The sequence below is a fragment of the Dermacentor andersoni genome, chromosome 1 (genome assembly GCF_023375885.2).
Source record: "Dermacentor andersoni chromosome 1, qqDerAnde1_hic_scaffold, whole genome shotgun sequence".
Taxonomy (NCBI): domain Eukaryota; kingdom Metazoa; phylum Arthropoda; class Arachnida; order Ixodida; family Ixodidae; genus Dermacentor; species Dermacentor andersoni.
Genome location: NC_092814.1, coordinates 287,715,075 through 287,787,163, shown reverse-complemented (window position 1 = coordinate 287,787,163; position 72,089 = coordinate 287,715,075).

Here is a 72,089-nt window from a genome sequence, read left to right as displayed (position 1 = left end):
ATCGTCTTGGCTGGCTGCAGTGTTCATACGGGCGCGACGATGACATTGGGCAAGACGAGACACAAACTGGTCGCAAATGAATGCTGAAACGTTGATGGGGCCAGAGAAGAAAGAAACGTCGAGTGATGAGGTTGGGTGGCGGCCGTATACTAAAAAAAACTGAGAGTACCCGGTGGTCCGTTGAACAGACGTGTTGTACGCAAATGTTACAAATGGGAGAATCGCATCCCAGTTACGATGATCAGGTTGAATATACATGGATAGCATATCACACAGCGTGCGATGAAATCGCTCCATTAGGCCGTTGGTTTGAGGGTGGTAGCTAGACGTTGTCTTGTGCACGGTGTTGGACGCTTGCAGAACTTGATTAAGAGTGCTTGAAAGAAATGCCTTGCCTTGGTCGCTCAAAAGAACGTGAGGCGCCCCGTGACGTAAGTAGACAGCCTGCAAGAAGAAGGCCGCTACTTCTGAGGCAGCTCCTGAGCATATTGAGGCTGTTTCAGCGTACCGGCTCAAATGGTCAACAGCAGTGACGATCCATCTGTTGCCGTCTACAGTAGGTGGCAGTGGCCCGAAAAGGTCCATGCCGACGACAGAGAAGGATTCTGCTGGACAAGGAAGTGGTTGTAGCGCCCCGACCGGAGCAGTAGTAGGTCGCTTACGGTGTTGGCAAAGCGTGCACGAGGCAACATATCTAGCTATGCTCGTGGAAAGGCCTGGCCCATAGAATCGGCTGCGTATGCGCTCGTGCATTTTGTGGTAACCCAAGTGGCCTGATGTAGGGTCATCGTGTGAGGCCTGCAGAACTGCAGCGCGAAGAGAGCGCGGTAGAACGGGAACCCATCGATGGCCTTCCGGGTGAAAAATGTACCGGTAGAGCACGCCGTCTTCAAACTTGAGCAGTTTGAGCTGTTTCCGTAGCCTGGCATTGGGTGGAGATGAAACACCGCTAAGGCGATTGATAATACCATGGCAATAGGAATCGGCGAGCTGGTGAGTGGAAAGCACTGTAGGGCGGTTTGATGGAGTCAAGGAAGAAATCGGTGTAATAGACGAAGCATCCTCCGTGCGGCCAATTTGACAAGGTGATGTGATGTGATCCGATGATGGTGGTAATGGGCATCGTGAAAGAGCATCGGCATCTTGGTGCTTCCTTCCGGACTTGTATATGACATCGAAATCATATGCTTGTAATCGGAGTATCCAGCGGCCAAGACGCCCAGACAAGTTTTTGATCGTCGACAACCAACATAGAGCATTGTGGTCGGTCACAACCGTGAAATGTCGACCGTGGAGATATGGACGAAATTTCTTAATGGACCAGACAACAGCTAAAAACTCGTGTTCGGTTATCGAGTACTCCTTTTCCGCGGAAGTGAGAGTGCGGCTTGCATATGCAACAACCTTTTCGCAATATTGGTGGTCGCGCTGCAGCAGTACGGCACCAATTCCTTGACCGCTGGCGTCAGTATGCAGTAATGTGGGCGCTGTTAAGAATGGCCGTACGGGGTGGCAACGTGCCAGCTTTCAGCCCCCTGCACGTGTTCCAAGCCCACCAGACGGGGCGCCCTTCGGAGAACTGCGAAGGGCCGGCAGCCACGTGGCGCGCGATCAACTCAGGAAATTGGTACTTGGCCGAGCCACCCGGGACAAAGCAGTTCTACGAAGCCCTCTGACGTCGGCACTGAAAGCTGGGCGGTACCGAGAACTGTCCGGCCTTTTCACCTGTGTGTATGTGCGGCACGTGTATGTGAGCCCTCATCCTCCAAGTCGACACACCTCATCCTCCAAAAAGGCGGGTCATCTTGAATGACGTCGAACTATGACGTCGAGCAAGGGCTTATAAGCAGCGTTTGCCGGCTGCTAGTGTGTGCTCGTGTCGTGCTCTTCGTTCGGAGCTGAGTGCTCCTTGTCATGCTAGAAATGAACTAGTGAGCTGTGTGCTCGTAAGCTGTTTGCTGTATGTTAGTCTTGCGGGCTCTATATGGGAGTCGCGCTAGGCAGCCAATGTATGTCCTGTTTTAAATGTAAATCCTGCAATTAAAGCCTGCTCGCCTTGCCCTGTCGTCCCAAGTCCATCCCTGCGACTACGACCGCTCCAAATCCTACAACTGAATGGCAGCGGTAAGATCGGCCTGCGGCTCGTAGATCGGCCTTTCGACTCGGAGACAGCAACGGCAGCTGACGGACGTTGGCACATGGTGACCGACCGGCATCCTGATCAATTTGGAGGCGACTTGAGATTGACCACCTCTTGCAACTGACTGGATACGGCGGGGAAGGACTGGTGATTGTGACGGACCCAATTATGGGGCCAAAGGTTCGTGTTCTCAATGTTTTAACGGTTCTCTTAGGCGGAGCCTCCGAGAACCCAATTGAGGACAAAGCCGTTGGTTTGAACACACACAGAAAGACTTTTAATCAAACTAAAAAGGCATAAAGCAATTAGAAAGAAATAGAAGGCATGCATAAAATAAACATTCAAGAAGACATTGCGGTAAGGAACACACTTAGGGCTTTAACGAGGGCGCGAGTCCGGGCTTGCTGCGAGGGCGGGGACGCGTCGCAGTCTCGACGCGGCAACGCGGTGAGAAGCTGGCAGAAGGAGTGGCGCCGGTCTCACCAAAGGTCGCGGCGTAAGCTGACCGACCGGGCGCCGGGAGCGCGCCAGCTCTGGTGAGGGGAGGTAACGCTGGCGGCTGGGTGGCAGGAGTGGATGGCGGCGGCGTTCTGGCCCGGCAGAGAGCTCGGGCCCGTAGCCCGACTGCTCCCCTCTCACCCACGGCGCGGAAGCTCGAACGCCGGCCTCGGGCAGCAGGCGACACGGCAGACGGGGGTGGCGTTCTGGCCGGGCAGCTGGCGTAGAACTCGGGCCCGAAGCCCGACTGTTCTCGTCCTGCCCACTGGCGCAAAAGCTCACCGGCCTTGAGGAGCCGACGGCACGCTCGGGTAGACGGGCGACGCACAGGAACAGGTTGGCAGGAGGCCCCGGGCGGGTGAAGTCCTGGTGGGCTCGGGTCCGGAACCCGACGGCCCGTCTTCAACGCCCGTTCCGGTGGTTGACCTCCTCCTGCCGTCGTTTCCTGGGACTCTCCTGGCGTCTCCCCGGCGTCTCCCTGCGTGTCCTCTTGCGACGCGTCCCCGGCCTCGTGGCAAGTCCAGACTCGCGCCCTCGTTAACCACATGTGTGTTCCTTACCGCAATGTCCGCTTGAGTGTTTATTTTATGCATGCCTTCTGTTTCTTCCTATTTGCTTTATGCCTTTTTAGTTTGATTAAAAGTCTTTGTGTGTGTGTTCAAACCAACGGCTTTGTCCTCAATTGGGTTCTCGGAGGCTCCGCCTAAGCGAACCGTTAAAACATTGAGTACACGAACCTTTGGCCCCATGATTGGGCCGTCACAAATTGGCGTCCGTGCGACAGGACAAAGCCGTTCGTTTGGATCTTTTTTTCTAGCGGCTAGGAACTATGGCTGCTAGCACACGATATCTGTTAGCGCTAGCTGAACGCATGGGCCTAGAAGGTGCGGAGTTGAGGGCATGGTTGAACGAGCAGGAAGCGCGGGCGCGAGAAGAGCGGGCAGCGGAGCGAGAAGAGCAGGCAGCGGAGCGCGAGGCTAAAAGGCAGGAACTTGTATTAGAGGAGAAAAATTTACAGTTACGACTTAAAGTCGCGGAAGCTGAGGGCAATCGTGGCCAGGCGAGCCAACGGCAGCTAGAATTGGAGGAGCGAACGCTTCAGTTGCGCCTCCAAATGGCGGCAACGGACGCTGCAAGGACAGCTGACCGAGGACCAGGAGGAGGTCAACCACCGGAACGGGCCACCAAGACGGGCCGTCGGGTTCCGGACCCGAGCCCACCAGGACTTCACCCGCCCGGGGCCTCCTGCCAACCTGTTCCTGTGCGTCGCCCGTCTACCCGAGCGTGCCGTCGGCTCCTCAAGGCCGGTGAGCTTTTGCGCCAGTGGGCAGGACGAGAACAGTCGGGCTTCGGGCCCGAGTTCTACGCCAGCTGCCCGGCCAGAACGCCACCCCCGTCTGCCGTGCCGCCTGCTGCCCGAGGCCGGCGTTCGAGCTTCCGCGCCGTGGGCGAGAGGGGAGCAGTCGGGCTACGGGCCCGAGCTCTCTGCCCGGCCAGAACGCCGCCGCCGTCCACTCCTGCCACCCAGCCGCCAGCGTTACCTCGCCTCGCCAGAGCTGGCGCGCTCCCGGCGCCCGGTCGGTCAGCTTACGCCGCGACCTTTGGTGAGACCGGCGCCACTCCTTCTGCCAGCTTCTCACCGCGTTGCCGCGTCGAGACTGCGACGCGTCCCCGCCCTCGCAGCAAGCCCGGACTCGCGCCCTCGTTAAAGCCCTAAGTGTGTTCCTTACCCCAATGTCTTCTTGAATGTTTATTTTATGCATGCCTTCTATTTCTTTCTAATTGCTTTATAGTTTGATTAAAAGTCTTTGAGTGTGTGTTCAAACCAACGGCTTTGTCCTCAATTGGGTTCTCGGAGGCTCCGCCTAAGAGAACCGTTAAAACATTCAGAACACGAACCTTTGCCCCATATTAGGGTCATCACAGTGATATGGTGCTGCTTCAGTGGGTAAGCGTTTGGTTTTGGCTGTAAGATTTACCAGGCTTCAATTTCACTGTGTTTTTGGATTTGATTCGCTGGGATCTTTTACTTGTATTTTGATTTGCGTGGGTATCGCAACAAGTATTGTGTGACAGCAGAGCCAAAGCTTAAAGTAGCGACCATGGTCCTAATGTGTTTGACGAGAGCTGACCTGTTGTGGTTGTGTGAGGAGATCGAGGTAAACGTAGATGAGGACTTGAGGGAGTCAGAGATTCGTAAAACCATTCTAGAAAGTAACAATGATTTGAAATTCATAGAACAAATGGGCAAACGAATTCTAAGCAAAAAGCGGGAACAGGAATCAATTAAGCAAGAATGCCAAGAGCGCGAGCGAAAACGCCAAGAGCGTGAGCAAAAACGGCAGGAGGTTGAAAAAGGAATTGCAGCAGTAAAGAAACAGATAGAGGATTTGCAGCAGTTAAGCGCACGAAGTCAACAGCGGCTGGAGAAATCTGTAGGCTGGACGCAGCGAAAGTGGCAGGAAATAGACAGCAGATTTCAGTCGAAAGCCGAGAGAAGTAGTAGTACCCGTGAGAGTAGCAGCACGTTCACAAGTGAACTCGAAGTGCTAGCAGCTAACGAAGCCTTAGTGGCAACAGAGGACGTTAAAGGCCAGAGTGAGAGCGACGAGGTGCTGTGCCAACAGAGGACTGTAGAGACAGCTAGGCCAGCTGCGAACAAATTGGCACGGTTACCGCGCGTGTGCGTCGCATCTCATGGTAGCGAGGTCGTTAGCGAGGTACAGAATACTACGGACTTGACAGACGCGAGTACCCATGTCGAGTCAGATCTGCGTGCAGAAGTGAAGTGCGAACTGGACGATGCAGTTGAGAATAGTTCTCGGGGTGGCGAGCTCCGTAGCTCACGAGAGAACAACTGCATTGTTCAGGGATCGGTGCGGCTCTCCGCCAGTATAGGTAGCCTAGAGATGGATGATTTAATTAGGAATCATTCGGACTGTGCGCGTGAGACAGCGCTCGAGACCGACGGGCTGTGTGTCGATGCACAGCGTGAGTTGGGCAATGCAGTAGAGGGCAGTACGCAAGAGTGCGAGTTGCATAACTCGAGGAAAGCCTGCTGCATTGTGCCGGAGTCGGTTGAGCTGTCCGCCAGTCGAGGCAAAGATAGAGTCGATTTAAATGATAATCACTCAGACTGTGCGGGTAAGAGACCGATCCGGGCCGACGAGATGTGTAACGGCCAGCACGAGGCGCGAGATGAAAGAGAGTTGAAAGAGAGGCATGAAAGAGAGTTCGAGGAGAAAGCGCCGCAGAAAGAAGCGCCGAAAGGATCGGAATGCGGTGGCTAATGTAGCGAAGCCAAAGACGGCGACAGGCGCAAAAAGGCAGGGCGCGAAGAAAAGACAGGTGCGGTCGTCACGGACGATGTTGACGCATCAAACACGTTCGAGCCACCGGTCAAAGGGGGACCGAGAAGCATGTTCTGCACGGACGCGGACAAAGGGCACGGGGCAGTTAAATTCCTCGTCGTTCCGTCGTTCTCTTCAAAGCTCAGCGTGCAGTACAAAGAAGCGCAAGGTGGCAAGACGAGACCAGGTGGGGAGTAGCGACGCGGTCAGTCGAGGTCATGTTGAAAGCGGGGCGCCAGGACGCAAATTGGCACGGGACTGTAACGTCTTGGGGGAGCTGTTAGTGAGTCAGCCCTTTTGTTGTTCCTCGGCAGCCAGAATAGCTTTCAAACCGCGGCCACCTCGGGTACGGCTGAAAGTATGAGTCAGTCGGAAGTAATCGGGAACGGGAGGCCAAGAGCTTCCGTAGCAGTGTTGTTTTGTTTTATTTTTGAACATTTGCAGATTTTCGCGATTTGAGACTAGGATTTCTTTCAATATGTAAGGTATGAGCTCTGTTTATGTTTTGTTTGAGAAGCTCGAGATTTGAAAGACGCGTTTTAAGTAAACATGTATTTTCGCGAAGTGTTCATTAATAAGTATATAGGCTTGCTTTTTGTGTGTGTGAGTAACCTGAAGGTCAAGGTTATCGTTGAGAGGCCTATCGTAACGCGCGTGTGTGTTATTTAACCTTCCTTTTTTTAAATGTTTTTTGAATTTTCTAAGGTTAAGCGCGTAGATTTTCAGTAAGTGCGTGATTTGCACTGAGAAGAGCTCTTAGGTCCATTAGCGCGTGTCCTGTGCGGACGGAAGGAAGCAGAACGTTTATGTCTGGGTTGCTCGTGTGTGTTGAGGGCAGCCGTATTCTGACTTCTCTAGTACGCGTGCGTAGAGCTAGTTATTAGAAGACACATTTGTTCGAAGGTTCCTCTGTGATGCGTAAGTTACGCAAATTTGGTTGTTTGTTTAAGGAACGTGTCCTGTGTGGACTAAAGGAACAAATGTGAGTCAGCGTGATGAAAACTTTGTTGGATGCAAGCACGTGTTCGGAATAGGGACCACAAAGCTAGCGCGATTGTGATTGCGTACCTGTGGAGTTGGCCAGACTGTTCAGTGGCAACAGTACGTGAGATAAGTACGTCACTACGAGAGGGTAAGAACAGGCTGTTCGTGAAGTTAGGCTGCTTATGTTATGTTTGGGTATTGGTGTTTGAAAGCCTTCGGTTTAATTCTGCGTAAACCTTTACTCTTGTGCAGCGCGACGGTCGGGTTTGGTCGAACTCAGGAGGAACGTGAACGCTCGCTTTGGCGGCACGAAATTTCGGGGCAAAATTTGGGATTCCCAGTTGAGTGACTTGCATTGGAATTGTGATAGGAGGCCTGGTGGGTTAGCAGCTGATTCCGGGCGTTTGAACGCTGAGCGGTATTGTGTTGCCGGGTCGGCTCTTCTGTGCCAGTTGTTGTAAGATGGTTGAAGGCATTCCAAGTACGCAGGGGTTGCAGAGAGCAAAGCCATCGTCTTGCTCGCCAGCCATTCTCTTCCTGCCCAGCGGTTGCCAGCACTGGCCAGGCGAGATTTTCCTGTACATGGAGGAGCTGTTAAGAATGGCCGTACGGGGTGGCAACGTGCCAGCTTTCAGCCCCCTGCACGTGTTCCAAGCCCACCAGACGGGGCGCCCTTCGGAGAACTGCGAAGGGCCGGCAGCCACGTTAGGGTGGCTAGAAGGGGAGGTGTGAATACCGGCGGCGCTTTCCTTCGGGAGCGCGTGACCCCCTTGCGCACCGATGCCACCAGGGGGAACGAGGCGCTGCTGCTCGCGGCGTGGTATTACGGCGTGGTACTCCCGCGCTGGCCTGCGCCCTCCGCTGCCAGTTGGTCTCGTCGCCTGTTTTGGAGTGTTCCTCCCGACATTCCGTCATTCGAGGGCGAGATGCTGTGGACTACCAAAGTTATGTTGAGCACCGCAGCGACGCACGGCTAGTTTATTACATTGCAGGTTATGTGGCGAGAAGGCGTGTTTTGCCCACACATTGTGAAGACTGCATAAAGGCAATATCCCCAGAGAGCTTCCACCAGAGGCATCCAAAGAGTGGGACCTTGAGGGCCTTTTATATCCCTCAGAATCGTTCTATAAGCTGGACAATGCCCTTGAAAACAAGCTCACTCGTTTATTCAGTGTAACACCCGCCGTGGTTGGTCAGTGGCTATGGTGTTGGGCTGCTGAGCACGAGGTCGTGGGATCGAATCCCGGCCACGGCGGCCGCATTTCGATGGGGGCGAAATGTGAAAACACCCGTGTACTTAGATCTAGGTGCACGTTAAAGAACCCCAGGTGGTCAAAATTTCCGGAGCCCTCCACTACGGCGTGCCTCATAATCAGAAAGTGGTTTTGGCACGTAGAACCCTATAATTTTTAATTCAGTGTAACACGCTAGCATGCCAAAGCTGCGGCCGAGATTTTGCAGTCAATTGGTTAAATGTCAAAGATTGGTTGCCTAGACCATTCTGCTACCCTGAAAGCCTCAGTTATACGTTTTTATTGCCTCACAAGGATTCACTTTTTGCTTTAAGGTGTCAATCAGCAGAGCAGTGGGAAGAAACGGAAAACACTGAAACCTTGTGTGTTGTAAATTTTTTTGCTCACTTGTAAATAAACGATTTCATGACCAGATCTGTTGCTTCACTGTCTGCAATCATAGTAAATTCCTTATATGAGCATCAAAATGACATGCTACAGGTCTGCAAGCGCAGACAAAAAGTGGTTTGTAAATACGTCCAGACTTTATCAGGTAATGTCTGCAGTTTACAGGTCTTACGGCACGCATAGGGTGATTGACTGCTGATCTCGAGGACGACGGTCGCATTTTCAGGGAGCCGATATGCAAGGCGCCCGTGTGCCGTATGATGTCAGTGCGCGTTAAAGAACCCGAAGTGGTCGAAATTATTTCGAAGCCCCCCACTAGCCCCTAACACCCGAAGCCAGCTCACGAAATGCGCACAGACGAAACGCGTTTTAATATCGATACAGTGCGAACTGGGCCCGTAAAATTTCACAGGAGTAACGATGTGGGCTGACATAACATTGTTGTCATGATAAAGATTCATTCTTTGACGCTCGCAGAAAGCGCGCGATACCCGAAACGGGCTCACTTTCACTTCGGTGGTAGAGATGCAGCTGACGTGAGGCTGGCGAGGCGCTCATTTCGGCTGCGTGCTTACCCCGCCTTGGTCAACAGCGCCGCCCCGCGGCATCGGTGCGCTGTGGGGTCACGTTCGCGCCGCCGGTATTCACACCTCCCCTTCTAGCCACCCTAGCCACGTGGCGCGCGATCAACTCAGGAAATTGGTACTTGGCTGAGCCACCCGGGACAAAGCAGTTCTACGAAGCCCTCTGACGTCGGCACTGAAAGCTGGGCGGTACCGAGAACTGTCCGGCCTTTTCACCTGTGTGTATGTGCGGCACGTGTATGTGAGCCCTCATCCTCCAAGTCGACACACCTCATCCTCCAAAAAGGCGGGTCATCTTGAATGACGGCGAACTATGACGTCGAGCAAGGGCTTATAAGCAGCGTTTGCCGGCTGCTAGTGTGTGCTCGTGTCGTGCTCTTCGTTCGGAGCTGAGTGCTCCTTGTCATGCTAGAAATGAACTAGTGAGCTGTGTGTTCGTAAGCTGTTTGCTGTATGTTAGTCTTGCGGGCTCTATATGGGAGTCGCGCTAGACAGCCAATGTATGTCCTGTTTTAAATGTAAATCCTGCAATTAAAGCCTGCTCGCCTTGCCCTGTCGTCCCAAGTCCATCCCTACGACTACGACCGCTCCAAATCCTATAGCGCCTTGTCATCAAAATGACAAAGAACAGGTGGGGATGTTAGTGCGCGCTTGAGTTCTTGGAACGCGGCTTCACACTGATCGTTCCAATCGAAGGAACTGGAACTAGCAAGGAGCTTGGGGAGGGGCGAGGCAATGCTGGCAAAGTTCCGGATAAAACGTCGAAAGTATGAGGCGAGTCCAATGAAGCTGCGCAGTTCTTTTGCACGAAGTGGGCGAGGAAAGTTGAGCACCGCGGAAATTTTATCCGGATCGGGCTGGATGCCGTCTTTGCTAACGAGATGACCCAGGACTTTAATCGTTGTGCTAGCGAGACGGCACTTCCTCGTGTTTAGTTGAAGTCCGGCATTAGAAAGGCATGTGAGCACTTCATTTGAGCGTTGCAGATGGTCAGTGAAAGTCGAGGAAAACACGACGATGTCGTCGAGGTAACATAGACAAGTTTTCCACTTGAGGCCGCGAAGAACAGTGTCAATCATTCTTTCAAATGCGGCGGGAGCATTGCATAGACCGAAAGGCATTACATTAAACTCCCACGGGCAAGACAGCGACCGTAAGGAGTGATGAACACGTCGCCATTGGTGATGTCCGTAGAAGAGACTTATGACTTGCTCGTGGCCGGGAGGCAGTACAGAATCGGCAGCAGTGAGAAAACGCAGTCGTGGCTCATCGGCACTCCCGCTGCAATGAACTGTCTCGGTCATATGGACTACACGTTGACGGCAAGAGATTAAAGCGGACGCTGACGAGACAAAGTCCCAACCTAAAATTAGTTCATGAGCGCACGGGAATAAAATCGCGAACTTAATGTGATGACGGATACCATCCATGAAGACGCGTGCTGTACATTGGGCTGATGGTCGAATGATTGCTCCATTAGCCCCAATCAGGGATGATCCAATATAAGGCGTGTTCACTTTCCGCAGACGAGAGCACAGGTCCGCACGCATAACAGATATAGTAGCTCCCATGTCAATCAGAGCTAACAAAGGCACACCCTCCACAGACACCAATAACATGTTCGAAGGACGTTCAGGAGGACTTGGAGCACTTCGCGGCGATGCAGTTTTCCCTCCAAAAACTGCACTGGTTAGTTTTCCGGTCGCTGGACATGGAGTTGGGAGACAGGTCGAAGTGGCGAAACAACGTCGGAGCGGCGATGGGGAGCGGCGTCTCGAGGCACGTGTGTTGTGTGCGGTGTTGGAGAAGTCGGCCGGAGATGGAGATCGGCGAACGGGAGGATTATCGTCATAAGTGCGGTAAACGCGAGGAGGTGGCTCATCGCGTTCAAAGGCTGCGTAACCATGACGTTCGTCTTGCTGGCGGCGTCGGCAAAAGCGGGAGATATGTCCTCGAAAGCCGCAGTAGTCGCAGATAGGCCTCGACGAACGCCAGGCAGAGTAGTAAGGCGGGTTCGGAGCTCGGGTGACTAAAGGTCCCAGGTGATCGTGAACAGGCGCAGGTGGCGTGATTAGAGACGGCGCGGCTGGCATCGCAGCAACCTGGGCGTAAGAAGCCGGTTGGGGGCAAGGAGACGCGTTGGTATGCTGGGCGTTCTGCAGGGAGGCCAATTCCTCCTTAATAATACCGCGCAGGTCAGTAGAAGCAGGTTGGACGTGAGCCCTACTGCAAGGGGGTGAGCAATGCGCTTGCAATTCCTCACGAATTATGGCTCGAATGATAGACCGGAGCTCAATACTGTTTGCCAGGGGGTTGTCGGAAAAGTCCGGTTGCAAGCGGATTGATTGCAGGGCGTCGAGGCGCTGACACACGAAGACGACGTCCAACACGGTCGAAGGGTTTTGAGCGGCGAGTGCGTTGAAGGCAGTAGATCCGATACCCTTAAGAAGGTGTCGCACGCGATCAGGTTCTGGCATGGCACTGTCGACACGGCGGCAAAGCGCGAGGATGTTCTCAATGTACGAGTTATACGACTCGCCATAATGCTGGACGCGCTCAGACAGCCTCTTTTTGGCAACTTCCAAACGAACCGTGGGTGTGCCGAAAATCCGCCGTAGCTGCTCCCTGAAAGACGACCAATCACGGAAGTCTCTCTCATGATTCAGGAACCATGTCTTGGCTACTTGAGAGACGTAAAATGGCACGTTGTTTAACCTCGATGTCTCGTTCCAGTTGTTGTATTTGCTGACACGATCGTAGTTGTCGAGCCAGTCTTCAACGTCCTCACCAGGCAAGCCAGAGAAGATTTCAGGATCGCGATACCGGTTGTTGGCAGGGCTGGGAGTGGGGGTGGCTGGCACTTGAACCGAGATGGTAGATGCTGCGGTCTGGTCTTGCGATATGGCGGCCTCTTGGCGTAAGCGGCGTCCCGAACGTAGCTCCAGGAGAGATGTTGAAGTGGATTGAGGTCGAAGGGATCTTAAAGCGCCTCCACCACTTGAAATACCACGGTCGAGACGACGCTTTATTCCAAGAAGGAAAAATGGCGCCGATGCAAAACGAACACGAGCCGATGACTGGTGATGACTTTGTACAAATGAAGATGAAGTCCGCATAAATGCTTACAATATATATATTGCAAAGGAGTATATTAGTCACCGGAGTTTGGGACCGACCATTAGCGCAGGACACGGGCTGTCACTAGGACGACCCACGAGAAGGCGCTTGGAGAGGACGAGCCACTATATCGTTCCAATCCTTCTCTACAATTGCCCCCGGTCACGAAAAGGAAGGCACCCGGTGACCTAACAGCTTGTCACCATGAATGGGTCATAGTAGGTCGTGAGGTGGTCGACGTTGACAATGTCTCGCCCACGACGGCGCATATCCTAAGATGGTTCAGGGGGTTCGATCACGTATTTGACCGTAGATGTGCGTTCGACGACGCGATAGGGGCCTTCATACTTGGCGAGTAGTTTCGACGAGAACCAAGGTGCAGCGAAAGGCACCGAGAGCCACACAAGCGCTCCAGGGAGAAACGTGGGCGTAGAAGTGGTGACACCACGAGTGCTCTTGTGGCGCTTTTGGTCATTTGAAGTAAAGGCCCGCGCGAGATCACGGCGCTCTTCGGCATGTCTGGCTGTGGCAGAAATAGGCACGCACTCAGATGCATCCGGCTTCTATGGAGGGATTGTGTCGATTGTGTTCGACGGGTGCCGGCCGTACAATAACAAAAAGGGTGAAACGCCAGTGCTACTCTGAATGGTGGTATTGTATGCGTAGGTTGCGAATGGCAGAATAGGATCCCAATTTGTGCCGCCGGAAGCTACGTACATTGCGAGCATGTCGCCAAGCGTACGGTTAACGCGTTCTTAGGGGCCATTGGTCTGCGGATGATAAGCAGTATAGTTGTGTGGCGCGCAACGTGGTACTCTTTGAGGATGCCTTCGAAGACTTCCGACGATAACACACATCCGCGATCGCTGAGCAACTCCAGTGGTGGACCATGACGCATTATGAACTGGCGAAGCAGGAAGGAGGCAACATCGCACGCGGTAGCCGCTGGGAGAGCAGCAGTTTCGGCGTATCGCGTGAGGGGGTCAACAGCCAGGATGGACCAGCGGTTGCCAGCGGATGTCAGGGAATGTAGCCCACACAAATCGATGCCGACGCGACCGAACGGCCGGGTAGGACAAGCTAACGCGCGGTGAAGATTTCCGGTGCTGACAATCGGGGCACGAGCGAACGAACTTCTGAACGCAGCTGTAGATCCCGTGCCACTGGTAGCGCTGTCGAATGCGCTGGTAAGTTTTGAATGCTCCCGAGTGTGCACACTGTGGGTCAGAGTGGAATGACGTGCATATTTCAGAACGCAGACTGCGGGGTACTACTAATAACCACTGGCAGCCATCGGCGGTTTAATTGAGTCGGTGGAGTAGGTCGTCGCGAATGGCGAAATGGTGGGTTTGACGACGTAACGCGCGAGTGGTTGGTTGTGCCGATGGATAAGAGAGCAAGTCTATTATTGAGACGATCCAGTGGTCCCTGCGCTCTTCGGAAGTGATGGTGCGAAGGTCGATTAATGAAACACAAGCTGGAATAAGTAGCAGCGGGCATTGTCATCGGACAAAGGAGAGTGCGCGAGGACATCGGCGTCAGAGTGAGGAGTTTCGTCAGGGGCGATATGATGGTGGCGAAGTTTCGGATGAAGCGTCTAAAGTAGGAACACAGACCTGCAAAACTGCGCAGGTCTTTGACGGATGTAGGTTTAGGGAATTCAGCAACGGTCTGAAGTTTGGCTGAATCGAGGAGAATTCCATCCTTGGAGATCTGCTGCCGAGCAGCAAATCGGCAGTTCTTGAGGTTTAGTTGTAGCCCTCCATTTGAACAAGTTAAAAGAGTCCGGAGCTGTCGAAGGTGCATGGGGAAGTCAGGAGCAAAAACAACAACGTTGTAAAGATAGCACAAACACGTGTGTAACTTCAAACCACGCAGAACTGTGTCCATCATGTGATCAAACGTTGCGGGCGCATTACAAAGTCCAAAGGCCATTACGGTAAATTCCTATAAGCCGTCGGGTGTGACCAAAGCTGTCTTCGGCTGATTGGCGTCTGCCATGGGTACTTGCCGAGACCCTGAGTGCAAATCCCGAGATGAAAAGAATTCTGCGCCTTGTAGACTGTCAATCGCGTCGTCTATGTGGGAGAGAAGGTAGACGTCCTTGCGAATGATCTTGTTCAGGCGGCGGTAGTGTATACAAAACCGCACAGAACCATCTTTCTTCGTAACTAGGATAACAGGGATGAGAACGTGCGGTACTGGGTCTTGGATAGGCCAGACGTTAGTACGGTAGCTAAAGCCGCCGAGCTAGTCGAGGAGTTAGTGACGCGTCGGGCTCGCGGAGCTAAGGACGGTCAAAAGCGTGAATTTGGCTCCAAGTTTGAGAGGCCGAAGATCACGCCCATGAGAGCAAGGGGGGGACACACGTAGTGCGGATGCGAGCGAAAGCAGTCCGAGCGAACGCAAGGAGACGGCGGCAGCCGAAGCCGAACGCAGAAAGCGGTTCGAGACGAGGCAAGCGCGCGTGTGTTATACGTGCCAGAAGCCGGGTCACTTTTCGGCGCAGTTTCCAGAAACAAAAACAAAAGTCGTGTTTTTGTCATTATGCAGCACTGACGAGAACATGAAGCTTCTCGAGCCTTACATGCGAGACCTCCTCGTGAACGGGAAAGAGTGCCGAGTGCTTCGTGATTCCGCAGCTACAATGGATGTAGTTCACCCCTCTTACGTAGAACCCGATATGTTCACGGGCGAGTGCGCATGGATCAAGCAAGCCGTGGAAGCTCATAGCGTGTGTCTGCCCGTAGCAAAAGTGCTTATTGAAGGACCTTTCGGAGCACTTAAGACGGAGGCCGCAGTGTCATCTATGCTGCCCCCCCCCCCCCCCCCCCCCAGTACCCGTACCTATTTTCGAACAAGTCCGATCACCTCCTGCGCGAGAAGGGGCTTTTGTTTGGTGAGGCTAGCGTTAAGGCCTTAACCAGATCGAGAGTTCGGGAGCTCGCTGCAAAGGCGGTAGTTGCGCGGCCGACGTTGTCGAACAATGAGAAAGGGTCGGAGGCGCAGCAAGCTGATATTCAGAGCACGTCCGAACTGAATAAAATTGAGCCTGTAGCGTTGAAGGCACCACATAATGGAGAGGAAATGCCCGACACGGGAAAGTTAGAAGAGCTATCTGCAGATTTGCTCATCGCGCCTACGTCAGATGGACTTAATAGGTTGCTAAAAGTCAGCCGGTCGGCTTTGATAACCGAGCAAAAAAAGGATGGCAGCCTAGAAAACATGCGCTGCAATGTCAAGGAAGGTATCGCCAAGAAAAATGCTCGTTTTTTGGAAAGAGGTGGGGTCCTGTACCGGAAGTATCTAGACCGCAGGGGAGTGGAGTTCGATCAGCTGATCGTGCCTCAGTGCTACCGCCAGGATCTGTTGCGCTTGTCGCATGGGGGTTCGTGGTCCGGACACCTAGGAGTTAAGAAGACTAAGGACCGTGTCTTGCAAAAGTACTGTTGGCCAGGGTGTTTTCGTGACGCAGAACACTTTGTGAGGACATGTGACACCTGTCAGCGGGTGGGCAAACCAAGGGACAAATCGAGGGCGCCGTTGAAGTTGGTACCTATCATTACGGAGCCTTTTATACGGCTCGTTATTGATACAGTGGGACCTCTGCCGGTAACAACCACGGGGTACAGACACATTTTGACTGTGATCTGCCCAGCGACAAAGTTCCCTGAAGCAGTGCCGCTTAAATAACTCAGCTCAGTTGAGATAGTCAATGCACTACTGTCCATATTTCGCGAGTTGGGTTTCCTGCGGAAATCCAGTCAGATCAGGGCACAGTGTTTACTGGCGCTTTGACGACAGCCTTTCTCGAAAGGTGCGGGGTAAAGCTGTTACACAGCTCAGTGTACCACCCACAGTCGAATTCCGTTGAGAAGCTCTACTCCGTCATGAAGCGCGTGTTGAGAGCATTGTGTTTTGAACAACAAACTGACTGGGAGCTATGTGTGCCTGGGTTGATGTTTGCATTAAGGACCGCGCCGCATGCGGCTACGGGGTTTTCGCCAGCTGAGCTGGTGTACGGTCGCTCGCTGCGGTCTCCGCTTCGCATGTTTCGAGACTCGTGGGAAGGCAGGGGCGACGACCCAGTCGTGGTGGAGTACGTGCTTAGGCTCCTCGAACGCTTAAGAAGGGCACAGGAGTTGTCAGGTGAAGCAATGGCAAAGGCCCAGCAGAGGGCCAAGGTTTATTATGATCGGACAGCCAGGGCCCGTCATTTTCAGGTGGGCGGTGACGTAATGATATTGCGCACATCGCTAAAAAACAAACTCGACGTGCAGTGGGAGGGCCCAGCACGGTTGTTCAAAAACTGTCTGGCGTTAACTACGTGGTGAGTCTGCCAGGAAAACGGAAAGCACAGCAAGTTTACCACTGTAATCTGCTGAAACCCTATAGACAACGGGAAGCAGTGGTGTGTATGATGGTAAACGTTCCCGAAGAGCTTCCGGTCGAGCTTCCGGGACTAGGCTCAGTGACGAACAGGGAAGACACCGATCAAGTCATTAGTGACTTAATCAGTAAAGCACCGCTGTCGCCTGAGCAGAAAACCGAACTACACCGGCTCTTACAAGAGTTTCAAGGTCAGTTCTCTGAGAGGCCTGGTAGGACTTCTGTCCTTACTCATGAAATATAACTTACCTCCCCAGAGCCAGTACGATCCAAGGCGTACCGGGTGTCGCCCCGCCAGCGCGATATTATGGAGGCTGAGGTAAAGAAAATGCTACAGCTCGGTGTTATTGAGGCGGGTGAGAGTGATTATACCTCCCCTTTGATTTTAGTTGAGGTACCGGGCAAGGAACCTCGTCCTTGCGTCGACTACCGCAGGCTTAATTCCATCACTAAGGATAAAATTTATCCGATCCCTAACATCGAGGAGCGCCTTGAGAAAGTTAGTAGCGCTCAGTTTATTTCCACCCTAGATCTTGTCAGGCGTTATTGGCAGGTTCCACTTACAGAACAGGCTAGTAGGTATGCGGCGTTCATTTCACCAATGGGAACATTCCGTCCTAAAGTTTTGAGTTTTGGTTTGAAGAACGCGCCATACTGCTTTTCAAGCCTCATGGACAAAGTGTTGCGGGAACAGGAAGAATTCGCTTTACCGTATTTAGACGACGTAGCGATATTCTCCGCATCCTGGTCTGAGCATATGGCACACTTGCGGGCAGTGCTAACCCGCCTGCGCGAAGCGGGCTTGACAGTCAAGGCTCCCAAGTGCCAGTTAGCACAGGCCGAGGTTGTCTACCTCGGTCACGTGATTGGACAGGGTCGTCGCCGCCCCTCTGAAATAAAGGAGGCCGCTGTGCGAGACTTCCCGCAACCGCCCACGAAGACCGATATTCGGTCGTTCTTAGGTGTCGCCGGCTACTATCAGAGGTACATCCCCAGGTACTCTGATATCGCGGCTCCACTGACTGATGCTCTAAGGAAAACAGAGCCCCAAACAGTCGTCTGGGACAAGACAAGGGAAAGAGCTTTTAGCGCCCTAAAGAGCGCCCTAACAAGCGAGCCTGTGCTACGAACGCCAGACTACACAAAAGGGTTCGTTGTTCAGTGCGATGCTAGTGAGCGAGGCCTGGGCGTTGTACTGTGCCAACGGGAAAATGGAGAAGTGGAACACCCCGTACTGTATCCTAGTCGTAAGCTGACCAGTCGTGAGCAGGCGTACAGCGCCACCGAGAAAGAGTGCGCGCGTCTCGTGTGGGCCGTTCAGAAATTGTCATGCTACCTAGCCGGCTCGAGGTTTATCATTGAGACGGATCACTGCCCTCTCCAATGGCTGCAGACCATCTCTCCCAAAAATGGCCGCCTCCTGCGCTGGAGCCTCGCTTTGCAACAATATTCCTTTGAGGTGCGTTACAAAAAGGGGAGTCTCAACGGTAACGCCGATGGCTTAAGTCGAGGCCCCTAACGTAGGAATCAGCCTCAAAGTTGTTTGTTACTGATGTTTTCTTCCTGAGGCAGAATTTTTAACATATTGCTTTTGTTTAGTGTTTCAAAGTGATGACGTGCTTTCTAGTGCAATTTTCCAATTTGTGGAAGCGTTCTGAGTGCTGCTAGACTACTGTAAGGAACTAGGCAGTAGTATAAAAGGGGAAAGAGCCTGGCATGGCTTAGTGAGGGTTGTGTCGTGCTTGCTGACTGAGCGGTTGAGTTTCGGCGTAGTTCTAACGCTTGCTGGGAACGAGAGAAAAAAATGGCAACTCTCCCGAAGCCACTTTGCAGTGTCCTGTGTGAACCTGAACGAGAGAACGAGGCCTTCTCTGTGCGCTGCGCTCAAGAAACGCCGAAGGACGCCCGACTTCGGTTATGAGCATCATCGAGCGACATCCCTCCGGACAGCGGATGCAGTCCCCTGACCATCGGGATCTCCTTCTCCCGGCGGGGCGGTCTGTTACGTTTCACCTCCGACGCGCGGCGCGGATGCAACGGACGCCGGGGCTTTGTTCAAAGCGGCGGACATTTTGGCCCGTTCAGCGCTGCCGCAACGCTTCCTCCCAAGCGCGTCCAGGCATGTTTCAATGCCACGTGTCTTCGTGTGTGTGTGTGTGTGTGTGTGTGCGTGTGTGTGTGTGTGCATGCATGTTGGTGCCCACGCTTGTCAAAGCGCGGCAGCCGGGGAGAGGAGCTCCCCAACTGTGAAGCGAGGAGGTTTGACCGGCGCCGGCCCGGCGGATGCGTCACTTCTCGTCTCAACGTGTCCGTGCGCCGCCCTCACGTGGGTCTCATCCCGAGCCGTTCCTTCTTGCTCTCGACTCCGAGAGTATAAAAGCAGCAGCCCACGGACGCCGAGAGAGGCTCCGATTTCTTCCGTCGAGTAACGTGGTCTCCCGTATCTCCACTTCGGTTGACCTGACCGGCCGCTCTTTTGCGATGCTATAATAAACAAGTTCTTCTGATAGCAATCGACTCATCCTTTGCCACGACCTTCGGACGCTTCCAGCTGTGACCCAGGCCGCCAGGCCAACGCTACCCTTGGGGCTTGCGACCCAGATGCAACATCGTGCACAGACGAATAACGCGATCAGAACTGATGTGAAGTGTTAAAGGGGTTGGGACACCAAATTTTGAGGCTATAAAAAGCATGTTGTAGGCTGCTTCCGTATGCAAGGACACCCAGAACGAGGTATTGGACGCTGCAAACATTTTAAAATAATTTTATTTCTGCTACAAAAAGTCAATAAAAACTCCTTCTCGTAGTCGAGACCCATCGCTAGCGCGGCAGTTACTACGTCACAGAGAAGGAACGAAAATATTGACGTCATAGCACACTAGCACAAAAACGTGACGTATGATGAGTAGCGATGAAATGCCGATTACGGAGCCTGCTGAGCCGAGCGACCGAGCATAGCCTCCACTATGACCGAGCTACAGGCATATAAAAATCCTTTCTTAATGCAAAGAAGGGGTAAGGCGTGCAGGCACGGACACAAGAGGAGAGAAGTGGACAACACGAACGCCGCACGGCGGCCCGCAAACGGCAAACTGCGTGCGGCGAGTTGCCGTGCGGACGGGCCTACGTTTGAGTGTACACTAGCCGGCCGACTCCGAATGGGACCAGGATATGCGGCGCTCGTGTTGTCCGCTTCTCTCTTCACATAGTCGCATAGTTCGGCAGCTCGGAGCGGTCTCTCGTTCGCTTGGCCTTTCTCAATGTGAGGGCCCGTCCACATTACCGGCACGGAAACTCGCCGCACGCCGTTTGCCGTTCGCGGGCCCCCGTGCGACGGCGGTCTTGCTCGCGAACGGCGAGATTTCCTTGCCGTAGAGAGGACGGGCCCGGGACCCATTTGTGCGGCAGCCGTACGGCGAAGCGGCCAATCAGCGACTGAGGAGTGGTCACTCTGGCACCGACGGCAGCTTCACCGCCTCTGATCGTTCGGCGCCGCCGATATCGTCTCTAGGCCTTTTCCAGTTCACTTCAAAGCTAAAGCTTACGGCGCTTCGGAATGAATCACCGACTCTCACAAGCCGCAATATTTTCTTACCGTTGTTGTCGCTCTTCGCAATAATTATAATAATCGCGACATGCACTTCGGATCGCCAGTTGTTGACAACTGCTGGCAGAGCACGCGTATGCGCGAGCAGACGACGCAGCATAATTTTACGTCACTATTTTTTGTGGCCCACGTGACCAAGCCATGTTGCGTTTCCTCCTCTGTGACGTCATAGCATCCCCCGGAGCCCAGAAACCAAAACCGAGATCGCTCGGTATAATAATGCTATTATTTATCGGATATATATGAATCCCGCTGTGTGTATCGTGCTCCCTGAAGCATGACGCAACGTTTGAATCAACAAACGCATGAACGAAAATTTTGATGTCTCCACCCCTTTAAGAGTACCGCGCCAGGCTTTTCGTGCCTGCAGAGTAGCATCAAGCAATCAGCCGAAATATTTGTGAAGAACCCCTGGAATCTCTCGAATGTAGGTCTACGCAATGTGGGGGTTCCACTCTGCGTGCGGCTAGGGCTGAAGGCGAGCTCCGGATCTAGCCCCACACAGTTGCTTCGTGGTACTCCCAACCCGTAGCGCGGGAATCGCGGCTACGCCGGGTCCGAACTAATAAGGCAACCAGCGGCGTCAACGGTAATAACGTTTATTGCTATTAGCAATAACGAACACTCGCAGAGGGACGTCCTCTCAGTAATAGTAGTAAATAGGCTTGCCTCGTTGCCTGGGTGGGTCAGACAAACGAGATTACTCACGGGTTGCGGCAGGTGCTTTCGTCCAGGCGGCAGGTGTCCGGCGTCCCAATAGAAAGAATCTCTCCCGATGGCGCGCTTTTACGCCTTTTTACCTTTTTGCGAGGGGAAGTCCCCCTCGCCCGCCGGATACGTTTCCCTTCCCCGTGAGCCGCGTGGGGGGAGAGGGGTACGCGCGTCACAATAATAATAATAATATTTGGGGTTTTACGTGCCAAAACCACTTTCTGATTTGAGGCACGCCGTAGTGGAGGACTCCGGAAATTTTGACCACCTGGGGTTCTTTAACGTGCACCTAAATCTAAGCACACGGGTGTTTTCGCATTTCGCCCCGCATTTCGCGTCACAAGAGCGACGGAGAAAGGGAGGGCGCGTAGTGCCTCTCTCCCATGTCTACGCCGGCCCAACCCGTCCGCCACGTGCGAACGGGACGACGCGAGTACGCGGGAGGAAATGGGGGCGGGTGCTCCCCACAACGCATGACATTCCCCTCGGTGCAGCAGGGTTGGTTGCGCCACTTCAGCTCGAGCTTGCGTCTCACACGTGCGCTAGCAGCCCTGCTCTGCGGCGTGCGCTTTTCTTAAAGCGCACTCGTGTTACCCGGCCGCAACCGAGACCTATCGAATGCTTCTTCACTTTGATGAAACCAGGTGCTGTACGCACATCGAACAGCTCTCATTTCTACAATCTGTAGCCTTTGAATCAATTGGCGACATGAGGTATTGCCACCGTCGAAACGAGTTATGTACGTGGCGTGTACTCCATCAGGATTCCACTTCCCGCTTCCGCGAAGCCTGCGCGCGCGAACGCTGAGGAACACGTCATGCGGCGACCGGGCTCCTGTTTCACGCTTTTTTTCTCGACGCGCTGCGCCATCTAATGGGACTTCCGAGAAGTGCATGCGTGGCCTCCGACACGAGAAGCGTGGCGTCCCGGTGCCTGCGGCCGCTGAGAATTGTTACCTCGCTTGCCGCACACTCAGTGCCACATACTCAGTGACCAAAGTGGGCGAGAGGTTCATTTAAGAGCTGCACATACCCGGGACTTACATGACGCAGCCCACTTAAGCGCTGGCGTGAAAGGCGTTCTTTAAAAAGGGGCACATAGCCAGTGCATTTCTGGCGCAGCCTGCTAATGCGTCGGGTAGCCGCCCTTGTGGAACGCTTATGACGTAGATTCGGTTCCGCTCATAACCGGATAAATTTAGGCGACCTTTTACGTCATTTTAGAGCTGCACAAATCCAGTGGCGCTTACTTAGTTACAAAAGTTCGCGTCAAAAGCCTTCATTGAAGAACAGCGCCGACCGAGTACCACATACCTGGCGCTCCAAGTCTGCGTCAAAAAATTTGGGGGGAACAGCAGTACCTACCCAGTCCCGCATCTTAAAGTGACCCATGTCGGCGTGAAAGAGATTCCTTGAAGAGCAGCAGGTACGGACACAATGACACATGCTTGGTGGCCCTAGTTGGCCTGATGGTTGGTTTCGAACCCTCTTCCGTTAGCACAGCAGCACCATATGCTGCCCGTTTGACCACGGGCTGCCCGGTGACCCAGGTATAGGGGGGGAAACGGTTAGATAGAAACATATAGACATGCACAGCCCCCGGGAAGTGCGCGAAGCACCCAAAGAATGCGAACACAATAAAATTGCCTAATATTAGCTACCACTCCTGGCCGGCAACCGCTCTTATGAACCCGCCCAGAGCACGAGCTCTACTTTGTGCACGCATGGGCTGTTTAAAACACAGGTAAGTTTCAAATCCCATTGTATAGGCAATAGATGCGTCAAAATTCATATCGGCATTTCTCAACTCGCAGAAAGCGGTAGCTGCGTGCACATTCCTTATTTTATAAAAACGGCTACATGTGCTGGTTGTCTATATGCGCATACAAAATTTGTTCACAGTCAGTTAAACTGCGATAACCATGTTCAGCATTCACGCGCCCATTGGAGAGAAAGTTCAATGATCACTGGAGAAGTCAGCCTAGTGACAGGCTTGGCAAAGATGGCGCCGCATGAAACTTCATCATCAGTTGAGAGATAACAGTTCGCTAATACTGCTTTTCTTATTTTTATACGCATCACGTTGCTCCTACTGTAAGTAGTTTCCAAGAGCGCGTTTGAAATAAAAACAGAAGAAAGAACCAATGTGCGTAATTACACTGAAAGTTATGCTAGATAAACTACGTTCCAGTACCAAGCTTACACTTGAAAAGCCTACCGTGCGGCACATGTGATACCATCAGGAAGAGCGAGCCACAAGCATAGACCTCAACGCAAGGAAGACAGCACAACGGGATGTCGCGCCCTTCGCTCTCGGGGCTGTTTACATATACAGAGCTTAGGGCAGTCCGTTCAGGTGCCTTTCCTCACACAACAAACGGTTTCCGCCACGTTGTGTCACCACGCGTCACCGCAAGAGTGGCAGTGACAGTGGCAAGAGTGGAGTGACACTTCGCTCAGAGGTCCCCTCTGTCACGCTGCTGCCATTCACGGCCCGCCCATTCGCAAATCTTCTACTACGCTAAAGCGTCTCCTCAATGGCCAACGAGCACGCGCAAGCGATTCATAGAAGCTGTAGGCGTGATCACGACACGAACGCCGCGGTGCTGGCCATGTCGCTGGAACGCACTTACATAGCAGGGCTCGTATTCACAGAAAAAGAGGTTGTTGCTCCAGAACTGTGCCTATAGATGCCAGCCAATCGCGATGTCGCACACATCATTAGCGAAATCAGCCTGACAATAGCAAAACAGTACTTACGAATGAAAAGATTTGGGAATAGGGCCCATGAAGTTTCTCGAACAGCGGGCCAAGTTCTCCGCCTTGTTATTTGTTGCTTTCCTCTACCTCACTGCCGGACAAGGTCGCAACGTAATTGGAGGCAAAGCAAACACTCGCGCATATTTATCTTCACGTCCTGGTCTCCTTGTCTCTATCCTCCTTTCTCTCTTTCTCTCCATTGTTTTTGACTCCCTGCCAATCTCACAGCGTTTCCTTGGCTTGCTTGCGGCGCTGCAGGTTCTGCCTCCACCACTTCTTTGTTTCCCCATCTATCCCTAAATAGCAATTCAGCCTGATGAGTGGAGCGAGACGTCCAGCCTTTGCAAGTAAACCTTACGGTCTGTGTCTCGAGTCACACCTAGGTGTGCAAACAACCGCCTATATTGTCGCTTTGTTTTTGTTTTTGTTTTGGTTGTTTTTTGGTTTTTGTTTGTTCTCTTTGCTTCGGTTGCGATAACACCCGTCCGAATATGCGTTGCATGTGTGGACCTCGAGCATTTCCTTTTCTTGGTCCTTTAAGCGGCGCGCAATAAAAGCGGTGTTTATCACACGTGCCGGTGAGATCCGTTCACATTCTGTGTTTGCTGCTTTGAGTGTCAAACAATGAATTTTTTCTTCACGCTGCGCATATGTTTGCCAGCAGGAAATCAGCAAAAAAATCTCGCGCAGCATTCATAAAAATAACTCCATTTAGTTATTTTCACATGCAGCGACATTATTATCTCGTGTAAGTCGTCAGAAAATTTAACATGTCGCTGGCTTAATTTTCTGCTCTGCTTTACATGGTTCATTGTGGAGAGTACCTCGGCTACCTTATTTTTCTGTGTTATGCAGAAAATTCTATGATAATTCGACAAAGCTGTTGCAATGTCGATAGTGCCTCTCCAAGAGACAGAGAAAGAGAGAGAGAAAAACTTTACTGAAATTTGAGAGATTAACTTTGGCATATGCCTGACATGCCACTCCGAGTGGCGTAAAGGTTTCTGAGAATATGAAATTTGCTCGTGTAAGAGCCATCGTATGTCCCCTACTGCCTTTTTCAAACACGACGTTTCCGCCTTTTTATTGGTTGTTCTTAGCGAGGTGCACAGAGCAGGCTGCAAGAAACCCTTAACCCAAGATTCCCCTTTCTTCTTATCTTCCTGTTTGCTTTTCCCCAAGTGTGGGGCTGTTAACCAATCGAGCTCCCCCTGTACGTGTCTCTCTTTCTTTCATTCTCTCTCTCTCTCTCTGAAATAATTTGTATTGCTGGAAAGCGCAAAACATTCTCCAACTCTTCCAGCGTGTCTCAGTTCAGTGCTCCTAGCAAGCTTCAATGCAGCTTCGTGAACGTAATTATTAGCAGCATTTCGATGAAGAAAGAGCAGTTTAGGAGCCGTTTTGTCTCCGCAAATAGATTTTTTTTGCATCAGTAAGAAATTAATATTGTAGGTAATGTGAAACTTGAATCTGTAATGATGTACTTGGCGAGAGAACGCTCGAAAGGAAAGAACAAGCACTTGTGATGAATACCCTCACCCGAGTGCATTCCGCTGCGCATCGCTCCAGCAGAGTCTCTTGCAGTCGCTCTGCTCATCGTGAAAATAAATTGTTTTGACTTAAAGGGGGCCCTGAAACATTTTTCTCCCTAATCATAGAATGGCCCCACTAATGAAGGACGTCGTCTCACGAATCTCAAACCGAAAAAGGGTTTCGAATCCTTCAATATTAAGTAGAGTAATCGCACCGATGCCCATCTGCCTTTTTCCCTCTCCGCTAGCGCGCTGGAAGCTACACAGCGGAGAAACCAAGAGAGCAAAGCACCGGCCAAAAGTTGACTGTAGCGGAGACTAAATAGATGCAGAGGGCCTACACGGCGGAAGGGCTCGCCGCTGCACTGCCTGGCGTCCGCCGTATAGCCTGCGCAGCACGGCGCTGCCATATCGGAGGCCAAGCGCAGCTGAGGGAGCTCGTGCAAAGATTAAATAATTTTTCTGTGGTTCTTTTCTTTTTGAGATCGCAGCGACACATTTTTCATTTAACGTAAGATTAGCAATTATGTATTACTGAAGATGATCTAACGATCACGAAATCAGCCTGCATCGTGGGTCGGCCAGCTCCTTCCGATCTGACAGCATTGCGGAAGTGAGGGCAAGCGATATAGCGCTGTGTTTGACGTGAGATGGCAAATTCCCTGCTTCGTGCAGTGCAGTAATATTTGGCTCACACGTTCACAGCAGCCTCTACGAAAGGTTGGCAGCGTTTTTTTTTTACCATGTTAAAGAAGTGTTTCAGGGCCTCTTTAACGTGCTAATGGACCGGCTTTCTTTTTCGTGGGTGTCTCAGTGAACAGGCGGGCATTTCCCGTATGCCATTGCCATAAAGAAATTGCACAACTCCTGCCAGCCAGGCTTCCTCAGGTCGGCACTCCACCAAGCATTACATATACATCGCCTCGATATTAACGCTCTGTTAGCGTTGCAAGTTCTGTATGGTCATCGTTTTCTTCTATGCGTCTTTATTTTATGTTTCAAGCGTTAGTTTCTCCCCACCCTCACTTTCCGTAATTTCACGCTTTCGCGTTTACGATAGGTTTATTTGATTTGTACTACATATTCTTTTTTCAGACATCGGACAGCTTATTTTGCCCGCAATAGGTAATCTGCAAATGGTTCCAATTTTTCCGGTTTTACCGACTTATAATAACGCAGGAAGTTCTCTTCGCCGAGCGAGATATTCAGCAACGATGCTTTATTGCATGCCCGCTGTTGTAATGCTCTGCATTTTAGTACATTTTTGATTAGACTCAGTGTGATATTTGCTTATATATTACTCCGAGCAGCACGCCTAAGCATTGCGCCAGCATTGCGAGATGAAGCGCTTAAGGATTTCCTCCTACGCAGTTCCACAATTAAGAAAAAAAGGCAATAAAATTACAATTTACTTTGCACTACAGCAGTGCAAAACAGCTACGAACGTTGCTGCGTAAGTCATTTGCGCCACGCCCTTGACCAATACATAAACGGCCGGGTACTGCCATAGTAACCGTTGTTGACGAGGAGAGGTTTATGGCTGTCGCCGTTCACCCAAGTGCCATCAGCGCCTGTCTGCAAACGCAAAACGTACACATAGCATAGGTTTCGCCATTACGCGACGAGAGCTCGTCTCTGCATTAATATATGCCAGTTAGGAACCCTCTATTCCCGTTCCTCTTCATGACCAGGAATCAGGCGATGATGATGGTGATTTATTGGCATCCCCTTTGAAACGGGGGGCTCACAATTATTCAGCTAACCTGCTTGACCTAATCAGATATACTCTACATGTTTTTCATTGTAGCCTTTTTGTAAACCACTCCATAACCTTTTTATTTTCCTCAAAACTTCTCTATCTACCTTGTATCGCTACCTATGCCGGTAACGGATCCGGTCGCATCAATTCCTTCCGGGCTTTCTTTTTTTTTTCCACCAATACTCTAAACGTTTCTTGCTTATCTTGAGCACTGACCGGTTGATGCTTCCGTCCACTTTAAATCTAAGCGCTTCTAGAAGGCTTACCTTACCTCCGGCTCTGGCTGGGTCAATATTCCATTAGGATGTGCTTTATGGTCTCCGGATTTCTGCTGCAGCATACAAATGTCTCATCTTGCTGCGAATATTTGCTCCAATATGTTTTTATCCTCAGGTAACCAGGCCGGGCCTCAAATAGCGACGCACTGCCCTTTGTGTTATCGTACAGCCCTATCCCTTCAAATTTCCTCCTTCCCATTTTTGTAAATCTCCATAGTCCTTTTTGTTTCCATTATTTGCACCCAATTCACTGTTCCTCTCACTTTCCTTCTGATGGCTCCTGGTCGTCTATTTACACTTTCAGTTACCCTTTACATGGCTGTCAACTTTCTTGACCTCTTCCTACATTCTGTGCCCACGCTTTTCAGGTACATATACTTGTGCACCTTAATCGCCCATTTATTTTGATCCATGCTCCTGAGTCTTCCATCAAAACTTATTTTGCTCTGCACTTCTCTGATTCTGAAGAGGCCCAACCCATATCACCCTGCACTGCCTCATTTGTGGCTTTGCCGTGGGTTTCCAAAGCCAACCGGCCTACCGATCTGTGGTTAACGTCCATCCCCGACACAATATCAGATTTGAGGCACAGAATGGCATTTGCGAACATCAGCGCTGGGACCATTACTGCTTTCCAGATTTCACGCACCATCTCATATTTATTGTAGCCCCAAAGTGCTCTATGGTTCGTTATTGCTGCCTTCCGCTCCACCTTTATTTTCATATTATCTAGGTGGGTGCTTGAGTAAGTCTTCGTTTATGTATACGCCTAGGTAGTTATATTGCTTGACTACACGTATGACTTGCTGTTGAATTGACGCCACGTAATTACTCGTCTCTTCAATAAAGATAACAATTTCCGATTTCTCTCTGCTGAGCATAAGGCCCAGTTTGTCGCTGCGTTGCCACAGAAACTCGCAAAAGTCTGTAAATCCCTTGTATTGTGAGCTATATTAGGACTATGTCGTCCGCATACATCAGTCCGAGGACATTCTATTGCACCCTTTGTCCATTACGCATGTAGGATAAATCAAACCCTAATTCCCTGTCTTCCAGTCGTGTTTCTAAGCCCTTCGCATAAGGGTTACACAACAATGGGAACATAGAACATCCTTGCTTCAGTCCTTGGTGAATTTCTAGCACTTCATTACTTTATCGGCCTTCCCACACAATTTGTACCCGGTTGTCTATAATATTTCCCTCAGGAGCTCCACGAAATTGTCATTTATGCCTTCGTGCTTGACAATATCCAATAACAATTGCCTGTCTACGTTGTCGTAGACTCCTTTAATATCTATAAATGCTATCCATAAAGGTATATTCTGAGCTACTGAAATTTCTATGCACTGAGTTAGTACAAACATGTTTTCCTCTAAGCGTCTGCCTGGTCTGAACCTATTGTGCAGTTGCCCTAGTACACCGTTTTTTTTCCACCCACTTCGACAGTTCTAATTTTATGGCTTGCATTGCCATTCTGTATATCACCGACGTTGCCTAACTGGTCTGTACGAGCTTGTCTTATCTTTATTACCTTTGCCATTGTAGATGGGGTTCATCTTGCTTTCACGCCATCCAACCGGAATTTTATTGGTTCTAACTAATTGCTGTATGGCATTAACTTGCAGTGCCTTGCTCTCTGGACCAAGCTTTTTTTATTAACTGTATTGGGATTTCATAAGTTCCTGCGGCCGTGCTATTAGGGATATTTTCATCTTTTTTTTTTCAGCCAAAGTTTTTCGATGCATGTGATTCAGTTTAATTTCTTATCTGTTCGAGGGTACAAATATGCTAGTCAGACGATAACACACAGTTTAATTTTGCAAACATTGCCAATAATATTTTTTCTCCTGATATATATGGTCGAAAGGTAACTAAGTCGAATTGTGGATTATCTCAAAGTTAAACTTGCTTCTCCCCATGCAGGGGAAATACCGTAGGCGCTGAAAATGTAACAATACGCAATCGTTTGTTTGGATAAATTTCCTGTACCTAAGTATGGAATGAAAATCTTAGATATATTACCCGGCTTCGTCTTTCGCAGCACATTTCATGCACTGCGTTTATAAAACAATGCACTTTTTTTAACGCCTCAGTCAAAAAATACATACGCAAATCATTTTCAGATATAATCCCCAATTGCGATATAAGTTTCAAGATCTCGTTGATTAGTTTGTCATTTTAGTAAGGAAGCCGTGTTACTGTCATTGACAGACAACATAAGCGGCTTAGAGAGAGAACTGATTAGTTATTTCGAAAGGAGAGACTGAGTTTAGCTATGCAGTGTTCGCAGGACCCCTGAAACGGTTCGACAAATTTTGTAGACGCGTAGGGCATAGTTACAGTAACTGATTGACACCACAATTTCTGTGAAGTGTCATATTAAGAGAGCTACGGAACGACGATTCAAAGTTGCTCTCCTCCATAGCCATGCCTCTTCTCCTCAACTGACTCGCCGAGCGATCGGGGCAAAGCTCCGCCTTCACTGGTTCTGCGTCACGATGGCACGTCGTGTCGTCTACTTCCGGTTGTTAGGAGCAAGCGCGCGAAGCCTCTCCAACCTCTTCGCCAGCCGCCTGGCAGTCCACCACAAGCGAGATCTATGGAAGCAACGTGGAGCATTTTGTCGCAGCGCCGAACGTGTCTAGTATGCCGGTAACCATAGGCGATCTGGGCGTTTTGACGGATGAGTGGAGGCGTAAGCTAAAGCCCCTCCATACTACTATTGCTGAGATGAAGGAGACGTACCTGAGTGGCCTGGTCGTTCCTAATGGTCCAGCCACCTGGTAGCGCAGATCTTAACCAGTCAAACATAGCGCTAATATTGCTGCAACCAAGTGTAAAACATTTTAAACATTTAGAAAAATATCGTGTTCCCGATTACACTCCTGCGAAAAATTTACGCCAGCAGCAAAGTACAATACACTTCGTTAGTGCTATATTAGTTCTGTGTTAATTTGGTTGAGCTCTGTGCCACGAGGTGGCTGCACCGTGCAGACCATTTACTTTTGCGCCTCCGCTCATCCCGTGGAACAGCCAGGCCCAGTAAACGAAAGCTAGGCCCGGCTTGCTTTTACCTGAATACCGGACACGGGAAACACTATTTTGGTAGTAATCCTCCGGCGTAAAGTGACGGCCCCAGACGCGCAAATCCTGGCGCCAATCGGATACCGACCGTCCGTTGCGCTGCAGCCGCTCCGCTCGTCTGCTGCCTTGCAGAGAGACGCGATGTCACGGCTTGACACGTAGCCAATCGCTAGATTTATAGCCCACAAATTAACAAGAGCGAGCGATGGTTCTCGCGAAAAGAGCGATCGAGACCAACACTGACCGCGGAGCTCTGCTCAACACGGAGCACGTTGTAACGCAAGCAGACAACACTTGCTGTGTGCCGGAAGCCTTGACTGTAGTGGTAAATTGTGACTGGGCATTCACGTTCTGTTACTTTCTTTTTTTATAGATACAAATTAACTGACATTCAACTTAAAATACTTAACTGACATTCAACATTCAACATTCAACAGCTTAAGGAATGTCATCTGACATTCCATAAGCTGTTTTACTCAATCTTCCATATACATATGGGAATATGCTCATCAGACTATTCCAAGCGCTGCATTTGTTTCCTCGCGTAAAGAATATCAACTTAAACATAGGACGTACCTTTGCAGTACTGCTCTTTTAGTGCCATTAGCATTCTTTGCCTACTTCAGGTGTTTTTCAGCCTATCTGTTTGCTCTACCTATCGGTCTAGACACTTTCGCCGGCACAATGGCCAAAGTTGCCTACCAACTTGGGCCACTACGTGTGTGTCTATGGCCGTGGTGCCGTCATGGTCGATCAATCGTCGTCATTCTAGCTTTGTCATCTTACTCGTCCCGCCATCGCTTTACCATTGTCGTCCAGCCGTCGTCATCACACTGCCTTCATCGTTCCATCGACGTCAATTCGTGTTCGTGATTCTGTCATAATTACGCTGTCGTCATTCAATCGTGATTATGCCACCGCTGACATGCCATCATTGTCGTGACGTCGTCTACAGGCAGTCGCTATCATGTATCCGTTGCCATGCCGTCGTCGTCATGCTATATTCGCCATTCCAGCTTTGTCATCCTATCATCGTCATGCGCTCATCTCCTTCCATATTGTCCTCATGTTGGAGTCCTCACGCTGTCGTCGTTATACGAACGTCATCGTTTAAGAATGGTCATATGATGGTCAACATCCCGCTGTCGTCATACCGCCTTTTTCATTCCATCGGCGTGATTCCTTCTCTGTTTCCATAGTCGTTAGCGCGTCGGCGTCACAGAGACGTCCTCATGACGTCATGCTCATGCGTTACTACACGGCAAGTGAATACCATAACAACATGGGAGAATAGCGGATTAAGCCACATATAACCAAACCAACGGAATTCTCTGGACGACAACTACAGATGCTAAACAAACTTCACTTCAGAAAATGGTGCGTTGCTACATGCTCGAATGGAAATCGCATTACTATCGACAGTCATCATGAGACGAGATCTGCCGTAACTTTTTTCAACATTCTGTTGTTCTTTTCCTGGAACCATTGTCGATTGGAGAGAGAGAGACAATAATGCAGAGAAAGGCAGGGAGGTTAACCAGAGGTAGTTCCGGTTGGCTACCCTGCGCAGGAGGAAGGGTTAATGGGGATATAAAGAGAAACAAAGCGGAAGGGGGGATAGAAAGAAAGAGAGACAAGCACGAACAAAGCGCGTACACTACAAAGCGGTAGGGGGCGGCATTCTTAGAGTCTGTCGTGAAGCCCCGTATACCGCAGGAACCTTAATAACGCGAGTAAGGCCTTCAACGCGGATGTTCTTTCGGAGCATTGGCCTAAAGCTTTTAGTTCTGATAGTAGACGGTTGTCCAACTGGTCCAGTACTCTGCACATCACTTGTCTCTGAGCACTATATCGCGGGCAGACACAGATAATATGTGCGAGCGTCTCGTCGATGTTGCATGTGTCGCACGTGGGGCTGTTGGCCATTCCAATGAGGAAAGCATATGAGTTCGTAAAGGCAACGCCTAGCCACAGACGGTAGAGCATGGTCTGTTCACGTCGTGCTAACCCAGACGGCAGGTGCATCCGTATGTCCGGAGACAACGAACGCAAACGACACATGGTGGAAACATTTGAGTCCCACAGGGGCAAAGTGCAATCGCGGGACATCAATCGCAGCCCAGCCGCAGCGTCTGTTCGCGAAAGCGGAATGAAGACTCGTTGACCACTTTCATGTGCAGATTGGGCGGCTTCGTCGGCGTGGTCATTCCCGCTTATGTTACAATGTCCTGGAAGCCACTGAAAGATTATGTTGTGTCCCTTGTCATGGCTTTCATGATATATGTGCCGAATTTCTGATGCCAGTTCTTCATTGGGTCCGTGGCACATTGGGCTTCGTATGCAATGAAGGGTTGCCTTGGAGTCACTAAAGACTGTCCATTGTTGCGGTGGCTTCTGCTTAATGAAATCAAGTGTAGCACAGAGCGCCGCGACTTCTGCACCCGTCGACGTGGTCACACAGGAACTTCTTAATTTGATTTCCTCAGATTTTGCTGGGATGATGACTGTAGCAGCAGAGCTGTCGAGTTTTACTGAACCATCTGTGTATACATGTTGCCGGAATCTGTGCACATTGGGAATTTTTTTATTTATTTATTTATTTATTTATTAATATTGCGGTCCCGTTTCCAGGACCTTAGCAGGGTGTATACAAAGTGAAATTGAAAAAATCTAAGTACAAAAGACAGCGATACATAACATAGGTCACTCGCGATGTACAAATGCAAGCAGTTACTGAACAACACACAGTAAATCACTCGCTACATAAATATAGGTGCGACTCAAGTAATGGCTTTGAGCATTGAGTTACAATGTCATCAGTAAGATTATTCCAGTCAACAATAGTTCTGGGGAAATAGGAAAATTTGAAGCAATTCTTTTTAGTAATTAACGGTGTTATTGTCTGTGAGTGTCGATGACGTGTAGCATAACCAGTAGAGAAAGTGATGAAGCGTGATGTATCAATGTTGTAGTGCCCTTTTATGAGCTGAATTAAAAATTTTAAACGGCATATTCGGTTCCTTTGTGTCACAAATGGCAATCCACTTCTCTTGAGAAGCTCCGTAACTGAAGTGCGGACATACGAATTATATATGAATCGTACTGCCCTTTTTTGAACTTTTTCTAGTTTAGTATTGTTTCTTTTAGTAAAGGGATCCCATATGACGATCGCGTATTCCAACATTGGTCGAATGATGGCATGGTAAGAAAGAAAACGCACAGGTGGCGTAGCGAATTTTAGAGAGCGTCTTAGAAAAAATAGTTTTCGAAGGCAGTTTGCCGTGACAATGTCAACATGTTTGTTCCACGAGAGAGTGTTAGTAATCCAGAGGCCAAGGTATTTATATGCGGTTACCTCAGAAAGCATGATGTTTTCGGCATTGTAGTTGTACAATAAAGGCTTATTTTTTAACGATATTCTCATAAAGACAGCTTTATCGAAGTTAATTTCCATTTGCCAATCATTGCACCATGTTACTATGCTTTTAAAGGCATCATTCAGTCCAATTTGATCGTCAACAGAGGAAATTTTTTCGTACAAAACACAGTCATCAGCGTACAACCTAATACCCACAGAAATCTGATCCACAATGTCATTTATGTAAAGTAAAAACAGAAGAGGACCTAGAACTGATCCTTGGGGGAGGCCAGAATCAACGGGCACCTTATCTGAACTGGCTGAATTTAGTGTTACAAACTGACGTCGGTTAGTCAAATAACTCTTTATCCAGGCGAGTAGTTCGTTATTTTGCAGAATGTAGCTTAGTTTATGCAGCAATTTGTTATGCGAGACTTTATCAAACGCCTTACGGAAATCCATGAAAATTACGTCTGTTTGTTCACCCTCGTTTATGGCTGCTGCAAAGTCATGATTTCTACAAGTTGGGTATTAGTTGAAAATTCTCGCCTAAAGCCGTGCTGCATACAGGTAAGTAGCTTATGTTCTTCAATAAAAGCATTTATATGTTTGTGAATAATATGCTCTAACATTTTACAAGCTGTTGAGGTTAGCGAAATTGGACGGTAATTCTGAATGAGTTTTTTATCACCAGATTTGTGCAAAGGTACGATTCTGGCATCCCGCCAATCATCAGGTACTGCAGCTTCGTTTAAACACCTAGCGTACAGAACATGTAAGTATTTTGCACACCACTTAGCATAACGTTTCAGGAAAGCATTTGGGATATTGTGTGGTCCAGGAGATTTTTTTACCTCAAGGTTCAACAGCAAATTTAAAATGCCATGTTCACTTATTACGACATCAGGAATAGGAGGTACGGACACTTCGAAAGGCGGAAGACGGCCGTCATCTTGCGTAAATATGTCTTTGAAATTTTTATTGAATGCCGTCGAAGCCCCTGCATCATCCTGCACGCAACCACCATAAACTATACGTCCGTCGTTAGAGCGAGAATTCGGGTTGACCAATCTCCAAATTTTTTCGGGTGACCTTTTGATAATGGATGGCAGTGTTATATCGAAATAGTTTTTCTTATCATGCGCAATCTTGTTCTTCACCTCTTCCGATATCTGTTCGACCATTAGTTTCAAGTCAGACCTGTTTGCCGTTCTCGCCCTCTTCTTTAGGCGTTTCAATTTTCGCTGCAACTGCAGCGTTACTCTACTTATCCATGGATTTCGAAAGTCATGTTTTTTAGCTATCTTTGGCACGAAACGCTGAATGCATTCGTGAATTACCCCCTTGAAAAAAAGCCACAAATCATTCACCGAACAAGTGCTGTTTCTGAAAGAGTCATAATTAAATATGAGAGCATCAAGAATAGACTCGTCTTCTGCTTTAGAAAAATTAGGAAACAACTTGACATCGCCTCGCTGTTCCAATGCGACGCCCTCTAACGTCAAGACTACTGCTTTGTGATCTGAAATGCCGGAGGTGACGCTGCAGATCACTTTGTCTTTAATATTTCTACTTATAAGGAACAGATCAAGGATTGGACTCAGAGCCGTTTTGAATCCTGGTTGCCTCATTTACAACTTGCAAGAGGTCGAAATTGAACACAATGTTTAACATTTCATTCTCGACACTTTTGGCACTGGTTATCGAAAAGGTGTTCCAGAGCACATTGGGAAGGTTAAAATCACCTGTCAGAATCAGTTTGTCTTCAGGCTTTATGAGGCGATGCATATATTCGTTAAGCTGTTCAAATATTGTGGCAGATGAATTCGGATGCCTGTAAACTGCTCCTAAAAGGTAGCAGACTTTATTTATGTAAAGTTTGCAAAATAGGCTTTCCACGCCTGTTACGTCAGGCATTGCTATAACATGCAATGAAGATTTGAAAAGAACCGCTACGCCTCCTCCTCTTTGATCACGATCTTTTCGAAAAACGTTGTATTTTCTTGGAACGAACTCACTTTAAAAAACGTCTTCGTTCAGCCAGGTTTCTGTGAGCAAAACTAAATCAGGGTCGTGGCAGACCAACAGCGCTTCGAGGGATTCGATTTTATCCACGATGCTACGGCAGTTAACATTAAGGATGGTGATGTTCCGCCTATCTAATATTATAGGTCACGTCTTATTTTTTGCTATGTTGAAACGCCCTCCCTTCTCCTCATTCCACCCGTACAGTGTGCTATTTACGATTAGCTTGTCAAAGACCAGCTTAACTTTCGCGCCTTCTGCTCGTTGTTGTGCTGAGCTCAGCCAAAGTTTCTTTCTTGTTTCGCGCACGTTTTTCGAAAAATCCTCCGTTATTGAATACTCACTTCCTTTTAGCTTCGGACAAGCCTTCAGTATCGACACTTTACCTCGGTGGTCGAGCAGTTTGATTATAACTGGACGAGTCTTTCTCTTCTTTTTACCAATTCTATGACACCTTTCAATATTGTTAAGAGTGAGGCCAAACTTTGCCAAAAAAATTTCGTTTCTTATTGTATTTGTAAGTTCATCAGGGCTTTCAGCGGTTTCTTCTTGTATGCCAAATATAACTAAATTGTTCCTTCGATTTCTGTTCTCTAGTTCGTCGACCTTGAATGTCAAGGATGACACCTTACTTTCAAGTTTTACTACTGTAGATTTCAATTCCTTCATTTCTGCCTTTAACTCAGCTATTACGTTCATCTGTACTTCTAAACCACTGATTCTCTCGGACACGCTTGCAATGCCAGCTTCCATTTTCCCCTGTTTTGCCAGAACATCATTGATAGATGCAGTCATGTTACTCTGCCCCTGAAGAAGTTCCATCAACATTTCACGCTCAGTTGGGCCTGGGTTGGCCTCAACGTCACCACATAGCAAAAGATTCTGTTTAAATGACAAAATACATGAAAAGAATTCTCCAATATCGGGTAGGCACGGCAGCAACACTAGAAAGCGGTCATCACTACGGTAGCCTTGTGTAGGCAAGTAAACACCAACCTGCACAGCGTAGCGGAACGGGTTCGTCAACAAGTCTGATGTGCCGCTGCCATGCCCACTGGTTGCAGTCGCTGCGTCGAAGCCTTTTATACCGTCTCGAACGTTCACGTGATGAGATGTGGCCAGCTTTGGCGCAGTCGCAGATGCTGTCACGGGTGCAACGTTGATTACCGTGATGACACACTGGTCCACACGTGCCATTCCGTCTAAGCCGCTGGATGGAAGATTATTTGTAGGCAGCTTTGTCGTCGCAAAGCCCAGCATTACGGACTGCATGCCCAGAGCCACTGCGAGAACCTGCACAGCGTAGCGAAATGGTTTCGTCAACATGTCTGATGTGCCGCTGCCATGCCCAATGTGCGCCAAAGTTGCTTGTTTCAAAGCTTGCAATGGCGCTCCAGCTTTCTTTCTGATTCCTGGAATCGTCAGTTGCACTTGCGGCCGGTGCACACCACAATGGATCTGATATTCGTGTAGCGGGCGTAAATTCTGATGGCAAGTAGGACTGATGTCTTACAATAGTTTTGGCAAAAGTTGGAAGTGGCCTTTTTGCTGGCAAGCAAGCAAGATGGTGGGAGGGAATTCGAGTCAGGTGCCGGATGTGTGCTCTCAGGACATCTGTATCAATGTAGACTGTCAAAGGAGCGTCTCTAGCTATGGCCACTGCCGCAATCGATGACCTAGTTTTGGGCAGACCGAGACAAGTCCTGAGTGCTTTGGCTTGCACGCTCTAGAGTTTCCGGATATTCGTAGTGCAAGTATTTTCTAGTACAGGTAAGCTGTACCGCAGAGATCCCCAAAACAATGCTTTATATAGTTGCAACATTAACGGTACTGTTGCGCCCCAGGACTTCCCGTCGAGAAACGCAACAAGGTCCACAATGGCGGCCAAACGCTTTGCCATGTACGAGATGTGAGGGCTCCAAGTCTCTATCAATGATGACGCCAATAAATCGGTGCGTTCGTCTATATCGTATAATTTGGTCATTAATGTGCAAATAATACGGGGCCATCGCTTTGCGAGTAAAAGCAACGAGTGCACTTTTCTCAGCGGAAAGCTGCAGGCCTTGTCTTTTTAGGTATGTTGACGCAGCCGTTGAAGCTTTCTGAAGTCGTGCACGGACTTGTACACGTGTCACGCCTGAAGCCCATATGCAAATGTCGTCTGCATATACGGAGAGCTGAACGGTTTGCGGTAACGAATCAGCGTGACCAACGAGCACCAGGTTGAAAAGGATAGGGCTGAGTACTCCGCCTTGCGGTACACCACGACTGGTATAACTAGGCGGCGTTGGTCCTTCTTCAGTCAAAATAAAGATCTGCCATTCAAATAGTTGCCTATCCAGAGAAAGGTGTGTCCACCAATCCCTACAGCTTCTAAGGCGGCCAGAATTGCATGATGGTCTACATTGTCGTACACACCTTTAACATCAAGGAATAGGGCTGCAGTGATTCGTTTCAGATGTTTCTGGTGTTGTACATATGTTACAAGGTCGATAGCACTATGTATTGGCCAGCGGCCACGTCGAAAATCAGCCATTACCTCTGGATAGACGTTGTAAAATTCCAAGTACCATTCTATCCATGCAAGGATCATTCTTTCCATTACCTTGCCGACACATCTGGCCAGTGCTAATGGACGGTAAGATGACAATTCCAACGGGGATTTGCCAGCCTGGAGGAGTGGAACAAGCCGACTGGATTTCCACGTTGTAGGGACCAGGCCGTCACACCATGATGCGTAGAATAGGCCAAGAAGGGCATCTCTGGCCTCTTGACCAAGGTTTGCTAGCGCAGAGTATGTGATGTCATCGTGTCCTGGTGACAAAGATCACCTGCATCCAGCAAGTGCGGCCTCCAGTTCTTCGATGGAGAAAGGAGCGTCCATACGAGGATCTCAGGAGCAAGGTGGGATAATGGGAATAGGTGCGCAAGGTGAATACATGAGCGCCGGACCCGCGATCCTTGCGCAGTAATCTTCGGCTACCTCGACTTCTCGGCGTCATTGATGTAGAGCTAGACTTAAAAGGACGACGCTGTCGAGGAGCTCTTCGAAGTCCACGGATTGTTCTCCAGACAACCGACAGAGGTTTACGCGGATCGAGAGACTCACAAAACAATTTCCAGCGTTGATTATTCAGTACAACAACGCGGCACTGAATTTTCTTTTGAATGCGTCTGGCCTCTCTAAGGTCGTAGAACGATTTAGTCCGTCTGTACCGTCGCTCCGCTCGCCAGTGCATTGCACGGAGGCTCTGTATTTCCGAATCAAAATCTGTGTACTTCTCCAATGGCCGAAATGAACGCATAGCATCCTGCATGGCCTTGGCGATCTCAAATTCTAGTGTGGACGAAATGCCTTCGTTGCATGCGTCTTCCATAAGTGATTTAAACACGGGCCAATCTATTGTTTGTTTAAAATTTGATGGAACGGATTTGGTGAGGCCTTTTATCTTAAGGTAGGTAGGAATATGGTCGCTTCCGTGGGTTTCTATGTCTGCGAACCAATAGACACAGTGAGTGAGGCATCGCGAAACAAAAGCTAAGTCTAAGCAACCACTGTACATCCGGCCGCGCAGAAACGTGGGACCCCCATCATTTAGACAACAAAGTTCATGGTTGCAAGCAAAGGACATGAGGTTTCTTCCTTTGGAATCTATCTTGTTGCTTCCCCAAAGTGAATGATGCGCGTTGAATTCCCCAACAACAATCCACGGACCAGGTGTCGCATCTATAATGTCACTCAGTCTCTGCCTATCGAAATGACTTGATGGAGAAAGGTAAGCGCCCACTAAAGTAAACACAAGTTTTTGTTTTTTCGCGGTCAAACACACATACTGATTACTGTTATGTGGCCGCACTGGATGAACAACGTAAGTGAGTTCACACCGTATGTAGATGATCACTTTGCTAATGTAATTACGAGTCGATGACACAAGATGTTCATAGCCTGAGATCCAGGCAGGTTTCTTAGCTTCCGTTCACAGACGACAACAATGGGGAATCGATTGGCGAAAACGTAATCGCGAAAATCAATACGGGATTTCAGTCCACGGGCATTTAATTGCATAATAGACGCTTCCTTGACTTCTCTGAAGAACGGCTGACGCGGTAGAGCCATTGTGCTTGCTACTCGAGGCTCGCAAGAACCGGATCCAGGCCGTCCAGCACTAGTAGTGCACCTCGAGCAGATGGCGTCTGCATGTCATTTATCAACGCGCGAATTACTTTCATACGAGATTTGATCATGGCGATTATTTCCTTGTCTTGACCTCGCACGTGATCTGTGCCCTCATTGGTGCGTCGGTAGTCCACCGTCGATCTTTGTTGTGCTAGAGGACTTAATGTCGGAAGTGCAGGCCAGTCGTTTGCAGTAGACGTATTCACTGCGTCACCAGACACCCTGTTGTTAGTGTGGGTGAGCGCCTTGGAACACCAGCTGCAGGAAGTAGCGTCTGTCTTACGACGGTATCAGTATTTCTAGTAGATAAAGATCGTCTGTCGTGACGGCGGACAGGACGCCGTCGCACTTTGGCAGCGGCACCTCTGTGAGTTGAGTTGTCTCTCACCATTTGTTTTAGGACTTTAAGCTCTGTCTTGTGTCTCGGGCAATCTTTCGACGATGCTTCATGGGGACCAGAGCAATTGGCACACTTGAAGTGTGTCGCACGGCAAGCATCAGCGCTGTGCTGCTCAGAACATCTTGCGCACACGGTCGAATTCTTGCACATGCCGCTGACATGCCCGATCTTCAAACAATTACGGCACTGAAGTGGTCTTGGAACGAGTGGTCGCACTGGATGACGAAAAAATCCAACTTTCACGTGGGACGGCAAGCTACCTCCCTTGAGAGTTATCCTCACACAGCGTGAATCTCCTAGGCGACGGATTTCAATAATAGTTACATCTGCTGTGGCGGGTTTGACCAAAATAGGCAGATCATTGTCGTCGATTGACTCATCGACATCATAAATCAGACCTGATATAGTATTGCTGTCCTGTGGTATTATGGTGCGAACATTTATCTTGCCCAGCATTTTCACTGTACTTAAGATATCCAATGCTGCTCTGTTCTTGACATCAACCACGAGAATGTTCTTACGGGTGTTAATTCTCATATCCGTAATCTCATTTGAAACAAGAGCCTCCAGTGTGACAGATATGGCTTGCCTGTTTAGCCGATTCAGGTTGTCGGTCGGCGTCTCGGGCAAGAAGAGGATGGTATAAGCCGTGTCATTGGCCTTTGCTGCCGCCGTCGTCCTTGTTGAAGACGAGGAAGCAGTGACGATTCTCCGCTTTCCTTTTTGCCTCACAACCGTCAAGTAGTCGCCGTCATCCGACAGATCTTCTGAAGCAGAATAGTACAGCAAGGTGTCCTCGCTGCCTGTGTCGCTCATCAAGTGATTGGGCTTCCTCGGAACGCTTGACGCTGTGACGTCTGTCTCCTCCGGACGTCTAGATGACTCCGCTTCCATCGCCGAAGGTCTCGGGAGTGACGCCTCCCGAAAACACGCAAAAATACTCGCAAAATTAGAGCAGTAGAAAACGAGGTTCCACTCAAGAGCTACTTCTTCTTCGTCTTCTTCGTCTTGGAGTTCACTATACCTGCAGATGTGGTGCACCGCAGCAATCTTGATGTCTTTTGCCACCCCCGCCCCATGCAGTAATACGTTAATGGCGCTGAAGATCCTGTCTGAAGTAAGAATAAAGAATAAAGTTAGAGTAATCCGTGGCACCCACATAAATTTACATTGGTTAGTGTTTATTTCCAATAGCGATTGGTTACAGCAATTAGTTACGGTGTCAAGGTCAGGGAGGACTCTATTGATATCTTCACCATTTTTTTTTCTCTGTAGATAACTCAATTATCAATGAACAGAAGAACGCTGAAAATATTACTTAATCGCACTATGGTGTCGGGCTTACAAAATTCAAGCCTAACTTACTTGAGTCGCGGGTAAACTAATAAAAATATGCTCGTAGACGGATTCGTAATGATTCGAGAGACTTCGTAATTAAACCTTGTTAGGACTTACCACGTTTCACCTTTCCTCTTCTTATAGCCATGTTCCTTTGTTTTACAAAGAAGAAATTGTTGGCAGGTAGTTTGAATGTTGTGTAATTTTAAGTTTAAGTTTTCCACTGAATATATACTCGTCCAATTGGTGGATGCTGATGGCACCAGCATTACGAAAGAAATTAGCAATTGCTTCCTCGTAGCACCAACTCGGCATTCTCTGGTGTAATTGTGAGCTTTGCAGAAATTCGTGAATACATCTTTTTCCCTCTTTTCATACGTAATACGTTGCATGTAGTAGGAGTCACCATATCACTAATTTGTGAATGATTCATTCGAAAAATTCTTTCAGACATTGTAACAAATTCGCATAGATTGTAAATTCATCGATAAAATTTGATCGCTTTTGATGCTTCAACGGATCCAGTTTATAGAAATGCGATATTTGTTTTCCGTGCTGAGTTGCGGATTAGTAAACTTCATGCTTCTATTTTTTTCACAACTTTACCAATTTCCGGCAAGTCTTGTAAAACATTCCATGATCTAAATCACTGTTCTGTTTTGTGCAGTCACTGTAATTTTTCTCTCTTAAATGAAACAAATATTCAAATCGGTTAAGCGGTTTCTCATGAAATCATTCCTGCATTTTACATACATTTGAGTAAGCGGCATTGGAGATAGGCCCAAGCTAAAGCTTCCTCTTAGGCAATGCATCGATTCGGTTCTATACGCCTCGTGCACCGCCTATAGAGGCGCCACTGAAAGCCACCTAGCGGACGCTTCCAACAGTACACGCGGGAGCAGTAGCAGACCACAACCCTTTGTAGCAAGGATGGCTGAAGTTCGCGGCTGCGATTTCTCCTTTGTTCGGGTGCCGGGTTGCTTCTTCTGCGGTGACAGCGGTAGGGGAGATGCTGACCTCTGTGCGAGCGGGTATGAACACGATGTTGCCGGTGTTTGGGACAACATGGTCCACATACGTGCAAGGTGTGTCCCGCAGACAAACGCCATGAACCCCATTTACATGACGTGGAGCTCATGTTCACTAGCCGATAAATTTTGTTGAGTGATGCGATCTGTCGATGGTTTTTTTTTTATTCTAACCTTGCCGCAATGCTGCTTCTGTACCTGAATAATAAGCACCAGTCGTTAGTGCAGACTTATATCAAACAAATCCGCACGGTGCCATCTCTGCATATGCCGTTGTGATTTTTCTGCCGGTGAATACACGTGACATCGCCGAATAAGTGCAGTCGAAGTCGACTCAAGAAGAGTAATTGCCAATTTATGGATGGAAACGCGTACACTAGCCAACGAAGTCACCAAACACACGGGTTAATAAAAGCGCGTGTTAGTGCTGTACCGCCGATGCAATTCTGCTGCATACGCCGATGAACTACCGTTCCTGCTGCAGTTTGTGCAATTTTAAATTCCCCATGAGAGCTGCTTGGAAACGTACAAAGCTAAAGACTGACTAACTTTTCAGTACTGTTTTATATTACTAGAGAGAGGTGCCACATGATATATTTAAGGGCAGAGCAGCGCCAGTCAAAGTAGATGAGCGCTGGTGGCAAGGCCCGGTTTAGTCGTCTGCAGTGTAAGTATAAGAAAGAATTCAGTTGAGTGCAAAACACACATGCAAGAAGGGACTACGTTGTGAAACAAACAAATCACTCAGCGTGTTAAGTTTGCTCAGGCAGCATCGAGGTGTGATGACTTCCCAAACCGGACGCGAACTTTTCAGCGAGAAATGGAACAAAAATACCATATGCAGCAGCTATTAGCGATTCTCGCCTTGAACTACCTATTTTCTAAACACATTTCCAAAAACCCAAACAATATCTAAGATGCCCTCGGGCGAAAAGAATGAAGCTGTTAAAGAAGCACTTCCTTGGTATCATTCCGATAAGACACAGCGTGATTTATACCCTTTACAAACAAGGCAGGGTGGAAGCTTCGCAGCTCAAAAGAATCGACAAGAGTTATGCATGGAGCAACTAGCAACAGTTAAACATGTGCAAAGCCACGCATAATATAGATGTAAAAACATGAAGTGCGCGACAGCTGGTGCGAGGATTTACCGCGCCACATGAAACCAACAATTTCAGTTCTTGCAAACTTCAGTAGCTTTAACATACAACGCAATGCGCTCGGGCAGTCGTGCTGCCTAGCTAGCGCAACGCGGTGAAGAAGCGGAAAACAACATAAGCTGCAAACAGCATTCCGACGTTTAGCGAAATGCCTTTAAACCTCATGCTGCACTGCAGACGAACTTCGTTGCCCACGCGTCTAACTATAATCGAGTGGAAAAAAACACCGACGAGACAAAGGAAAGGATGAGAGCAAGAAATTTCCCTTCGAAGCGACGATCCATTTTTGCTATCGTTGCTCCCACTGATGAGGCTTTGCCGGGAATGATTACAACCGTATCGCCGGCACGTTTTCACCGGTATTTGAGCCCCCCACCCTGCCACAATTCTTCTTCGACATTCCCTGAAGCTTTGGCCACCCCACACGTGCGAATGGTGTTGCCTATCTTGCTCTAAAAACGTGAATAAGACAGTGAAGCACGATCAACGACACAACAAACTACGGCGCGCGCCAGGCTCCTCTCCCGCGTATTCTGCGCAAGGCCGCCACCAGTGGCGCGTCCGTCGGCCTGCACGGCGCGTATAGAAAACCCATGAAACAGAGCGCTGACGTATCCACAACCCCGTACCCGCAGTGGTGCACAAATTAAAAAAATAGGACGCTAAAGAAAAAAAATATTCAATGGAAGCCTCGCGGGAAGTCGTTATCTCGGCCAGACACCTCCGGGATGCCGACGAGTTGTCTGGCGAGGTGCTTGGCAAATTCGCCGATTCATTTTCAGTAGAGCAAGTAGCTGGCCGTCTTCGAGAAAGCGCTGGTAGATAAGCCAACTCGTTTTCAAGTACCGAGGTGAAACAGCAGTCTCTCTCTCTCTCTCTCTCTCTCTCTCTGTGTGTGTGTGTGCGTGTGTGTGTGTGTGTGCGTGTGCGTGTGCGTGTGCGTGTGTGTGTGTGCGTGCGTGCGTGCGTGCGTGCGCGTACTTTTTATAGTTTCCTTTCGTTAACCCTTTAGTGCACAATGTTTTGTTTGCTCAAAATATTATTCATGGAGTTATAGGGAAGCATAACAGTAGCTGTACTCCCATGGAAACTTACTTTAGCGAATTTCTGTGGTTTGAATATTGCCGCCAGCATTGCGAGAAGACAAAGACGACCGACATATCCCAACTGCATAGCCGCCACACCGCGAGCGTCAAGCAAAGCACCGCAAGGCAACGCTCGGCCGGTGCTGACAGGCCGGCGGCTCGTGCGCGAGAATCGGACGATTGGCACGCGACAGAATGCGACAAAGAGGAGAACGACGTTCGAAGGAGCGAAGCTCGAGGGACGCTTTTGTTGTTGTTGAGTGCTCAGTCGGGTTTTTGTTGACGGGCACAGGTTCGCCCAGCATAAATCAGTTTTCGGAGAAACGGCTGTTGTAACTGTTGGTTACATATCTGGTGGAGGTGCGGGGTATGATTCCAAGCCCCACACACGCCAGGGAAGGTAGCCCGGATCCCCGAAGTTTGGAGCCAACAGAATTAACGCCTGTCCACCAACGCGCGAGTCGCCGCATACGAGGTGAGGCCCCCGAGTTTGGTCCTCTCGCCGATTCACCAAGGGCAGCGGCGGCAGCCAGCCGAGGTACCAGTGCGATGGCTACTCAAGTAACCCCTTCTCACGTCGTCGTTGACTCACCCCGGACGCCAGAATCCTTCCACGAAGACACATTCGAGGATGCCGAGGACTGGCTCGAAAACTTCGAGCGTGTCGCCAGGTGTAACGGTTGGGACGAGACAAAGAAACTCCGGTATGTGTACTTCGCGCTGGAGGAATCTGCACGGACGTGGTTTCAAAACCACGAAGCGTCGTTATCATCGTGGAACGACTTCCGACGAGAGCTGCTAGCTACGTACCCGAGCACGGACCGCAGAGAGAGGGCAGAAGCCGCTCTTCAGGCGAGGAACCAGCGGAATAATGAAAGTGTGACCATGTACATTGAAGACATGACCCACCTCTTCCGCCGAGCCGACCCAAACATGGCTGAGGACAAGAAATTGCGGCACCTAATGCGCGGTGTGAAACAGGAACTCTTTGCCGGCCTGGTTCGTAATCCGCCCCGCTCTGTAGCCGAATTTCGATCAGAGGCGACGACGATGGAGAAGACGCTGCAGCAGCGTGCGCGGCAGTACAACAGAGATGTATGCGTCGCATCATTTGACGTTGGGTCAGGAGCCCTCCCCAACAACATGGACATCCTACGCGAAATGGTGAGGTCCGTCGTAAGGGAAGAGCTGCAGAAACTGCAGCCGGCCCAAAGCCCTCCTACGGTGTCCTCACTTGCTGATGTCATACGCGAAGAAGTCCGTCAAGTAATTTGTGAGCCAGAGCCTCAGGTACGGCCCCACGCACAGCCAGAGCGTCAGCCGCGGATATCGTACGCCCAAGCTTTACGTCAGGACCTAGGACGCGCCGACTTTGGACGAACAGCCACAATACCCCAGGTACTTCCTCGCAATGTTCAGCCCATGCGAGAAGGAAGCCCACGTAAACGCGATGTATGGCGCACTGCAGACCGGCGTCCCCTCTGCTACCACTGTGGAGAGGCTGGTCACCTATACCGGGAATGCCAGTATCACCGAGTAGGACTGCGTGGCTTCTCTGTGAATGCGCCTTGCCCTCGAAACGGTGAGCGTCCTTATGAGATTGAGGCATTTTTATCTACGCGCCAAACTGTTCGGAACCCCCAGCAACATGAACCTCGATCAGCAGCGCCTATGCGTTATAGGTCGCCCAGTCCGCGTCCCGCTTCCATTTCACCGAGGCGTCGCTCCCAAAGTCCGCGACGGGAAAACTAGAGCCAGCGACCTGTGGAGGCAAGGCCGCTGACGCCCGGAACACCGAAGGCCCTCCATCGCCAATCCGACAAGACGACGGCAGTGACGAAACGACCGACAAGTGCAGTGATGACACCGTTACTTCCGAGTTGCGCGTCATCATCGACGACTTCGAAGTGACTGCGTTGGTAGACACTGGTGCGGACTATTCAGTTATTAGCAGTGTACTCGCCAGAAAATTGAAAAAGGTATTGACCCATTGGACCGGATCTCCAATACGTACAGCGGGGGGACACTTAGTCGACCCCGTAGGAATGTGCACAGCAAGAATAGGAATTAGAGGCTTTACATACGTCTGCAGCTTTATTGTTATCCCTGAGTGTTCCCGTGATCTGATACTAGGCATGGACTTTTTACGAACGAATGGCGCAATTATCGACTTGCAAGAACCACGCGTGTTGTTTTCCACAGAAAATGCTGTTACCATTTCTGATACAGAACAGCCACATATTTCCTCTCTCCGTATTGTGGATGAAGACGTGACGGTGCCGGCACGGTGCAGTATGACTGCCGTTGTAAGGAGCGACATGTTTCGTGACTATGAGGGACTTGCAGACGGAAATATCGGGCTGCTACTAGAAAAGCAAATATGCGTGGCAAGAGGCCTAGTTCACCTGCGTAACGGGTATGCGGACGTCCTTTTGACTAACTTTGGCAATGAGGCACAACAAGTGGCGAAGGGAACAGCCATAGCGTCTCTTCATGACTATACACAATTTTCGGATGTGTCAACCCTCGATGCAGCATCACCAGCTTCTGCCACCTTAGACAGTGTCCTTACCTCTATCGACATTGACCGAGAGCTGTCATCACAACAAAGATATGAGATTGTGAACTTGGTCACAGAGTTTGCAGAATGCTTTTCGGCTTCATCGAAAGTCCGTCGCACTCCCGTCGCAAAACACCGCATTGTGGTCGAAGAACCTGCAAGACCAGTTCGCCAACACCCGTACCGAGTAGCTCCGAAGGAAAGAGAAGCGATAAGAAGTCAAGTACAGGAAATGCTCAAGGACGATGTAATACAGCCATCCAATAGTCCGTGGGCATCTCCGGTAGTCCTTGTCAAAAAGAAGGATAACACGCTACGATTTTGTGTTGACTACAGGAAACTCAACCTCGTCACGAAGCGGGATGTTTATCCACTCCCCCGCATCGACGACACCTTGGACAAACTACGCAATGCTTACTTCTTCTCTTCTCTGGATCTCAAAAGCGGATACTGGCAGATAGAAGTGGACGAGCGAGATCGCGAAAAAACGGCATTTGTGACACCGGATGGTTTATACGAGTTTAAGGTGTTTCCATTTGGTCTGTGTTCTGCGCCAGCCACATTCCAGCGGATGATGGACACTGTTCTCTCCGGACTGAAATGGCAGTCGTGCCTCGTCTACCTTGATGATGTGGTGGTCTTCTCCACTACATTCGAGCAGCACGTGCAGCGACTGCGAGCAGTTCTGGATGCTATTCGCACGGCGGGATTGACCATAAAACCCGAAAAATGCCACTTCGGCTTTCGCGAGCTCCGCTTTCTCGGACACATTGTCAGTGCTGAAGGCGTCCGCCCCGATCCTGAGAAGATCACTGCAGTAGAAATGTTTCCGAAGCCAAGAGACAAAAAAGCTATTAGACGTTTCCTGGGACTGTGTGCCTACTACAGGCATTTCGTAGAAAATTTTTCTAAGATTGCCGAACCACTCACGCGACTGACAAAAGAAGATGTCCCTTTTGTGTGGGAGAAAGAACAAGAAGACGCCTTCTCTGAACTACGACGGCGTTTGCAGAGTCCTCCTATACTCGCCCATTTTGATGAAAATGCCGAAACGGACATCCACACCGACGCGAGTAACATCGGTCTCGGTGCCATACTTATTCAGTGGCAGAATGGAGAAGAAAAAGTCATTGCGTACGCAAGCCGTACCTTATCGAAAGCCGAGACAAATTACTCAGCTACAGAAAAGGAATGCCTGGCGGTTATATGGGCCATCAGTAAGTTCCGGCCATACTTATATGGCAGACCGTTTCGAGCCATAAGCGACCATCACTCATTGTGCTGGCTGGCGAACCTCAAGGACCCTTCTGGAAGACTCGCTAGATGGAGTTTGCGTCTACAGGAGTATGACATCACGGTCGTTTACAAGTCCGGCCTCAAGCACAATGATGCTGACTGCTTATCACGCGCACCAATCGAAGCTACGTCACCTGAATACGAGCAAGATTTCCCATTTCTTGGGGCTGTGAATACGACGGAAATGGCTCATCATCAGCGCACTGATCCGGAATTACTCCTGCTCATCGAGTACCTGGGGGGTCGACAAGTGAAAGTGCCTCGAGTTTTCGTTCGCGGATTGTGTTCGTATGTCCTCCGAAACAACGTCCTCTACAAACGAAACTTCGAGCACAGTGGTGAAACTTTTCTACTTCTCGTACCATCATCGCTGCGAGCTGAAATCTTAGAAGCTTGCCATGATGACCCTGCAGCTGGCCACTTAGGCGTTAGTAGGACTCTGGCGAGAATCCGCCAGAAATATTACTGGCCGAAGTTGATGAATTCAGTGCAGCACTATGTCAAATCGTGCCGAGATTGTCAAAGACGCAAAACACCGCCACTCAAACCAGCAGGTTTTCTGCAACCGATACAGCCACCAACAGCGCCATTTGAACAAATAGGAGTGGATTTACTTGGACCATTTCCCGTTTCAACCTTAGGAAAGCGGTGGATTGTGGTAGCAACCGATTATCTGACCCGGTATGCTGAGACCTCTTCTCTTACAAAAGGAACCGCCATTGAAGTGGCTCAGTTTTTTGTCACACACATAGTATTACGACATGGCGCACCTAAGGTACTCATAACAGACAAAGGAACAGCTTTTGTGGCCCGTTTGATGCAGTCTGTTATGAAACTAACACATACTGCTCATAGAAAAACCACAACGTACCATCCACAAACAAACGGCCTGACTGAACGGCTCAATAGAACGCTCGCTGACATGATCTCAATGTACGTGGACATCGAGCATCGGACATGGGACAGTATTCTACCATATGCCACCTTTGCGTATAATACTGCAGTACAAGAAACGACACATTTCACGCCATTTGAACTTGTTTACGGTCGGACAGTAGCAACGACACTAGACGCGATGTTACCTGTAGACAACAGCGCCGAAGACGACCCTGACGTTAGCGAGTACATAGAAAGGGCAGAAGAAGCACGGCAGTTGGCAAGGCACCGTATCATACAACAGCAATACGTCGACGCAAACCGGTACAACCTAGGGCGAAGAGAGGTACAGTACAACCCCGGAGACAAAGTGTGGGTATGGACGCCTATACGTACGCCCGGTCTTTCGAAAAAGTTACTGCGCCGTTACTTTGGCCCCTACAAAGTACTTCGCCGGTTAAGTCCCTTAAACTACGAGGTAACTCCTGAAGGCCAAGTCTGCTCCACACGACGCAGGACTCGCCCAGAGGTCGTACACGTAGTACGAATGAAGCCATACTATGAAAGGCATTGATTAACAGAAGTTGCATATACGATCAAGCCTAGCACCGGCCATCCTCTGACCGCTGTCCTTCTAAAGCAGTTGGCCTCTCTAGGCCTTTCCCACGCATCGGGACGATGCTTCTTCGGAGGGGGCTAATGCCGCCAGCATTGCGAGAAGACAAAGACGACCGACATATCCCAACTGCATAGCCGCCACACCGCGAGCGTCAAGCAAAGCACCGCAAGGCAACGCTCGGCCGGTGCTGACAGGCCGGCGGCTCGTGCGCGAGAATCGGACGATTGGCACGCGACAGAATGCGACAAAGAGGAGAACGACGTTCGAAGGAGCGAAGCTCGAGGGACGCTTTTGTTGTTGTTGAGTGCTCAGTCGCGTTTTTGTTGACGGGCACAGGTTCGCCCAGCATAAATCAGTTTTCGGAGAAACGGCTGTTGTAACTGTTGGTTACAATATACAGAAAAAGGGCATGTTGCGTATTTGCAACAATGTGCAAATAAAGAAGAAGTTGAAAGTGAAAGATGGACTTAGTGTAATTCATACTCAGATGCTTCTTTGCACGTGACACTCATTGGTGCACCTATTATTTAGTGTGGAACAAAAAGAAGCACTTGTACATGCTTGTGCAGCACAGGTGGTTCCCACACTTCGTGCAGTACGTCATGCAGATTCCCGTGCAGCCAGGAAACCATGCAGTGTTTTCGGTTTATTGTCAAAATTTAGAACATAGAAGCACAGACGTAAGGCTGTATCCATGACGACGCGACACTGGAACGTGCGGATGCACAGCATCCTTTTGAAAGGAAAAAAGGAAATTTCACCAGAAAAAATCTTGCCCACATATTGAATCGAAACGGACTTACACTCGTGGTTGTCGTGACTAATTGAAAAGTCACTATTTTCACTATCAGGAGGAATTTCTCGGCCATACCAGCGTTTGGGAGCCATTTCACTTTTCCGAAGAAAATAAACCATGTACACGTTGTTGCATTTGTGCAACATAGCAACGTTCCGTCGCCAGGAACAAACTATTGCGAGATAACAATATTTCTTTCGAATCTACAGAGTCGGGAGGGTGTGGAGCTTAGCGTAAGAATTTTTTTTTTGCGCTTTGTCTTGTGGACAAATACATGTATAATTGGCAAAACTTGCCTATATCACTGGTCGCGGGCGTGCGCAGCCTCCGCCACGTTTGTTTTGGTAGAAGATGAGGACGACGAGCACAGATGGCAGCACCAGGCGGCGCGTTTTACAGACCAATGTTGCGTTCACCGGAATGTTGCGTAAATGCAAAAAGGTGCAGTAAAGGGTTATGTCTTATGTCTCATGGCATACGTCATAGCGGGAATTTGTCGATACGCCACGTGGTGGCGGAGAAAGGCAACTGAACGAAAGTCGCTAACTCCTGGGTATGCGACCGAAACAGAAAGAACGTGCTTTTTGTCACTTGCGCACAGAAGGAAGCAGAATGAATGAGGCTTGTTGGGCTAACCTGTGTTTAGTAAAGGAATATTGACAATCATTAATCCTGACGTTGTTGCCCTGCCTTGTTGGTGCCGCGGGGTCGGTGACCAGCTCGAGAGTCCGGCGTATTGCGCCGTTGCCCATAGATGCGTTCCTTTGGGGTGATCGTGCTTGTAATCCCACGCCGTGTGCACAGCGTTGAAGTCCCCCCCCCCCCCCCCCCCCCCAATGAACAGCTGTTGCCCCTGGGCGATGTCGATTTCCCGTTTGAAGAGGACATGGAAGCGGTGCTGGCGGCATCTGGGACTGCTGTAGACGTTCAGTACGAAGATGCTGTTGGAATTAGTTCGCGGTAGAATTAGTTCTACGAGGACGTTTTCAATGTCTCTGATTTTGGTGTCGTGTTCGATAGCTGTCTGCGCTCGCTTGACCGGCGTAGTGACGTTTGGTTTCTCCGCCATGCCTGTTATAGACTGGTACCCCCGCGAGTTTGGCGGGACCGTTTGTTTATTGCAGTATGATGACGTCTGGGCGTTCGGGGATCGTTTTCAGGTATTCTTATAGGTGCACTCGTTTGTTTTGGTAACTTCTGCAGTTCCACTGCCATATCGTGTGTTTTTGTTTCGATGGGTGTCGGGCCATGTTTATATTTGTTACATGTGTTGCGCCGCTTCCCTATGCGGCGGTACGATAGTGCTGTTGGCGGCTTCTAATCTGGACAGTCTGAGGTGAACGCGCTCCAAGCTGCGCTGGATGGTACGCGTGATGGACGCGATGATAGTTTCCTCGAGATTGCTTAAGCGAGCCTCGAGTGCATCTATGCGCGCGTCGCGTATCGCTGCGCGCGTGCGCTTGGGTCGTGTTGCCTGTAAGGGTGGGAGTGGGTCTCCGTTTAGCATCGGGGAATTCGACCTCGTCGTCCTCTATGGGTTCCTCTTCTGTTCCCTGCGTGGGCTGTGTGGCCTGTGTGGGAATAGGTCTGCGGTTAGTGTCGGGGCATACGACCTCGTCGTCGTCTATGGGTTCTTGAGTTACCTGCATGGCCTCTGTATCGGTACCGCTTTTCACGGCATGCTGGAGTTGTATCAGATCGTCTTTTCCACGAATCTGTGTCTGCATGTGTTCTATTTGCTTCTGCAGCGCTTGTATCGCCTGTGTTAATTTAGTTATCTCCGTTTCTGTCTTAGCGGGTGTTTTGTCGCCAGCCTTCGCGTTTGGTGCTCGTTTTCCCGTGACCGGATCTCCCCAGCTCACGTTCTCGGTGGTCTCGGTGTCTCGTTGGGGTCCTTCTGGGGGTGTGGCTGCGAGACCGGTGTTGCTGCTGCTGCAGCCGGGGAGTCTGGGGGCGGCTCCGGGACCGGGAGCGGCCTCGGCTGCGGATCTTGAGCAGGGCTGGTGACATTGGCGGCTGCCTCCTCGGCGGCCCTGTGTCGTTCCCATTGCCTTTTTGTCACGACTTAGGGGGTCTTGTATCTTGCGCGGCAGTTGCGATCCGCCGTAATGTGTGTTCCCCCGCACAGTTTGCAACGGGGGGAGCACTGGTGGTCGGGGCCTGGGTTAAGGGCGTCACAACCACGGCACACATTGTCCTGAGGATTGGGGCACACGTCCATGCGGTGACCGAGTCTCCCGCAGCAGTGACACATGTCGATTTGCTTGCGATACGGGGCGCAGCAAAGGAGGCCGCCGCCGTACCTGACGTAGGAGGGCACTCGCGGTCCTTAAAAGGCCACTATGACCGTGTTGGTATTACTGAGTCGTTTGGCTGCCAGGGTGTGGGGGTTGCGTGCGTGAACGATGTTGGTGGGAATGAACTTGGCGTCCTCCTCCAACGGGATTCCCCTGATGATCCCCTTCACCGTGAAGTCGGGGGCCGTCTCGTAGGCACTGACCTCGTGGCGGCGATCACCGATGGTGATGGCTTCTACCTGAATACTTAGCGGCGTGAGTAGCGTGGGGCGTACTCACGACTATGTTCTGGTGGTTGTTGGAGCACACCGCGTCCTCCCCTGCTTCTTACGCCGGTACGTTGGCCGCTGTTGCGTACTCCATGGTAGCGTATCGTACTGCTGCCGAGAAGTAGCGACGCCTGCCTATCGAAGCTCGACCGACGTTAATTATTGGGTAGCGTGGCGTTGTCGGCGGGCTGCAGGCATCCGGTAGACCATGGCGACCAAGCAAGGGCGAGACGATTTTGTAGTGCGAAACTTGTACGGTTTATTCAAAGGTAGATGAAAGAAAATGAGAAGAGCATGAATTGTTTTAAAAGTGCATTTTGGAGCCCCTTAAATAGGCTCTCTACAATCGTGGGCGGGATCTTGCTTCCGTCGACGTCACGTGACCGGCACAGAAAGAGGCCCCCTCCTCCTCTGGTTATACCGAGCCTGCTGAAAGGAAGAAGTCGTCTCACCTCCTGGAATTGTAGACGCCTGTCCGCCTCTTCTGCGCGTTGTGGGTTCGTGGAAGTTCTCCTCTAGGTCCAATTCGAGAAAAGGGTCTCTCTAAACTCGCACACCCACACACACGTACACACACAAAAGAGGCCTGTACCCTGCGGGGCTTCCGGCAGACAGGCAGACACTCGAAACGGTCATGGCGAATTAGAAAATTACGCTTCCTTTCGACGAGGCCTGGTGGAAGAAGTCGGGTGAGCGAAAGTTCTTTTTGCACGTGGATCGGCACGCCAACAATAGCAGGCGAAGTCACGCCTCATTTCGACGAGGCAGGGTGAGATGGTCGGTTGAAATTCCTTTCAACACGTGATGCCAGACGCCAACCCTAACAGCATCTCCGGCGGGGGAGGAAGATCCCGCGGTAGGGGCCAGGAGCCGATGTACGAGGGATCAGTGTCTCGGTAGCAGAATTCCCCTTAGAAGTGACGAACCCTTAGTTCGTAGCAGGTAGATTCCTGGGAGTGGTCCTCAGTCCTCGTGGCGCTCTTGTGACTTTTTTCCCTGATCCGGTCCGGTGAAATTGGTTTTGCAAGCAGGTCTCGCAACTTTTCGTCTCCTGCGTAGGCAAGCAATCACCCCAGAACAGTGCCGGACCCACAACCACAAAGCAGCGAGCGCAAGGCCACCCTCCCCCAAGACACACCCGGCTTTAAAAAAAAAAAAAGAACCTGCTACACCTTTCCCATTCCCTACGTGCGTCCTCCCCCCTGAACACTAAAAACAGCCATTTCTTGAAAGCGTTAAGACGTGGTTATTAAAATCAGCTAACAATCGGCTTCACTTCGGAAAAACGTATGAACGAACGTAAAAATGCCACGGAAACCCGGGTAAGCATGAGGCTTTCGTTACTCTAGGGGCAACGACTCAAACGATCGGCATCGTCGTTGCGCTCACCCTTCTTGTAGCGAATACCGAAGGTGTACTGTTGAAGAGCCAAGCTCCAGCGCAAAAGACGACCATTCTTCATAGACATGGACTGCAGCAATGTGAGGGGACAGTGTTCAGTCTCTATGGTGAACCTTGAACCCGCGATACAGCAAGCTAGCCTCTGCACCGCCCATACTACGCAGGCGCATTCCTATTCTTGTGCACTGTATGCTTCCACACGAACTGAAAGCTTGCTACTGGCGTACAGTACAGGGTGTTCGTTCTCGTCATCTCTCTTTTGACAGAGCACCACCCCCATCCCCCGGTCGCTGGCATCACACTGAAGAATGAATGGCTTAGAGTAGTCGGGCGCGTTCAACACTGACTGACTCGTTAGTGCGTTCTTCAGCATACTAAAAGCCTTTTCTTTTGCGTCATCGCACTTTACCGTTTGTGGTTCTGTTTTTCTGAGAGCATCTGTTAAAGAACTCGCAATCTCGGAATATCGAGGGATATATCTTTGATAATAACCCGCCAAGCCAAGGAATGATCTGATGTCCCGCTTGGTGCGTGGTTGCGGGAAGTTGTCTATGGCGGTCAGTTTAACTTCGGAAGGCCGACGATGGCCTTGCCCTATTACATGACCTAGATAAGCTACCTCCGCGCGCCCTAATTGGCATTTGGGAGCCTTAACAGTTAAGTTGGCCTCTCGTAGACGACACAGCACGGTTTGCAGGCGTTGCATATGGTCGGCCCATGATGAAGAAAAGATTGCTATGTCATCGGGATACGGAAGTGCAAAGTCCTCCATTCCTCGTAGCACCTGGTCCATAAGGCCAGAAAAGCAATACGGCGCATTCTTCAATCCAAAGCTCAGGACTTTCGGACGAAAGGTTCCCATCGCGGAAATAAACGCCGCAAGCCTGCTTGCCCTCTCGGTCAACGGAACCTGCCAATACCCTCTGACTAAATCGAGCGTAGAGACGAAATTAGCACTGCTCACTTTCTCAAGCCTTTCTTCGATATGCGGCATTGGATAAGTCTGGTCCTTCGTGATTAAATTGAGCCTGCGGTAGTCGATACATGGTCGCGGCTCCTTTCCTGGGACCTCAACCAAGATAAGAGGCGAGGTATAATCACTCTCTCCTGGCTCAATTACACCTAGCTCTAACATCTTGTTTATTTCAGTGGTCATGACTTCACGTTGACGAGGCGAAACGCGATAAGCTTTCGAACGAACTGGGTCCGACGAGGTTAACTCGATATCGTGAACAATCGCAGTGGTCCTGCCCGGTGTGTCTGAAAATACATCTTTAGATTCAAACACGAGTTCGCTCAGTTGGGCCCTTTGATTGGGATTCAACTCCGCCTGTTCTACTAACTTGTCAATGGTCTCGTGAATGTCCTTTGCCTCCGTCACTGCTGTTAACTCTGGAAAGTCGACAGGCATCTCCTAAGGTTGGTTATTGAACGAGGGTTTCAGGATCATTACCTTTTCCCCAACTTCAAAGCGTCGCGTGCGAGCCGTCCTGTCATAGTAATGTTCATAGTAATGCTCAGTAATCAAGCATTGCTTTGTGCCTCACGGATTTCCTCCTCTGCGATCAACGTGGCAGGGCTTACGTTCAATAACTTTCTGCATTCTGCCTCGCGAGACATTTCAGTCTCCGCTGCTTTCGTGACCTTTTCCTTAGCTGGTGCACTTTCCGTATTATCCCCTATAGGGCTTTCCTGTTTGATGCTGGTTGAAGAATCCTCCGTCAAACCTATTTCCTCCACCACAGGACCTTCGTACACTGCCGTGGCCGCGAGCTGCCTTGCCTTGGAACGAGTTAGGGCTTGCACTGTTCCCTCACTAAACTCGATTCCTCTGCGTCGCAGCAAATCCTCTGATTTGTTAGAAAACAAATATGGATACCGCGGCGGGAGATGTGCCGAGACGGCAGCTTCAGTGTCCAGTACTCCAAAAGGGCCTTCGATACGAATCTTGGCCACAGGGAGACAAACACTGGAGGCCTCTACGGCTTGCCTTATCGAAGCACATTCTCCTGTGAATTGGCCTTCCTCTACGTACGACGGATGCACTACGTCCATTGTGGCTGCCGAGTCGCGAAGCACTCTACACGGTTTGCTGTTTACCACGAGGTCTCGAATGTATGGTTCTAGTAAGCTCAGATTTTCCACGTTACTACTTAGTGACATCAATACTAGTTTGGGATTTCTGCACCCCACGGAGATATGCCCCGTTTGCTGGCAGTTATAGCAAACTACTGGTTTCTTTGCCTCGACAGTTTTTCCCGTCTGCCTTTCTGCACTCCGTTCGGGTGGTTCCTTCTCTCCCTCGCTGTCCTCGTCACTAGTTTTCACCGAATCTGACCTTTCCATTGTTTTATACCGACTCGACTTTGACCATCGCTTTGGCTTGTCGGGTCTGTATTTATTCATCTCCTTCTTAGGAGCTTCGTTGCCTTCGTCCGCACGGCGAATTACGTACTCCTCAGCGAGATCGGCCGCTCTCGTAACAGTGTCTACGCCTGGCCTATCCTGAACCCAATACTTGATGTTTACTGACAGCCAGCGGTAGAATTGTTCTAAAGCAACGCACTGCATTGTCTTTTCGGCATCGACGAGTGCACCCTCTTCTCTGAGCCATTATTTCAGGTTTACCTCCAAGGTGTATGCAAAATCTGAGTGTGTCTCACTTTTGTTTTTCTCGACTTCCCTGAATTTCCGCCTGAATGCTTCCACTGATAATCTGTACTTTTTAAACAGATTTCCTTTGACTTCATCGAAGTCCTCTGCTTCTTCTTTCCCCATGCGGGCAATGATATCAGCTACCTCACGTGGCAGTAACGTAAGCAAGCGTTGCGGCAACGTGTTTCTCGCGAATGTTGCCTTCTCACACGTGCGCCCAAACTGTACCAGAAAAAGACCTATGTGCCCTCCTACTGCGTAGGGTGCCATCAAGTCTGTCATTCTGCGCTCGCTTTCCCGTGCCCCTGGGCTAGGTCTTTCAGAATTTTGAGCTTTCAAGAGCTCAATCACTAGGCGCTTCATTTCGAGTGCGTCGTGGGCAACACGCTCTTCCTTTTCCTCTAGGCGCTTACGCTCTTTTTGCTCTTTCTCTAGGCGCTCTGCCTCTGCAATGCTCTCTAGGCATTCCTTCAGTTCATCGCCGTCTGCCCCGATCGCTTCGATCGCCTCTATGATCTCCGGCTTTCTCTTTGATTCGGCAATTTGGAGGCCCAACTCTTTGGCCAAGCTCAACAATTCTGGCTTCTTTAGTGCCTTCAAGTTCATGGCTGCCCTAGTTCTGCTACCTCTTCACTCTATAACAACCTTGACGTACTCAAAGCTTCCGTCAACGGTTAAATAAAAAAAATCACCGCATTGTACTTTCCAAAAAATACGTAAAGCCAAGTGATATCTTAGTGAAGAAAAGCCGTGTACTCACCATATGCACTCATGAATCCTGACACCTTCCTTCCGAAGGTTGTCGCCAGGACAAAGAGGCTACGATCTCGTAGTTGTCGTCCAAGTTGGGGTTTCCAAGGTTTCGTATCCCAATCGCTGCCAGTCAGTCTGTTGCGTACTCCATGGTAGCGTATCGTACTGCTGCCGAGAAGTAGCGACGCCTGCCTATAGAAGCTCGACCGATGTTACTTATTGGGTAGCGTGGCGTTGTCGGCGGGCTGCACGCATCCGGTAGACCATGGCGGCCAAGCAAGGGCGAGACGATTTTCTAGTGCGAAACTTGCACGGTTTATTCAAAGGTAGATGAAAGAAAATGAGAAGAGCATGAAGTGTTTTAAAAGTACATTTCGGAGCCCCTTAAATAGGCTCTCTACAATCGTGGGCGGGATCTTGCTTCCGTCGACATCACGTGACCGGCACAGAAAGAGGGCGCCTCTTCCTCTGGTTATACCGAGCCTGCTGAAAGGAAGAAGTCGTCGCGCGTCCTGAAATTGTAGACGCATGTCCACCCCTTCTGCGCGTTGCTGGTTCATGGAAGTTCTCTAGGTCCAATTCGAGAAAAGGGTCTATCTAAACTCGCACACCCACGCACACATACACACACAAAATAGGCCTGTACACTGCGGGGCTTCCGGCAGACAGGCAGACACTCGAAACGGTCATGGCGCATTAGAAAGTCACGCTTCATTTCAACGAGGCCTGGTGGAAGAAGGTCGGGTGAGACAAAGTTCTGTTTTGCACGTGGATAGGCACGCCAACAATAGCAGGCGAAGTCACGCCTCATTTCGACGAGGCAGGGTGAGATGGTCGGTTGAAATTCCTTTCAACACGTGATGCCAGACGCCAACCCTAACACCGCCCAGTAAATGGCCGATGCGAGGCGCATGGTTCCGGTGGTGGCAACGTCGAGGCCTCCTCTTGGTCGTATCACGATCTTGAAATCACTTTGTGGGAGTAGTGGCATTTTGCTGTTCCTGAGAGAGAGAGAGAGAGTAAAACATATTTATTATTAATATTTGAACGGCGAGAGCGGTGTGGGAGGAACCCTCAGTCCAGGGTCCCTAAGATGATTCCGGCGATGTTTCGAGCCCGTTGTATCACAGCTCGGAGGACCTCGGGAGGTCCGTCGCGGAGGGCATCGTCCCACAGCTCTTTGTTGCGCAGGGGGTAAAAGAGAGTTGGCAAGGGATGAAAAAGGTTTGCAGTGCACTCAATCGTGACGTGGAAGATTGTGGGCGAGCTGCCACAGCCAGGGCAACGATCTGCAAATAGTGTGGGTAGAATTTATTGAGAGAGACAAGATTTGGAAAAGTTGCGGTTTGTAACTGGCGTAATGCCACTGCTTCCTCTCGCGAGAAGGACGGTGGTGGTGCGGCGTGGGTGCGACGAATGCGTGTATAATGACGTAGGATGTCTTTGTAACAAAGCAAGGGATCCCCCCACCCTGAACCAGTGGCCTCACCATGCCGAGCCGCCCGAAGGGAAATTTCTCGGGCAACCCCGTGTGCGCGTTCGTTACCCAGCAGCAAGGTGTGACCAGGGGCCCCGAGTAAGTGGATGCGGGGAGGTGTGGTTGGTGCATTTTGCGGGATCTGTTTGAGACTTTGGTGCGCCGCTCTCGGGATGCCATGTCCTGATAGGAACGCCCGGCATTCCTGTTGCGAGTCCGTCAATATATACACTTCCTCAGGAACACGGATGGCGTATCGAATTGCAAGAGCAACACCGAGAATTTCTCCGTAAGCGGCATTTGTTACGCGCATTGTAGCAGAGTCTCTCAGGGATTCGGTGCCATCCAAAACTACCGAGGTATAGCCCTCTTGACTACGTGATGTGTCCGCCTATAAAGTATGTGTTTCCGGGATGTTTGCAAGCATGCGGCCAAGGTATCGTACACGGGCTTTGCGCCGTCCTTTGTCATGCTCGGGGTGCATATTACGTGGCAATGGATGAATACTTAGTGCTTGGCGTATCGCTGACGACAAGATCGTTGGACGGGTCTCAGACTCAAGGGGTGGGACAGAGTATCCTAGCCGTGTGAGAAGGTGGCGGCCAGTAGGAGTGAGTAGGAGGCCGCTGGCGCTGGCTGACCCAATGTGCCTCTAGCAGCTCACCTAGTGTGTTATGTGTCCCTGAGTTAAGGAGACGGCGTGTGGAAGTATAATTCCGAAGGCCATGGGTCAGCTTCGTCGCTTTTCGAATCATTGCGTCTATGCGAAGTTGTTGCGCTTGGGTCAACCGCTGAAATGGGAGATGGTATGTAAGCCGGCTGATCACGCATGCCTCCACCAAGCGCAGCAGGTCCTCTTCTCGAAGGCCCGAGCGCCTGTTGGAGACCCTCCGGATCATGGCCAGAATTTGCTCAATCTGTCTGGATAGAAGGGCAACAGTATAGTTAGACCTGCCATCCGCTTGGACGTGTAGGCCGAGGATTCGAGCATGATTAACCTGTGGTATGGGTATGCCATCCACGTGCACAGTGATAGGGGGAGTAGAGGAACGGCTGCTGGGGCGAATGATTATGAGCTCCGACTTTTCCGGAGCACATCTTAAGCCGCATTTTCTCGCGTACTCGGAAACTGTGTCGACTGCTTGCTGCAGTAGGTTCTGGATGGCTCCGTCGGAACCCCGCGTCGACCAGATAGTAATGTCGTCCGCATAAATAGCGTGGGCGACATCAGGGATCTGGTCGAGTAGCCGGGGGAGCCGTGCGAGAGCGATATTGAATAGAGTAGGGGAAAGAACTAAGCCCTGGGTGTCCCACGTCCTACAAGGCGAATCGTACCGGATCGATGCGGTCCCATTCCTACGGTGGCTGTGCGATCTCGAAGAAATGCGCGGATATAGTTGTACATACGAATTCCACACTGCGAATGTGCAACAGTGCGAAGGATGAGGTCATGTTCAACATTATCGAATGCCCCTTTTAGGTCTAAGGCGATGAGTGCTCTCGTTTGGGCGCACGACGGAGGTCCTATGACCTCCTCCCGCAATTGTAAAAGCACATGTTTGGCAGACAGATGAGCTCGATATCCGCATTCAGAGTTAGAAAAGAATTATTTTTCTTCGAGGAAGGGCTGCAGACGCCGCAAGAGTACATGCTCCATGAGCTTACCAATGCATGATGTTAGGGAGATCCCTTAACAGGCTTGCCCGGCTCGGGGATCAGTGTGATGTCGGCGTGTCGCCATGCTTGGGGAAGCATGCCCTTGCGCCAGCAATCATTGAAGATATGGGTGAGGTGGTTAATATCCGCGTCACTGAGGTTACGAAGGATGGCGAATCGGATGTGGTCGGCTCCCGGTGCCGTGTTGCGGCGTAGGTCTTGTAGGACCGCCCGCACCTCGTCCGATGTGATGTCTGCATCGAGCAATTCGTTCGCCTCGCCTACATAAGGATAGTCAGGGTACTGCGGCGGCGGGCCTGTGGGTATGAAATGCTTCTCTAGCTCCCTGAGGAGTGTCGAGACATCGTCGCTGTCCTCGTGCATTAGGATGTGGAGCTGTTGAAATGTTTTTCCCTTTGTTGTGGTGGGGTCTGTGAGTGAGAGAAGAATCGACCACGTTTTTGCTGAGCTCAATGTGCCTGAGAGGCGATCGCAAAATCCTCGCCAGTTATTCCTCGTAAGGGTCTCTGCATACTCCAGGGATTCCCGTGTAATTTGATTTATACGTTTCCTAAGTTTGCGGTTGAGGCGTTGTCGTTTCCATCGTCGTGTCAACGTTCTGCGGGCGTTCCGAAGATGAGGTAAATACGGGTCTATGTCTGGTGTCTCGGTTGTGGTGCGCAGTGTGCACGTGGTGGCCTCTAGATCTTGTGCCAGAGAGTCAAGCCAGCATTCGTACCCCTGGCCCTCAGGTGGGTCCTGGCGACTTTCCCTGAATTTCGTCCAATCCGTTATACGCACATTCCGCTCGGGCCTGCGCGCACCCCGTAATGACAAGGTGGTCACCACAATGTAGTGGTCACTGCCAAGGTGCGCCTCTAAAGGCCCGTGCGCAACGATTGGGCCAGTATTGCGCACGAAGGTGAGGTCAGGGCAGGTGTCACGAGATACGCGGTTGCCTATCCGAGTGGGGTGCTCTGGGTCAGTAAGCAGTGTGTATCTCTTGTTGCAGATGACATTCCATAAGCGGGTCCCTTTAGCCTGCGATTTAACGTAACCCCATGCAGTATGTTGAGCGTTAAAGTCGCCGGCTACCACACAAACCCGTCCAAATCTACCAAATTCTGTTAGTAGGTGCTGAAAACAGTGCGTACGCGAACGGGGGGAACTGTATACATTGAGTATAAAGAGACTCTCGCTGCGTTTACCTTGCGTAATTATTTCCAATATTTGGTGAGGAATGTCAATGCTAGTCGTATGCATGCGACATGTAACATGTTTCGAATCTAAGGCTCCCACAAGAGGAGAGACACCCGAGAGCGTGCTGTAGCCGGTTAAAGAAGGGGTGCAATTCACTTCCTGTAAGAGGATGACATCGGGAGGGTTCGTGGATGTGGCGATATACTGCTGTAGGGAACCTCGCTTTTGGCGGAATCCCCTACAATTCCACTGCCACACCACTAGTTGCTCCGCGTTACGCGGTGCCATCATCATCGCGAGAGGAAGCAGGCGGTCGTGCATAGGGATGCGGGCGTCGGGTGCCAACATTTGAAGGTTGCGGCTGAGAGCCTTGATCGGAAAGCCCGCTTTCGTTGTAACCGCTAAGCTCAGGAGCTTGCATGCGTGCGAAAGTGCACTCTATACATGATTTCACTTGCTCCGTAATCCCTATTCGAAGGTCCTCCATTTGGCGTCCTATCCTGTCCAGATCCGCCAGCATACTAGTGCTCATGTCTGCTACCAGCGCGTCCATTTGTTTTTGCAGGCGCTCACAGCGCGCCTCCATGTCACGCCGTAGGCGGGCTATTTTATTAGAGGATCGGGAGTTGATAACAAATTGGTAGGGGAAGGGGTATGGAGATATTTACGGGGCGGAGCGAGCTGTGGGGGACCCCCAGTCTGACCTACCTCCCAGAGGTGCCTCCATTGCTGTTTTCTTCTCCGGGATCCGCTGCACCCCTGGAGGGACCAGGGTCACCTTGGCTGGGGCGTTGGTCTGCAGGGCTTTCTTGTAGGGTTGTTGGGAAGATGGGGAAGGAGGGCGCTTCTCCGGGAGGCGCACCGATGCCTCGGGGGATCGGGACCGAGATTTGGAGCGGGTCCGCAGCTTGCGACGGGATCTCGAACGGGTGTCCGACCGGACTTGTCTGGTCTCCTTCATTGGGGCGCGTGACGTTCGGGTCTCCGCCGTATCTGTGGTTGTGGTCGGGTCGCGGGAGGGTTGGCGTTCACTCTGCTCTTTCTCGAGAGCTTTCCGCACCCAAGCTTTGTTCAGTGTTGTGGGGGTTCCACTCTGCGTGCGGCTAGGGCTGAAGGCGAGCTCCGGATCTAGCCCCACGCAGTCGCTTTGTGTTACTCCCCAACCCGTAGCGCGGGAATCGCGGCTACGTCGGGTTCGAACGAATAAGACAACCAGCGGCGTCAACTGTAAGAACGTTTATTGCTACCGACAATAAAGAACACTGGCAGAGGGGCGTCCTCTCTGTAATAGCAATAAATAGGCTGGCCTCGTTGCCCGGGATAGTCAGGCAACGTGGTCACTCACGAGTAGCGGCAGGTACTCCAGTCCGGCAGGTTATGGGTCCGGCCTCAGAGAGAGAGGGTCTCCCCCGGTCACGCTGTTTTCTACCTTTTTACCTGGGCGAGGGGAATGTCCTCCTTGCCCGTCAGCTACCTGCCCGCGAGTCGGGGAGGAAGGGCGCGCGCGCGTCGCGAGAGCGAGGGAGAATCGGGAGAAGGCATGGTCTGCCTCTCCCCCGTCTAGGCCGGCTCTCGACGCGACGGTGCGGGGGAAGATGGGCGCGTGTGCTCCCCACAGTGTCTGCCTATCACGCCGTGGGTAGTTTGGATCCTTTGTAGGGTGGGTCCCGTCACAGGATCTGCAGTGCGGGGTGCACGGATGCGACGGAGTGGGGTTTTCAGTCCCGCACGTCACGCAAATGACCACGTGCGGCTTAGGACAGTAATCAGCCCAATGGCCGAGCTTGTGACATATCTTGCAAACCAGTTGGCGGGGTCGATGGGGGTGGCAGCGGAGTTCTGCACCATAGAAACGCACGTAACGAGGCACTTTAAGTCCTTCAAATGTTACCAACGCAACGTTGGTTTGACCCATCATTCGTGCTGTTACGTTTCGCCTACAACGCGCGGTAATGCCGGCGCGGATGCAACGGACGCCGGGGCTTCGTTCAAAGCGGCGGACATTTTGGCCCGTTCGACGCCGCCGCAACGCCTCCCCGCCAAGCGTGTCCAGGCGTGTTTCAGTGCCACGTGTCTTCGTGTGTGCGTGTGTGTGTGTGTGCCCACGCTTGTCAAAGCGCGGCAGCCGGGGAGCGGAGCTCCCCAAGTGAGGAGCCAGGAGGTCTGTCCGTCGGCGGGTTGGCGATGCGTCACTACACTCGTCTCAACATGTCTCTCGGCTCGACCGTGCTCCGCCGTCGCGTGGGCTCATGCTCCGCCGTCGCGTGGGCTCATGCTCCGCCGTCGCGTGGGCTCATCCCGTGACCTTACTTCTGGCCCGCGACGCCGAGAGTATAAGAGCAGCTGCCCCCGGACGCCAGGAGAGAGGCTCCGATTTGTTCTGTTGAGTTACGTGCTCTCCCGTCTCTCCACTTCGGTCGACCTGACCGGCCGCTCTTTTGCGATGTTAGAATAAACAAGTTGTTCCGTTACCAGTCTACTCTTGCTTTGCCGGGACCTTCGGATGCTTCCAGTGCCCCAGGCCGCCAGGCCAACGCTACCCTTGGGGCTTGCGACCCATTTGCAATAACGGGCGTCAGCACCGAGTCCCCAACAGCTGGTTGCCAGCGGTGAGATCGCGACAACGGAGGCCAGCAGCGAAGAGATGCGGTTGAATGTATGCTGAGCAGCACAACGACCATCCGGGAGCAGTGCAACGAGCCCTGTGTGATGACTGGTTGCCTGCAGCGGAACGACTGCGCTGAATTCTTGGCTGCGAGGTTTGGTGAGTGCGGGACTTTCTTCTTCTGAGTTTTGCCAGGCTTTTGTTAGTGTCAGAAACAGAGCTGGTAATTGTGGTTGTCGTTGCTGCCGGGTTAGTTTACGGCAAGACAATAGTAGGCAGTAGAGAAAGCAGCATTCAGAGCAGCCATGGATTTGAAGTCGTTGCGCAAACCGAAATTGCTGGAGCTTGCAAGAGAGTTGGGTCTGGATGTCTCAGACAAACTCAGAAAACCAGAACTGCTACGGGCTATTCTTGAGTTAGAAGCTGAGGATGACGAGCTGTCGGAATGCCTTGAGACCATTGAGGAGAGGGAGACGGCAAAAAGACAGGAGCGCGAACTTAAAGAGCAAAAAGAGAAACAGGAGCGCGAACTAAAAGAACAAAAAGAGAAAGAAAAAGAAGAGCGCGACCGTCAACACACTTTGGAAATGAAGCGTCTCGAGTTAGAGATGGAACGCGCTCGTAATGGAAGTCAGGCACACGGTGCAGGAGAACGAGTATTGTTCAAAATGACTGACCTGATGCGGCCGTTTAAGCTTGGAGAGGACATTGGTTTGTTCCTGGTTAACTTTGAGCGAACGTGCGAGAAGCAGGGGTTCTCTCGGGAAACGTGGCCACAGCGCTTGCTCACTTTGCTACCCGGCGAGGCGGCCGACGTAGTCGCTCGCTTGGAGAGAGAGGAGGCAGAGGATTTCGACAAAGTGAAATCGAGTCTGCTAAAAAAGTACAGGCTGTCAGCGGAGGCGTTCCGTCGGAAGTTTCGGGAAAACGAGAAAGGCAGAAGTGAGTCATATACAGAGTTTGCCTACAGGCTTATGTCAAACATGCAGGAGTGGCTCAAAGAAGAGAAAGCGTTTGGTGACCACGAGAAAGTTCTGCAGTGTTTCGGGCTAGAACAGTTTTATCGTCGGTTACCTGAGAACGTGCGGTACTGGGTCTTGGATAGGCCAGACGTTAGTACGGTGGCTCGAGCCGCTGAGCTAGCCGAGGAGTTTGTGACGCGTCGGGCTCGTGGAGCTAAGGACGGTCAAAAGGGTGAATTTGGCTCCAAGTTTGAGAGGCCAAAGTTCACGCCCATGAGAGCAAAGGGGGACACACGTAGTTCGGATGCGAGTGAAAGCAGTCCGACCGAACGTAAGGAGACGGCGGCAACCGAAGCCGAACGCAGAAAGCGGTTCGAGACGAGGCAAGCGCGCGTTTGTTATACGTGCCAGAAGCCGGGTCACTTTTCGGCGCAGTGTCCAGAAACAAAAACAAAAGTCGTGTTTTTGTCTTTATGCAGCACTGACGAGAACATGAAGCTTCTCGAGCCTTACATGCGAGACCTCCTCGTGAACGGGAAAGAGTGCCGAGTGCTTCGCGATTCCGCAGCTACAATGGATGTAGTTCACCCCTCTTACGTAGAACCCGATATGTTCACGGGCGAGTGCGCATGGATCAAGCAAGCAGTGGAAGCTCATAGCGTGTGTCTGCCGGTAGCAAAAGTGCTTATTGAAGGACCTTTCGGAGCACTTGAGACGGAGGCCGCAGTGTCATCTATGCTGCCCCCCCAGTACCCGTACCTATTTTCGAACAGGTCCGATCACCTCCTGCGCGAGAAGGGGCTTTTGTTTGGTGAGGCTAGCGTTCAGGCCTTAACCAGATCGAAGGTTCGGGAGCTCGCTGCAAAGGCGGTAGTTGCGGGGCCAACGTTGTTGAACGATGAGAAAGGGTCAGAGGCGCAGCAAGCTGGTATTCAGAGCACGCCCGAACTGAATAAAATTGAGCCTGTAGCGTTAAAGGCACCAGATACTGGAGAGGAAAATCCCGACACGGGAAAGTTAGAAGAGCTGTCTCCAGATTTGCTCATCGCGCCTACGTCAGACGGACTTAACAGGTTGCTAAAAGTCAGCCGGTCGGCTTTGATAGCCGAGCAAAAGAAGGATGGCAGCCTAGAAAACATGCGCTGCATTGTCAAGGAAGGTATCGCCAAGAAAAATGCTCGCTTTGTGGAAAGAGGTGGGGTCCTGTACCGGAAGTATCTAGACCGCAGGGGAGTGGAGTTCGATCAGCTGATCGTGCCTCAATGCTATCGTCAGGATCTGTTGCGCTTGTCGCATGGGGGTTCGTGGTCCGGACACCTAGGAGTTACGAAAACTAAGGACCGTCTCTTGCAAGAGTACTATTGGCCAGGGTGTTTTCGGGACGCAGACCACTTTGTGAAGACATGCGACACCTGTCAGCGGGTGGGCAAGCCAGGGGACAAATCGAGGGCGCCGTTGAAGTTGGTACCTATCATTACGGAGCCTTTTAGACGGCTCGTTATTGATACAGTGGGACCTCTGCCGGTAACAGCCACGGGGTACCGACACATTTTGACTGTGATCTGCCCAGCGACAAAGTTCCCTGAAGCAGTGCCGCTTAAAGAACTCAGCTCAGTTGAGATAGTCAATGCACTACTGTCCATATTTGCGCGAGTTGGTTTTCCAGCAGAAATCCAGTCAGATCAGGGTACAGTGTTTACTAGCGCTTTGACGACAGCCTTTCTCGAAAGGTGCGGGGTAAGGCTGTTACACAGCTCAGTGCACCACCCCCAGTCGAATTCCGTTGAGAAGCTCCACTCCGTCATGAAGCGCGTGTTGAGAGCATTGTGTTTTGAACATCAAACTGACTGGGAGCTGTGTCTGCCTGGAGTGATGTTTGCATTAAGGACCGCGCCGCATGCGGCTACGGGGTTTTCGCCAGCTGAGCTGGTGTACGGTCGCTCGCTGCGATCTCCGCTTCGCATGCTTCGAGAATCATGGGAAGGCAGGGGCGACGACCCAGTCGTGGTAGAGTACGTGCTTAAGCTCCTCGAACGCTTAAGAAGGGCACAGGAGTTGTCAGGTGAAGCAATGGCAAAGGCCCAGCAGAGGGCCAAGGTTTATTATGATCGGACAGCCAGGGCCCGTCGTTTTGAGGTGGGCGATGAGGTCATGATATTGCGCACATCGCTAAAGAACAAACTCGACGTGCAGTGGGAGGGCCCAGCACGGATTGTTCAAAAACTGTCGGACGTTAACTACGTGGTGAGTCTGCCAGGAAAGCGGAAAGCACAGCAAGTTTACCACTGTAATCTGCTCAAACCCTATAAGCAACGGGAAGCAGTGGTGTGCATGATGGTAAACGTTCACGAAGAGCTTCCGGTCGAGCTTCCGGGACTAGGCTCAGTGATGAACAGGAAAGACACCGATCAAGTCATTAGTGACTTAATAAGTAAAGCATCGCTGTCGCCTGAGCAGAAAACCGAACTACACCAGCTCTTACAAGAGTTTCAAGGTCTGTTCTCTGAGAGGCCTGGTAGGACTTCTGTCCTTACTCATGACATAGAACTTACCTCCCCAGAGCCAGTACGATCCAAGGCGTACCGGGTGTCACCCCGCCAGAGCGATATTATGGAGGCTGAGGTAAAGAAAATGCTACAGCTCGGTGTTATTGAGGCGGGTGAGAGTGATTATACCTCCCCTTTGATTTTAGTTGAGGTACCGGGCAAGGAACCTCGTCCTTGCGTCGACTACCGCAGGCTTAATTCCATCACTAAGGATCAAATTTATCCGATCCCTAACATCGAGGAGCGCCTTGAGAGAGTGAGTAGCGCTCAGTTTATTTCCACCCTAGATCTTGTCAGGGGTTATTGGCAGGTTCCACTTACAGAAGAGGCTAGTAGGTATGCGGCGTTCATTTCACCAATGGGGACATTCCGTCCTAAAGTTTTGAGTTTTGGTTTGAAGAACGCGCCATACTGCTTTTCAAGCCTCATGAATAAAGTGTTGCGGGGACAGCAAGAATTCGCTTTACCGTATCTAGACGACGTAGCGATATTCTCCGCATCCTGGCCTGAGCATATGGCGCACTTGCGGGCAGTGCTAACCCGCCTGCGCGATGCGGGCTTGACAGTCAAGGCTCCCAAGTGCCAGTTAGCACAGGCCGAGGTTGTCTACCTCGGTCACGTGATTGGTCGGGGTCGTCGCCGCCCCTCTGAAATAAAGGTGACCACTGTGCGAGACTTCCCGCAACCGCGCACGAAGACCGATATTCGGTCGTTCTTAGGTGTCGCCGGCTACTATCAGAGGTACATCCCCAGGTACTCTGATATCGCGGCTTCCCTAACGGATGCTCTAAGAAAGACAGAGCCGCAAACAGTCGTCTGGGACGAGACAAAGGAAAGAGCTTTTAGCGCCCTAAAGAGCGCCCTAACAAGCCAGCCTGTGCTACGATCGCCCGACTACACAAAAGGGTTCGTTGTTCAGTGTGATGCTAGTGAGCGAGGCATGGGCGTTGTACTGTGCCAACGGGAAAATGGAGAAGTAGAACACCCCGTCCTGTATGCTAGTCGTAAGCTGAGGAGTCGTGAGCAGGCGTACAGCGCCACCGAGAAAGAGTGTGCGTGTATCGTGTGGGCCGTTCAGAAATTGTCATGTTACCTAGCTGGCTCGAGGTTTATCATTGAGACGGATCACTGCCCTCTCCAATGGCTGCAGACCATCTCTCCCAAAAATGGCCGCCTCCTGCGCTGGAGCCTCGCTTTGCAACAATATTCCTTTGAGGTGCGTTACAAAAAGGGGAGTCTCAACGGTAACGCCGATGGCTTAAGTCGAAGCCCCTAACGTGGGAATCAGCCTCAAAATTGCTTGTTACGGATGTTTTTCTTCCTGAGGCAGGATTTTTAACTTATTGCTTTTGTGTAGTGTTTCAAAGTGATGATGTGCTTTCTAGTGCAATTTTCCGATTTGTGGACGCGTTCTGAGTGCTGCTAAACTACTGTAAGGAACTAGGCAGCAGTATAAAAGGGGAAAGAGCCTGGCAGGGCTTAGTGAGGGTTGTGCCGTGCTTGCTGACTGAGCGGTTGACTTTCGGCGTAGTTCTAACGCTTGCCGGAAACGAGAACAAAAATGTCAACTCTCCCGAAGTCACTTTGCAGTGTCCTGTGTGCACCTGAACGTGAGAACGAGGCCTTCTCTGTGCGCTGCGCTCAAGAAACGCCAAAGGACGCCCGACTTCGGTTATGAGCATCATCGAGCGACATCCCTCCGGACAGCGGATGCAGTCCCCTGACCATCGGGATCTCCTTCCCCCGGCGGGGCGGTCTGTTACGTTTCGCCTACAACGCGCGGTAATGCCGGCGCGGATGCAACGGACGCCGGGGCTTCGTTCAAAGCGGCGGACATTTTGGCCCGTTCGACGCCGCCGCAACGCCTCCCCGCCAAGCGTGTCCAGGCGTGTTTCAGTGCCACGTGTCTTCGTGTGTGCGTGTGTGTGCCCACGCTTGTCAAAGCGCGGCAGCCGGGGAGCGGAGCTCCCCAAGTGAGGAGCCAGGAGGTCTGTCCGTCGGCGGGTTGGCGATGCGTCACTACACTCGTCTCAACATGTCTCTCGGCTCGACCGTGCTCCGCCGTCGCGTGGGCTCATGCTCCGCCGTCGCGTGGGCTCATGCTCCGCCGTCGCGTGGGCTCATCCCGTGACCTTACTTCTGGCCCGCGACGCCGAGAGTATAAGAGCAGCTGCCCCCGGACGCCAGGAGAGAGGCTACGATTTGTTCTGTTGAGTTACGTGCTCTCCCGTCTCTCCACTTCGGTCGACCTGACCGGCCGCTCTTTTGCGATGTTAGAATAAACAAGTTGTTCCGTTACCAGTCTACTCTTGCTTTGCCGGGACCTTCGGATGCTTCCAGTGCCCCAGGCCGCCAGGCCAACGCTACCCTTGGGGCTTGCGACCCATTTGCAATAACGGGCGTCAGCACCGAGTCCCCAACAGTGCTTGAAGTATTTGAGTTCCAGCAGCCAAAAGTTCATCCACTAGCTTGGAAGACGGTGTACCGGGCAAAAGACCAGGAACAATTCCCTTGCATGAGTTGTCTGGGGCCGCAAAATATGTTGTGATGGGATAGACCCGCTGACCAAGGTTCAGCTCCCTCACCTTGTACAATGCGTCGGCTACGTGTGACTGGGGTGTGCTGATGATTGCCAAGTTCTGCTGAGGTCGCAGTCGGAACATGATGTCCTGACGATCCTCGGTGGTGTTACGACTTTGCACCGGTGCCACCACTATTACGACTTTGAGGTGGTCCCGTAGCGCTCGTCACCCGTTTCGTGACAGAGCGTTGGTAGCGAAGACTCCGAGTCAGGCGTCGGTGAGAATAACAAAAGGGACTTTATACACTATATACAGGTCATTATACAGGACATGAAGGGATCGGCACTGGGGCCGAGAGCTCACCGCAAACGCGACTGTTCCCGCACGGCGACGTCCGGCGAAAACGCGTGACACATCTCACTCCAGTCGAGAGCGGCACTCTGCTCCCGGTGGGTCGGCGGATCCGGTTTCTCAGGCGGCCGCCTCGCGGCTTTATAATCCCCGAGAAACCATTGTCACTCAAACGGCCCAATACAAAGCCAGCACTCGACGGTCGTCCGAGAGGTCCAACCAGCGACCGCGCTGGCCACCCGGT